The sequence below is a fragment of the Taurulus bubalis genome (assembly GCF_910589615.1).
Source record: "Taurulus bubalis genome assembly, chromosome: 9".
NCBI lineage: Eukaryota > Metazoa > Chordata > Actinopteri > Perciformes > Cottidae > Taurulus > Taurulus bubalis.
Window position 1 is genome coordinate 10,101,819 of NC_136597.1, and position 60,948 is coordinate 10,162,766.

Sequence of the window (60,948 nt, forward strand, 5' to 3'; positions counted from 1 at the left end):
TCATTCATACTTGTTGCGTACTGTAGCACTACAGTAAAACGTTTTAACCCTGTCACTGCATTTGGTGGTCATTAATGTCTTGTAATATTAAAAGAAAATACATATCATCTGGTGTTCAAGGCTTCAAAATAGCTTCTGCTTTCGCCACGATTCTCCACCAGAGGGGGATGTTGATGTGTAAACTGAAGCTGAAACTTCTTCCAGGTGTTAGTTACAAACATTGGTGGAAAATAACTAAACACATTTATTCAAGAAATGTACTATTCTTTACAGTACATGAGTAACTAAGACGTACATTCTTGAGGTACTTGAGTGTTTCCATTTCAGTGAAATATTGCAGGTTTCACTTAAAACCATTTCAGAGTTGTGGTAATTAAGATGTTCAGACAAAATGTATGATCAGTTTTTTTTTAATATGATCCACTGTTGCAAATAAAAGTATAGGAAGCAGTTAGAAATAGCTCCACTTTTACCTTTTATTAATGACAACATTAAAGTAACCCTTAAATATTGATACAGCTATAATTATGATCTAATAATATAAGATAACACTGACAGTATTTTGGAGACGTACATTTTGTTGCTGATATATCTTTTTACGTTTAATTTTACCCCAGTGACAATATTTCCCACTGGAATTGCTTCTTTACCGACTGCAGCTATGCATCTTTCTCCTATACAGTATGTGTCATATATTTAATCTGTAAAATATTCAATGTAAGTAAGGCCCCTGAGAATACATTAGCAGAAAACGGAAATAGTACATTTTAATGAATATACTTTGGTAACTCATAATCTGTCTCTGAAGCAGTGGTGGAGGTACATTTTTGAAGTACTTGTGCTTCACTTGAGTATTTCCATTTACTGCACCTTCTTGATCCTACTCCACGACATCAAAACAAAACGATAAACTATTGTACTTTTCATCTTTACATTTACCTTACAGATTAAGATTTTACCTACAAAGCACATGATCAATTTATAAAATGTGCCTTAAATTACACTATTCAATGTCACACAAAGTGGTCCAAATGAGCTCCACCACCTGCTGTGGTGTACTGTTTATGTACTTCAGAGTTGAATTATTACTGATGCTTTAAAGCATCAGGAATAATTCAACTCTGAAGTACTTTTAACACTACCTTCAAGTAAAGAAATAAATAAAAATACTGCTGTACTTTTTTTATATTGTAGTTATCTACATTTATTTTGAATGCATGCCTTCTAAAGGAGTGTTTCCCATTACTACTTCTACTACAGTAAAGGATCCGAGTACTTGTACAATTAGAACAACGTGGCCAGAGGACATGGTGCTCCCTGTTTTATGAGCGGCAGCAGAACTCAATGCGCTTTCCTACCGTTGTCTGTGTGCGCCAGGAAAAGCAGATGCTGGACAATATGGATCATGCGGGATTTTCAGCCTCACCTGGAGCTTCTTCAGGCTCTCCTCCTGCTCCTCTTCTGAGGTCAGATCACATCCATATGTCTTCACTTGCTAGCGGCTGACGGGCTGGTCCTGGTGCTCATCTTCATTTTGGAATTATCTGACACTCAATCTCGTCCTCTTCTTCAAAGTTACTGTCAGAGTCTGAATTTCCAAAATCAATTGCAAGGCCTGCTGAGCTTTTATTGTGTCCCACACCCAATTTGCACTTGGAATGGCTTATGAGCAAATAAAGATTGGTTCCCACAAGACAGAGGCCAAAATGTGCGGGAACGTGAGAGCAGACAGGTGTCGGTGCTTGAATTTATCAACAACTTTGTGCAGGAACAGCAGGGGCATAAAAACTAAAACAAAAAACACACACACTCTATAAGCAGGCCCAGACAGGAGGACAGAGTCAAGATACACAGGACCTAACCCGGGTCCAATGGACCCACACATCCTGTATGCAATATAAATGTGTAGGGTGGTGTACAGGGAGGGATCATTCAAAATATGTTCTGATTTATTTTTCTTAACATAACATGAGTCAGAGTTTGAAAAAATAATTAATCCTATATGTTTCTTTTGATAAAAAGTGAGCACAGGTCCCACAGAGCCAAACACCACACAAGGGTAAAGTAGCTCAGACTTTCGTGAAAGTTATGTTTGTTGTCAGTTATTTCTTCAGCCAGAAAGAAAAGCCTTTTGAAACGAGTAGACAATAATTAAATAACATGAATAGTCCATGAAGTAAATTTGACTTGACTTATTGTTATTTGTCTCCATAAACATTTTGAATTGATCACAACATGGAAATCTGCACATACTCTTCAATAATTAAAAAGCTGGAATAGGTAAATAGGTTTGTAAGATCCACAAGTCTATTATATTAGTTAATTGGAATTTTGTGAATATTCTTAATATAATTTCTGAATTATGCTCATTGTGCAGGAACTCAGATACGTAAAATGTCACAGTTCAGCTTCCCTTCTCTCCTGCCACACACACACCAGAGCTACCAACTCTCACGGTTTCGCCGTGTGACACACGCTTTCGCGTGTTTTCACACGTACTCACGCCACACAACCAATTTCTCACGGCAAAAAAATTCAGATTTTGGGCCGAGGCGCGTTCGTTCCTTTTCAAACTCCCTGACAATAGATGGCGGTAAGGAGCGCATCTGTAAACCTATTCGCTGCATAGACATCTTATTTACCCCAAAGTGGTCCACCTCCGTCACCACGACTATATTCTATGGCTCAGAGAAAAGGTTAAATTTACTCTAATACATGATGTTGATGATCACTGACTGACATTTATAGTAGTCCTCGCATCTCTACTCACACTCATGGTTTCCACATCCAGCATGCAACACTACTGATCGCGATCTGTATTCACATTCATGGTTTGGATGTTGCTTGCAGGTTTTCAGGATATTCTGCCATTAATTTAATCCAGAACACCGGCACTCCAGCAGAGTTGAAACGTACATTAAGTTTCATTTTCGGGGTAACGTTATCACGTAGCCGCTTGACGTGTCAAGGCTCAGATGCATGTATCCGGTCATTCTTCAAAATAAATATATTATTATGAACTTATATAATTGTCATTCGATACAAGCGCCGACACTTCACCTGAACCGTTCCACTGGCTTGGCTGACCTCCACGGCCACGGTAGTCATAACACAGACCATGGCGGCGCCACCTGCTCCGGTCCCCACCGGGATCGAACCGGCGCGTTAAACTCCAGTTCCTGAGTCGGTGGGCCGAATTTACGTCACGTCTGTTCCCGCTGACCACCGATTCCCCGGTTGGCGAAACGACTACCCTTCTAAATCTTTAAACAACCGCCAGGAACCACCTCGTCTCGAGAGAAAGTCGGACGATCTGGAGTTGAAAAGCAAGCTGGCCGCGAATTGCATGGAACTGGAGAAGTGTGTCTTTGTGTTAAAAGAAAAAGAGGAGGAGATTCAGCAGCTGAAGAAGGATATGTTGAGGCTGGCGCCCCCTGAGCAAATAGAGTTAATCCCCAAGTACAAGCGGATAATCAGGGAGCGTGGCGACACCATCAAGGCGCTAACGGCCGAGGTAGAGATGTACCAATCGAAAGAAGAAGAGTACAAGAGCGAGACACTGGTTGACCGTGTAGTGGCCCTTAAAAAGTCATACCTGGAGGAGAAAATGCAACACATGGAGTTGTGTGCAACCTTGAGGGCCAAAGCGGACGGCATCCCGCTCCCCCAAAGCTCCCATGTGTTGGAGGAGCAGTCCAGAGGATACCAACTCGACACCAGGAGAACAACCCTCAAACCAATTGGTGTCCGCTTACCGCCCATCTCCAATCAGTCCCAATCCGGAGATAATCTTCTTAACTGAACAAGACCAAAACTTTGTGTGAATGTTTAGCACAGACAATTAGCTAGCTTGTTAGCAATGACTGTTGGTTGCTTCCCTTCAGTAGTTAGTTAGTTTAATACAGGGGTGGGCAATTAATTTCCCCAAGGGGCCACATGAGAAATTTGGACCGTTGTGGAGGGCCGAACCAATTCTGAATTTAACTCAATATTAATGTTATTACTTCATTAAAAAACTGTAAATTATATGGTTTTGAGCTGCTACTGGTAAGAATGCATGTAACAATAAGGCTATGAAAAAAAGTAGAAAAAATGTTTTACATTTTTTAAGATTTGTTTAAACCTTACCTTAAATATGTATGTTAAAGACCAGCAATTTATTAACTTTAAACAAAAGCAAGAAGTGCTTTTGATGTTTTCCAGTTCAGTTGTTCTTACTCGGGAAGAAAAGTCCAGTCTGTGTTGGCTTGAACAAGTGCATGAAGTCTGGTTGAATGAGGTGGAGATGAAGGACAGCTGAGAGAGAGGATCTGATCTGTTGAACTTCATCACTAGAATGTTTGTTCTCATGTAGGTAGATCCAAAGAGAACCAACATCTTCTGAGCAGGCCTCCTCATGTGAGGAACGTTCTCCTCTTTGAAAGAAGAATAAAAATCCAGAAGTGATACTCACTTAAAGTGCTCTGCTATAGTGTATCAGACTGCAGGTCAGATCCACGGCGGCTTTGCGTGATTCATTTTCAATCTGGAGGCGGAGACTGCAGCGCGAGGCTCCTTGGGAGGCGGGGGTCTCGCCGCAGCACCCGCTGCTCGCTGTGGACAGAAACTGCATAACAATAAGCTTTCACTTCAGTCTCCAACACTGCTCGTCGCATACATAAATAAATCGCCTTCAAAGTGAAAGCAGTGCCGTTTGTATTGCACTCATGGCGTGCACCTTATTTATTTATTTTTCATTTTTGATTGACCTCACGCGGGGCAGACTGGCAGAGCCCGTGGGCCGTAAGATGTCCAGGTCTGGCTGCTAGAGGAGCAGCCAACAGTGACTGTTGGTTGCTTTCCTTTCACAGTTAGTATATTTGCTAGAGGAGCAGCCAACATATGTTGTTCTCACTTGAACATGAATGCAAAGCAACTGTATGAAATAAATACAAATTGGAAAAAAAAAATACCCTCTGTCCCTGCATTAATTGTCCTGTAAAATATAACAGCCATATCATGCTATAAACAGAACACATTCTTGAATATGTATGTCTCTAGAATCCCTGTTTTCATGACCTCCTCTATTTTTGATGACTCTTAACTCTTTTGCTGAGGATCAAGAGTCTGTGACTGTGATCTCCTGTGATTCCCTGTCGTATTAAGTGTTTTCATCCTGTCTGTCAGTTTTTCTCCTGTCATTCCAGATCCTGCCACTCACGCCTGATAACCCCTCATCACCGTCACCTGGCCCTCACGCCCATCTCACCTGCAGCCCGTTCCCTCATTAGCTCACTATTTAGGTCCCCTCACTTGCACGTGTCCTCTGCCAGATTGTCTTGGCCATTGTGCCAAACTCTCCAGCATATCTTTGTACTTTTTGCCTACCTGTTCTGACCCCATTTATGCCTGTCTTGCCGACCTTGGGTTTTGCCTGCCCCTTATCGGATTTGTTCGCCTGTCTGTTTGATGTCCTGGTTTTGACCCCTACTTGAATACACGACTAAAGAACTTTGCCTGCCACCTGCCTCTGAGTCGTGCTTGTGAACTCGATTGTCCACTGTGCCTCACAGCTTTTGACACAGACAGCAGTTTGATCAAGAAACTTGAGTCTTGGTTCTGATGGACCGCAGCCTCCTGTCAGAGGGAAGGGACTCGAACAGTTGGGCCCAATCCCAATGAGCCCCTTGAGCCCTCAGGGACTTACTGACGTCACCTGCTAAGTGGTTGAGTGTGAGAGGCTATGAGGGCTTGAACTGGTGTAAATATGAATGGAACGGCACTCTGCTGCAACATATCACGTGACTACATAAAAAATATTATTTACAATTGTGTATTATTTTATACTTTTTATTCAATGATTTGAACGTCTTCCTCACGAGATGAGAAGTCATTTTGAATGATATATTTCCTCGTTTTTGTCAAAACGAAATGTTTGATGAATGTAAATAAATATTATATATATAAGTTCTGCTCGCACTCCTCTGATTTCATGTGTTTTTATGTTCCATCTTTAATCCCTAATGTTATAGTTTAAAGGTATTGTATTAGGTTAAACGCCCACGTGCCTCTTTGTTTACCTTTTTTTTTTTTTACGTCTCCATACTGGGAACTGTGTGTTTAACGTCACATTGCTATGAACTGTGGGTAATTCTCTTAGGCAAAGTCGGCATCTAATGCTGATTTACGGAAAAGGTTCATAAAGGGGTCAAAATGTCTGCCAGAGAGCCCTCAAACACTCGACGATTTGACAATGGGACACCCCTAAACCCTCAAGGACTTTGCGGGAGCGCGCTTTTAAGTCCGTGAGTCCATAAGGATGGAGTTTGTAATTGAGCCATTGTGTCCTGGGTGAGAGGGAAAGGAGATTCATACATTTAACCCAATCATACAGCCCTGTCACTGAGGTTATGGAGCAACATTATTATTAATTTATTTTAATGAAACGTGCCAAAAAGCCAGTAAATCATACTAAATGAAGAGCACGACATCTTTTCTCCTCTCTGACACTCACAGAATGTGATATTTCACAGTCATAGTACAATATATATAATATATTATAGTATTATTAAAGTATATTAGAGTATTGCCAACTTAGCAACTCCCTTAGTTTACGACCAATTTAGTTGAAAATGGCCAATCGGTAAGGCTAACTATTAGATAACTATTCCAATGTTGTGTGGTGGCTGGAGGGGATCTTGGAAGAAAACTGCGAACTAAAGATGACAACGTTTTAAAACTCTGGAAGAAAGACAAGGAGTGTTTCTTGAAACGGGAGGAGCAACGGAAGAAGATAACAAAAGAAAGAGACTTCCAGTCTGTTGAGGAAAACTAATGGAGACCTGGAACAAGCAGGAGAATGAGCTGAGGGTGAATGATTTCTCTGGTGTCACAGGAGATGGCAGTGAGCCTTCTTGGTTTCTAAGAAGGAGTTTTCAAGGGTCCTAAGAGACTCTTACCGGAGAGTGAAGGATCGGAGAGTGGTGGTGGCTGGATTAGGGAGGGTGAAAACCCACGTCTTAGATCTGGAGGTGGAAAACACTCAGAAGAAGGCAGGCAAACTTCAGGAGAAGAATGGCAGGCTTCAGGAGGAGAAAAACTAACTGCTCAGTTAAATGAACTGCAGTTTGATAAGAACTCAAGACCACATCCTGTCCTGGCCTGCCTCAACACGGCTGGGAAGGATGTCCCCCTTTCATTATCTACAAGCGGGATATTAAGGGGGCCCATTGACCTTTTTAGGAAGTGGTTTGTCGGGCATTTCCAAATGGACATTGAGATGACATCAGATGCTTCCTCAATGAATGAAAGTAGGGCTGAACGATTTGGGAAAATAATCTAATTGCAATTTTTTTCCCTCCAATATTGCAATTGCGATTTAATATACGATTTTTAATTTTATCCTCTCTTTTCCCCAACAAAACATAATGAATGATTTAAATATGACCAACACAATATTAGATACATTTAGTGTAAAATGTTCTTTCCCATAGGGTGGGAGGAAATATGAATTTATTTAATCCCATCCACTTTCCACAACTCAACATAATTTATATATTTGTATATATTTAGCTTCCTGATTACTAATCAACACATCTCTCTCTCTATTTTGCACACACACACACACACACACACACACACACACACACACACACACACACACACACACACACAGCAACATGATGGCAAGATGTAATCCGTGCCCAAAACACTGGCGCCTCGTCCCTTCATTGCGCCGTGCAGCCAGCACCATATTTGACGCGTTGTCTGTCGTGATGCAGACGTGTTTCTCCTCGTTGAGATCCCGAGCTCCGAGGTTGAAATCTCCGTCAATAAAATGGACTGTAAGACTCTGGTAAGGCTCAGCTGTGCGGCTTTACCACAGTAGTGGTAGCAAAAAAGTCCACTGTTTTAAGCTCCGTGGCGACTTTCTCTTTGCACTTGTTGTACAGCTCCGGTATGGCAGTCTGACTGAAATATGTACGGGGGGTATCCTGTACCGTTTATCAAGCATTTTTATCAATGCCATGGACCCAGGCTTGGTCACCGGGCTGAGAGGCATCATATCTTTGGCTATGAACTCGGTTATTGCCCGAGTGATTTCCCCGTAAATTACGTTCATATGGATTGACGCTTTCAAACATTTCGGTCAGTGATCCCTGTCTTGAGGTATTTGGCTTGTCTGGCGCACTGGTGCTCGGCATTTTGGCCATACAACTGTCATACGTTGATTTGTGGTATTTTGTTAAGTGCTGGAACAAGTTTGTAGTGTTACCCCGTGAAGTAGCAACAGGAGCGCGGCATGCTCTGCACGTCACCTGACGCTGCGCAGCATCTTCTTTTTTGAAACCAGAACAGCACGTCGGTGGTTCCACACCACCGACGTGCTGTTCCTCTTCCAGACTAAAGTCTCAGCTGCGTCAGTTTCTGACTGTTCCGTCGAGCCAAAGGGCCATTGCGCAACAGGTTACAGTTCTCCGCTCTTTCGCTCGCGTCACGTGATGACGTTGTAATCGCGCACGTTGCGGTTAGAAAATCTTGTTTTATCATATCACGATATTATCGCAAATGCAATTAATCATTCAGCCCTAAATGAAAGCCAGCTGAGAAAGGCAGTCCAATGTCTCACAGAAGACCTGGAGAATGACATTCGTGATGCAGGTGCATCATAGCTCTTATGATTTAATGATGATTTAATTTATTGTATTTGTAGTGCCCACGTTGCCTATTCAACCCTATGGGGCCGTTCACACCAGACGCGACTCTTAAAAACGCGTCGCTAGCAAAACCATTGTTTTCCTATGGTAAAGCGCGCCTTTCATGAACGCGTTTTTCTAGCGTTTTTTCGGCGCGCTTAAAAGTTGAAATATTGCAATACTTGTGCGGAGTCGCACAGCTCATCAAAGTCACACTCGGCCAGGGCAGCCAATCAGATGAAGCAAGAGGCGGGCTTTATTACTTCACCACTTCCTTCCTGTTTTCGTGTGGTATGAACTCCGACGAGGCATTAATATTAGCGATCTTTAACTACCGCCTGGCAGTTAAACATCGCCCGGTTACCGCCCGGCAGAAAGATCCGGGCGATAGCCGGGCGATTATCGCACGCAGACCTGCTCCACAGGCGCACCAGGCTGTTTTTGCCAAGGCGTTTTTGAAGTGGCTGCGCTTTTAAAAGTCGCGTCTGGTGTGAACGGTCCCTAAGGCACTATTTGGCTGCTCGCTTGGTTAATATTCCTGACGCGCTTTACTAATGACAAAGTCCAGTTGTAACGTCCAACATGTTTATTCTTTGCAGAACATAAATAATAATCTCATCGGCAGAACTTAGTTGCGTATATTCAAATCATAAAATAAACCATAAACATTTGCCTTACTCTGGTACAGTACTGTCACATAGAACGGTCAAAAAACAGTTTGCTTCCCAAAACGAGCAACACCTGGCCTGACCGCAGAGGCGCGGCCGGGATTACATTTCACCCAGATACAACAGATACGTTTTTCTGATTGGCTATTCGTATGGCCCATTTCTTTTTATTGATTGGCAGGGGATTCGGGGGAGACGTCCTTGATTCCTCCATGGTGAGGGCAGCGCGACCAGGTCATGTTTGCGCGCTGCGGCACATTAAATAGCCTAGAGTTTTTTTTCAGCGTGAGAAATACGATGTGTGGCGGGAGGGCGTGACTTAAGACCGAAATGCGTGACAGTCACGCTCAATGCGTGACACTTGAGAGCCCTGCATTTTATAGTCTATTAGTGGCATGTCTGTTTTTAATTTGGAGATGTCCGTTAAGATGTGAATGTTTTTATACGTCTTCAGGTTCATGGTGAAAACCTTGATGTTGTAATGAAGGGAATGCAGATTGGACTCTTGATAGGGCACGAAGGGATTCAGCAAGATTCATTTCCTTTGGACATCTACAATGTGGCTGTGGTAGCAGAGGAGAAGATCATTTTACATAACCTCAGAGACATGCCCACAGGCTTTGCAATGTTGATGGCAATCTACAGCCTCAACCTGGAGTACCCCCGTAAAATGAAAAGCACCTTTGAGTTCCTTCAGAAGGTCATCATGAACATTAAACCAGACCAATGCTCATCAAAAATACATGGGGTTCGAAACAAACTGCTTAGATATAGTCTTTAAAAAAGGTAATGTGCATCTCAAGCATTGTTCTTCACATTGTTCTTGCATTGTTCTTCACAAAAACAGTTTATGTTTTAATAGGATTTTACAATGTTTTATTTTTATTAAATACTGTTCGAAAATGGTTGTTTTAACATGTCAAACCTTTTGTGAGGGATTAACTTTTAACATTTATATGCAAGTTGAAACAAATTTGGAATGTAAATCCACTTTAATACAGATCCGTTTTTCACAATGTTTCTATTTTGTAAATATTCATATCTTCGCGATAATACATCCCAGAAATATGGTTTGAGTACTACCGGAAACAGTAGACTTTCCGCTTCCGCTGGCTTCCTCTCGCGACATCTAACGCGATTCACACAGAGAGATAGGGGCATTGGCGTGTCATGTGAAGTGGTGAGAAAAAGTACTCGTCACACGAAATCCTCCACTCTGATTTGGCAATTTGTATGTCTGTCGACATTTTGTGAAAGAAACAACCAATGAAAACTCAAGAAATCACAAAGCACCAAACTACACACCTGAGGTTTATAAGTATGCTGCAGTTTTCAGTCAGAAACTAGAGATCATGGTGAGGACGATTTTGGCGAGTAGCGACGAGGACACAGTAGCGTCAGGCCCTTGATAATCATAATTAATAATCAGCGTGCTTAAATAATTTAATTAATTAATAATAATTTCAATAAAAGTATTGTGAGGTCTGTGTGTGAAGCGAGCACAGCTGTGGTTGTCAAGGCCAGAGGAAGGTAGTGGGAGTCAGCAGGAAATAGTGTAGACTCGGCCCTGACTGTGAGATCTAGGTTGACTCATTGCAGTAGTCCACGGCACACCGTTTGCACTCTTCAACATTCACAAATGTCTTGATATTAAACACGTAGATAAGAAAGACACAGAAAGCATTGTATGCAATGTGTCGGACATCATGAGAGTGGAGACCGCCTTCCCCTTGTGATAGTTAGAGCCAATGAGATTTGTAAATAATAAATGAATGACGCCCAGACGTCTGAACAATGAGATAAAAAGGTGATGTCTTCTGCATAAAAGTAGTGCTTCCCCCAGCCTCAGGGCGCAGCACTTATACTTGCTTGTGACTTGACAAACAAAACAAAGGAACGAGAGAGGGTTGTTGGCTGAATTTCTTCCTCCACCTGGGCCTTCGAATTGAATTGACGCTTTCACCCATATGCAGAGAGAAGGGATCCATTTGAAGATGGGTAAGTGTATTTACTAACTCAACTTTGTTTTGCAATAGCATATTTAGGCTAGCAGAGTAAGCACATTTAGCTCACGATTACGCTGTCCGTTACGTTACTGGACGGTGCTGACTAGTAATGTTTACAGAAAGCAGCGTGCACGCTGCTAAATCGCTACGACTACTGTCATCTTTCTTTTAGTGAACTTAGTACTGACCAGTAGTCAGTCACTTATTTTACAGAGGATTCACATCTGTAGCAGTGGACAACATGCAGCTTCGCTGCAACTACCTGCACCTACGCTGTCGTGGAAGACTGACGAAGACCCGGTACTCACCAGGTACACAGCTCAGCTCCACATGTACACCCGTTGAACTGTTCAAACTTAGTACTGACTAGTAGCAATTTATTTTACAGAAAGGATTCACCACAGCCATCCCCACCAGCCCAGGTCTGTTTTCTATTTCTGAACATGTATATTGTGTATTTATTTTTTAAATGTATAATACATATTTTATTTGAAAACAAAAAATGTTGTAATGGTAATTTTTCATTTGCACACACCCCATGAAGCTTTATCTGCACTATGAAGTAATTTATCAGTCCCATTTTTATCATTTTGGTGAAAGGTGTGAAATATTAATAATGCATTTTATGTATACGCACTTTTCAGTCAAAAGAATATATATAGTAACAAAAATGAAAAAAATAGTTAAAACAAACTATGATTAAAAAAAAATAGCTGACAGTGATTTAACAAAGTCAAAAACGTCTTCCTCAATAAAAAGGCCAGTCTTAAAAGAGTCCAGTGTCTGTGGTTGTCAGGGACTGTTCCACAAGCTGCCGAGCAAAAGGCCCGGTCGCCCATGCTGTAGAGCTTGGTGATGGGGAACCGGAGGAGCGAGCGGTTTGCGGCAGGCCAGGACAGTGATGTGGTCTCAAGTTGTTATCAAACTGCAGTTTATTTGATTTGAGCTGAGCTTCTGCAGTTAGTATTTCACATCAAAGGTGGTTTTCTCCACCTGAAGACTGTCATTATTTTCCAGAAGTTTGCCAGCCTTCTTCTGAGGGTTTTCTACCTCCTGAACCCAGCCACCACCACTCCTTCGCCCTCTGGTAGGAGTCTTTCAGGACCCTTGAAAACTCCCTCTTAGAAACCAAGAAGGCTCACTGCCGAGAGATCTCCTGTGACACCAGAGAAATCATTCACTCTCAGCTCGTTCTCCTGCTTGCTCAGGGTGCTTCCAGGTCTCCGTTAGTTTTCCTCAACAGACAAAGTCTCTTTCTTTTGTTATCTTCCTCCCGTTCCAATAAATATTTGTTGTCTTTCTTCCAGAGTTTTAAAACGTCGTCGTCTTTAGTTTGAAGTTCTCTTCCGGGGCACGAGGACTTTTCTTCTTCTTCTTGTTTTTTTGCTTTTGGTCTCTATAGCAAATTCATTGGTTAGATATGAAAAAAATTGACACTCGCGTGACCATATTACGACACTTCTTGGCAAAGAAGATCAAATTAAAGACGACGACCCTTGAAACCCCTACTTAGAAAACAAGAAGGCTCACTGCCGAAAGATCTCCTGTGACATCAAAGAAATCATTCACTCTCAGGACATAGTTGAAAATAAACTTTTCTTCTTGTTGAGTCCAGCTGAATCCTGTCTCATTGCAGTTGGATGACAGGTTGACTAATACACTAATGTTGTGTTCACACCAAACAAATTAAATAAGTTTATTGTGAACGCCTCATGCTGCTGCCGCCTGCTGCTGCCGCCTGCTCTCGTCTGGATTCCAGGCGAGGCGCAGCTCTTACGAACGAGCCTAATAACGGACGCGTTCGGATGAAAGTCGCCAGTTAACACGGTCGCTTTTTTGAAAAAAAGGTTAAATGAATGCGGTCTTTATTCTAATTTGGACAATTTTCTACCAATACTCAACACAAACAGGTGACCAGCACAGTGAAATTTCCTGGTTCGGTTCATCCGACATCCTGTGGAGAAACAGATAAATCGTAAATAACGGTTGACAGATAGTTTCACGGGGCTTGGCAATGACCTTGAGCCACCAAAAAAATATATCAGTGTGAGAGGCTGAAAACCTTAAAGTATCGTTTGCTTCCAGAGGAACCGGCAAGTGACCAACTGCCTCAGTGATGTAAATTCTACTGTTCACAACGTCTTCTTCTTCTTCTTCTTCTTCTTCTTCTTCTCTTTAAGGTTTATTGGTGGTTGGCAAACAACTGTTTGGTGCATTACCGCCACAAACTGGTATGGAGTGTGGATTAGGATGTCTAGCACTTGCCTTATAAAAAAATAACACTACTAAATAAAATAACAAAAACAAAAAACAAAATATATACATATGTATATATTTTGTTTACTCGCTCCAGACGCCTTTCATTCTTCTCCTGAAGTCTGCCAGCCTTCTTCAAATAATAATACACTTGATTTATATGTAGGAGAGCTATAGTCAGGGATCTTTATTTCTCGACTACTCTTAAAAGAATAGAGCGGTATTAAATAAATTCCACTGAACACAAAAATCTCACTTTAACACGTTCTCTCAAATCAAGTGCATAAATAGAGTACACAAATAACTGTAGTGGTAGCTCTTTACATTCTCTCTTTGCGTCAGCTCAAATGCACATGTGGCGGTTACGGACACTCATCCCATACAGCACCGGAAAACAACGCTCCACCGGTTTGTCCCTTGAAATGGAGGAATCCACTTCCTGTTTTCCCCTTCCTAATCTAGACGTCTCGCTGGCTTCCCTGAGACACAGTGCCCTCTAGTGGCTTTAGTGGTGACAACACCTTTCCCACTGGGTTATATATATAAAAGACAATTTGCAAATGTTTAAAATACTCATAAATATGTAAGCTATTATATTGTGTACAGACTTTTATTGTGAAGGGGAAAAACGGAAGAAGAGGAGTTGTTGGGGTGAAGAGGGAGACGAAAATAAAAGTGGTTGCCGTCTTATGCCAACTAATGGACCGTCATGTTGTTATTTTATTATTATTATACAGTATAGGCGCAAGATAAACCCATTTGGAAGTGCCCAACAAACCACTTCCTAAAACAGACATGAAAATCCCTCACCTTTCGGCGAAATTCGCCATTTGGAAACCAAAATAGGTAACCTACGTGAATGGTGCAGATCCGAAGAGTTTTTGTTTTAGGGAGAGTGGAGGGCAGGAGGGGGGGGGGGGCATCAACTGTCCGCCGTTTCTGAGATTGGAGTGGGACACAGAAAAAAACTGAGGTTGTGATCATTTTAGCAATAGAAGATCTTTGACGTGTCGAGTCTTGGCCAATCAGCGTTAAGATGTCTACAGCGGCTTCATTTCCCTCCCACCAGTTTTTTAATGGCAAACTTGTCAGCTTGCTAACACGTTAGCTAACGTTGTTGGAGAGACAGCGAGTGAGATTACTGGCAGCGGAGAGTCCGTGGCAGCATGTGACGTCAGACAGGAGAGCGGCGAGTCAGCGGCACTGGCGGTTCTACCTACCGACACCTGACTACATATAAGGAGAGGACAATGAAGATTTTATCTAACTTTTATTTTAATAAAAAAAACGAAATGAGTTTCCTCCATAGGGTGGCCGGGCTACTGTTTATATTTAAGGGTTTAAGATCTACGTGTAGGAAAAAGTGTATCCTATAGTTAATTATAATATATATAGTTATGCGGTTATAATCACTGTCACACAGAGAGAGGTGTGCATGTTCAGGTTTACTGGTGGAAACATTATTCAGTGTTCTAGACTAACAGTGACAACTCCTCAAAGTAAAATGGTATAACAGTATGACATAATATGGTCAAATAAAAAGGCTGGTACATTATACATATTATGGCATATAAGTAATATTATGAAGTGAAATGTAGTAGTAGCAAAACAATATTCAGTATAGTACAGCAGTATTGCATATTGTAAGTATTAAGTCTACAAAATATATATACACACACACACTACCGTTCAAAGGTTTGGGGTCACTTAGAAATTTCCTTATTTTTCAGAGAAAAGCACTGTTTTTTTCAATGAAGATAACATTAAATTAATCAGAAATACACTATACATTGTTAATGTGGTAAATTACTATTCTAGGTGGAAACGTCTGGTTTTTAATATATATATGTCAGTGTGTATATATATATGTACACTTGGGTATTGACAAAAGAAGAATTAAAACCCATAATGGTCATAGTTTGTCAGCTTCTCGACGAGTGACGCTGTTCGGCACTGACTCGCCCGTCACTGCCCACCCCTCATGAGTTTGTAGGTCTGACTGTAAATGTTAGACCCAGTGACAGGCTGGCATGAAATGGCTTGCATAATACTTAGTAAGGAGGCCATAATTCTTGACTCATGGCTGAAGTTAAGTTTCTCCAGCTCTCCCCAGGTTGGCAAAAAAAGCATCTCAAAATGCATCAGATTGATGCTTTAAAATATGGATTATTTAAATTTTTCTTACGGGGGAGCATGCCCCCGAACCCCCCTAGAGGGGTAATATCCTTCTCACCTTTTTCACCCCTGACCTGTTTTCATGCCTGTAAACAAAGAGGCACGTGGGCGTTTAACCTAATACAATACCTTTAAACTATAACATTAGGGATTAAAGATGGAACATAAAAACACATGAAATCAGAGGAATGCAAGCAGAACTTATATATATAATATTTATTTACATTCATCAAACATTTCGTTTTGACAAAAACGAGGAAATATATCATTCAAAACGACTTCTCATCTCGTGAGGAAGACGTTCAAATCATTGAATAAAAAGTATAAAATAAATACACAATTGTAAACAATATTTTTTTTATGTAGTCACGTGATATGTTGCAGCAGAGTGCAGTTCCATTCATATTTACACCAGTTCAAGCCCTCACAGCCTCTCACACTCAACCACTTAGCAGGTGACGTCAGTAAGTCCCTGAGGGTTCAAGGGGCTCATTGGGATTGGGCCCAACTGTTCGAGTCCCTTCCCTCTGACAGGAGGCTGCGGTCCATCAGAACCAAGACTCAAGTTTCTTGATCAAACTGCTGTCTGTGTCAAAAGCCTTCTTTGGAGATCACAGTCACATACTCTTGATCCTCAGCAAAATAATTAAGAGTCATCAAAAATACGTCAGAGGTCATGAAAACAGGGATTCTAGAGACATAAATATTCAAGAATGTGTTCTGTTTATAGCATGATATGGCTGTTATATTTTACAGGACAATTAATGCAGGGACAGAGGGTATTTTTTCCAATTTGTATTTATTTCATACAGTTGCTTTGCATTCATGTTCAAGTGAGAACAACATTCACTGTTGGCTGCTCCTCTAGCAAATATACTAACTATTAAAGGAAGGCAACCAACAGTCACTGTTGGTCGCTCCTCTAGCAGATATTAAGCTAACTAACTATTAAAGGAAGGCAACCTGCAGTCACTGTTGGTCGCTCCTCTAGCAGATATTAAGCTAACTAACTATTGAAGGGAAGCAACCCACAGTCACTGTTGGCTGCTCCTCTAGCATATATTAACTAGCTTGCTAGCAAGCTAGTTAATTGTCTGCGCTAAACATTCACACAAAGTTTTGGTCTTGTTCAGTTAAGAAGATTGTGTCCGGAGAGATGGTTGGGAGATGGTTGGGAGAACGATGCGGCTCGATTCACCTCCAGACGTAGGCCTATGGATCTTTTGGGACTGATTGGAGATGGGCGGGAAGCGGACACCAATTGGTTTGAGGGTTGTTCTCCTGGTGTCGAGTTGGTATCCTCTGGACTGCTCCTCCAACACATGGGAGCTTTGGGGGAGCGGGATGCCTTCCGCTTTGGCCCTCAAGGTCGGAAGGAAGTGGCGTTGCGAAAATTCGCAACTGTTTTGGTGTGAACACGGCATAAGGTGCGCGCATTTTGCTTTAGGTAAAGTTCCTGCACGCAAGTTTCGCTCAACTTTTTGTCAAGGAAGTTGTTTTCTAACTGTAGTTTATTTAACTCGCGCTTTAGTTGGTTCATCTGCCTCTGCATTTTTTTGTTATCATCCTGAAAGGTGATTTTTGCCTTCTGAAGTTCGTCATTCTTCTCTCGAAGTTTACCACCCTTCTGACTTTTTTCTATGTCCAGTTCTAAGCTGTGGGTTTTCACCCCGTGCTCTTTCTCCTGCTTGCTCAGGGCCGCTTCCAGGTTTCTGATGGTCTTTTTCAACGGACTGTATTCCTGTTTCAACTGCTTGTTGAGTGTGTCTTTTTCTTTTATAATTTTTTTCAGTTCCTCCTCCTGTTCTAAGAAATCCTCCTTTTTTTCCTTAACGATTTTTAAAACGTCCTGTCTGGTCCGTAGCTCCTTTTTTAGTTCCGAGTTCTCTTCCAAGAGCATCTTGGAATTTGTCTCGTTCAACTTGAGGAGTTGAAGTTCACGCTGAAGTTGACAGTTTTGCTCCCACATGGACATGCTCTCCATATCTTCTGTGAGATCTTTAACTGACTTTTGTAGCTGGCTTCTATTCATCTCATTGGACACCTGCATTTTTCCTATCTAAGAAATGATTCTTCAGTCTAGTAGAAAAGTCTAGTTGTCCAAGTCTTCTAACCTAACTCTTAACTTCTTGAACCAAGGGTACTTGAAAACTCTCCTTTTTCAAATCGAAAGCCATTCCCTCGTTTAGCCCCGCCCACAAAAGGGGGGGGGGGAGGGGGTGCTCATTTTATGGTCTTTTTGTATCTAGAGCAAATTAACCGTTGAGACATGACAAAATGTCACCACGTGACCATTTTACTGTGCTTCTTGTTGCTCCCTGTGAGTTTTCATGTCCATGGCCAGCTGGGACAGGTAACAAAAAAGCATTCTCTCCAGTCCCAAAATGAACAACTGAACATTATTTTCATCTATGTTTAAATTACAATGACAACCCCAAAATATAATCGCAGCACTTTACAGAATACCTTTTAACATTATTAGTAGATGTATACTTACTAATATAATCTGTAATTTCAGTTGAATTTGTAATACAGTGGGCATTACATGACAGTATTACATTTTAATGGCAGGTTCACTTTACATTATCATATTTCAAGAATTGCACACAAAAATAACCTGCAGTTAAAACAAATATAAAGAAGTTACCAACCTAATGTAAATGGATTTACTTTAATAAAAGTGTAATAGTACTGGTTTCAAAACTACTTAAAAGTATAAAAGTAATGTAAGGGGATTTGATATGGCCTCTCTCAATTCATGCTCAATATTGAGCTTAGATCTGTTTTTTTATTTTGAGGAACGCAACAGCAGGAAAAGACAAGTTCACGGAGACTTCTGGCAAAACGGCAAAAAAAAATTGCGTACTAGCGTAGAGTTACGCAAGTGTAACCTGTTAACGGCGTACTGTAACCATTTACCCAAAAGTACAGGCATTTCTCCATGTATTTATTAATGACATAGTTTTATGCCCGTGTACTTTGTACTTTTGTAATATGTGTGTGAAGCCAGCAGCTCATTGTTGGTAGAAGACACGAGCACTTTGGCTCGTTTGACCTGGAGCAGGAGAGCTTCGCCGGTGCGAGGAGCAACTCCAGTGCTCCTCACATGAGAGCTGCTGTTGCATCTTCACCCTGGGAGCGTTTAAAACGCAGATATAGCGGTCTTCTTTTCACGAGACATATTTTTCGAACGCTCTCTGTCCGCTGCTGTGTGTGCTCAGCGCTCACCTGTGTGCGCGCGCACTTATCTGTGGGCAACGGGGCGGAGAGGTTTTTTGTGTGTGTGTTTTTGAACGATGACAAGCCGGAATGAAAACAAACCAAAATGAAATAGTAACGAGGCTATTTTTAAAATGTAGGGAGTAGAAAGAACAGATAGTTGCGTGAAAATGTAAGGAGTAGAAGTAAAAAGTCGTCTGACAAATAAATACTCCAGTAAAGTATAGATACCCAAAATGTCTACTTAAGTAAAGTAACAAAGTATTTGTACTTCGTTACTTAACACCTCTGCATTTAATGTAGTTCTATATAACGGGAGTCCAGGTTAGCCGTTTCGCCAACCGGGGAATTGGTGGTCACTGTGGCTCGGAGGCGGCAGCGGGAACAGACGTGACGTAGATTCGGCCCACCGACTCAGGAACTGGAGTTTAACGCGCCGGTTCGATCCCGGAGCGGACCGGAGCAGGTGGCGCCGCGATGGTCTGGGTTATGACTTCTGTGGCCGTGGAGGTCAGCCAGGCCAGTGGAATCAAATTTACTTTATGGACATTTCATGTTATTTAATTATTGTTTACTTGTTTTAAAAGGCTTTTCTTTCTGGCTGAAGAAGTAACTGACAACAAACATAACTTACACGAAAGTCTGAGCTACTTTACCCTTGTGTGGTGTTTGGGTCTGTGGGACCTGTGTTGACTTTTTATCAAAAGAAAATGAAACGATTAATTATTTTTTCAAACTCCAACTCATTGTCCTTGGCTAATTTTTTGTAAAAATAAATCAGAACATATTTTTTATGATGACACCCTGTACACCCACCTACACACAGGATGTGTGGGTCCATTGGACCTGGGTTAGGTCCTGTGTATCTTCACTCTGTCCTCCTGTTTGGGCCTGCTTATAGAGTGTGTGTGTGTGTGTGTGTGCGTGTTTTTTTTGTTTTTATGCCCCTGCCGTTCCTGCACAAGGTTGCAACATTGCAGCACCGACACCTGTCTGCTCTCACGTTCCCGCACATTTTGGCCTCTGTCTTGTGGGAACCAATCTTTATTTGCTCATAAGCCATTCCAAGTGCAAATTGGGTGTGGGACACAATAAAAGCTCAGCAGGCCTTGCAATTGATTTTGGAAATTCAGACTCTGACAGTAACTTTGAAGAAGAGGACGAGATTGAGTATCAGATAATTCCAAAATGAAGATGAGCACCAGGACCAGCCCGTCAGCCGCTAGCAAGTGAAGGAATATGGATGTGATCTGACCTCAGAAGAGGAGCAGGAGGAGAGCCTGAAGAAGCTCCAGGTGAGGCTGAAAATCCCGCAGGATCCATATTGTCCAGCATCTGCTTTTCCTGGCGCACACAGACAACGGTAGGAAAGCGCATTGAGTTCTGCTGCCGCTCATAAAACAGGGAGCACCATGTCCTCTGGCCACGTTGTTCTAATTGTACAAGTACTCGGATCCTTTACTGTAGTAGAAGTAGTAATGGGAAACACTCCTTTAGAAGGCATGCATTCAAAATAAATGTGGATAATTACAATATAAAAAAAGTACAGCAGCATTTTTTATTTTATTTTTACTTGAAAGTATTGTGTTAAAAGTACTTCAGAGTTGAATTATTACTGATGCTTTAACACGTGAGCAGCATTTTTATGTCACAGCAGGTGGTGGAGCTCATTTGGACCACTTCGTGTGTCTTTGAATAGTGTAATTTAATAAACATTTTATAAATTGATCATGTGCTTTGTAGGTAACATCTTAATCTGTAAGGTAAATGTGAAGATGAAAAATACAATAGTTTATCTTTTTTTTAAATGTAGTGGAGTAGGATCAAGAAGGTGCAGTAAATGGAAATACTCAAATGAAGCAGAATTACCTCAAAAATGTACCTCCACCACTGCTTCAGAGTGACTCTTGGTTTTACTTTTTACTTACAGATTATGAGTTACCAAAGTATATTCATTAAAATGTACTATTTCCTTGTTCTGCTAATGTATTCTAAGGGGCCTTACTTACAGTGAATAGCTTACAGATTAAATATATGACACATACTGTATAGAAGACAGATAAAAGTCCCACTTCTTACATCATGCTGCTGAATGTCTGTACGGCTAGCCAAACAAAATCTGCAAAACGTGTCAACATTAAAAGACTCTTGGTATCTATCCAGCAAGTGAATGTGTACCTAAGTTGTCTGCAGACATACAAAACAGTACCTTTGACAAGAGACCCAAGTCTTTGTACAAATATAACTGCTGAAGATCTCTATTAGCGACTCCAAAACCTTGCTGTAACCATATTGCTTTATGTGTACAGTTTTGCACAATGCAGCTAGATAAATTATTGTGGATCTTTGTCTGAGATGTAAGTTGACTATCACCCAATATATACCACAGACTTTATGTTTCTTTCTTGAAGTCCCCAATGGATTACAAACTTCAAAATCGTCAATGTAAAAGCCAAGAGCTATCCCTAATTCTTCAGTGAGAAGTTTGTTTTCTTTAAAGTATTCACCATCTTGAAATGAACTGTATTGACCTTCCCATTCATTGGGTCTCTGTAATGTTTGAAGAATCTCACTTCTTTCCAACAACTTACCTAACAAATCCAAAATAGGAACATAAACAATTGAATGTTTTTTTCCTTGTGCATTTAGCACATACTCGACCGGCTCAATAACAGTGAAGTTATTTCTATAAAATGAAGGTCTTTTACGATCTGTACCTAAAGGCCCCTCCCGTTTTCTATCGTCTTCTATTGCATTTGTAAGCGTATGATGTACAAGTAGCTCTGGTCTTAAACTATTTAGGGTGGAAAACTTATGATAGCAACTTCTATGAGCAGTACATTTTGACAGTACACTGGACTTAAAAAAGCAACCTGCAAATGGACATTTAACTGTTTCCCTGTTCCTCAAATGAATCTGCAAAATATGTGTTAATTTTACTGGGCTCTGAGAATGTACACAAATCACAGCATAATTTAGTCACAATTGTATGATCTTCTTTCACGTCTTCTTTCAAATGTTTTTTAAGTTCAGCTTGGGTTTGGAATGTGTTCAAACAGTCTTCATAAATACAGAGGAGGCCTAAACACCACCTATGATGTCCATGATGCCGTTTATAATGCTAGATTATTCTTCCTTGTCCATTAGAGGAAAACGTACAAAACTTACATTTCCACGTCATGTACTGGAAATTGTTGATGATATCTGTAAAAAATTAAATGAATTGCATGTTTAGTGCAAATTATTTATCGTATAATTGTTAGTAATAACTTGTTTGTAGAATATTTAGGACCAGACCCTAATCTGCATAATCCATAAATATTTTAAATCTAAACATTAAAATAAACAACATTAAATGAATGTTTTTAATCATCTACAACAGGAGAAAACTGTCATCATATCTGTCGTGCGCTCAAATATGCGCGCACACAGCTGCTGGAGGGGGTGGAGGGGAATGTCCGCAATAGTCTATGATCATTACGCAGCTGCGTCACCACAGCAGGCTCTGCATTAATATAGGTATTTACTGGCATACAAACTAAACATCAACACATTAATAAATACATTTGGCCTCTTTTGGGTCGCTGAGGTGAAGGAACCACAAGATGGCCTCAAAGCGCTGCCGTCTCATGTGGTCACTGGGGAACTGTAAACTGTATGGCCACTTCTTTCTCCAGTAGTCTGACCTGTGGTGCACCGTCACAAGGCCAGTGAAGATAATGATGCTCAGGAATATGTTGAAGTCCTTCACTGTGAGCACGTCCCACTTGGATTTTCATCCTACTACAAAGTGCTATAAGTAAGTGCCATTTAAGTGCTATCTTTATTCAAGGTATAGTCGGAAAAGATGTGTTTTTAGTTTGCGGTGTAAGATGTAGTGACTTTCTGCTGTCCTGATGTCAATGGGGAGCTCATTCCACCATTGAGGAGCCAGGACAGCAAACAGTCGTGACTTTGTTGAGTGTTTAGCTCGCAGTGACGGAGCTACAAGCCGATTGGCAGAAGCCGAGTGGAGCGAACGAGCTGGGGTGTTTTACCATGTCCTGGATGTATAATTGGCAGCGCAGCAGTCAGTTGCAGGGTTTTAACGATATTTAATCAAAATCACTCCAACAAACAAAAAACTGTAAATCAAGCTCATGCTGAGAGGTCTTTCACTAAACTAAAATGTTTATAATCTAGCCGGGCCGCTAGCCGATTTACCGGCACCACTTTCTTCACGCTGGCGATCTGAGGGAGCACACACGCTGCTTCTCTCGCCACATGCCCCCTCTCATGTTCTTCTTCTTTTAAGTTTTACGGCGGATGGCATCCAACAAAAGGTGCATTACCGCCACCTACTGCATTTGAGCGTGGACCAGAGATACCTATCCCTTTACAAAAAATAAAATATCAATAAGAATGAGTTGTGTCAATTCGGTGCCCCTAAATCCTTCCTTTTTCTTACAGATATTGTAGTACATTTCCTGCCCCCAAGGTTAATGCATCTTTTAGTTTTATTTTCTCTACCAGCTTCCGGTCTCACTTGATTGTGAATTTCTGGCAATGACAAATGATATGCTTCACAATTTCCGCTATTTTGCAGTGCTCATATAGTCCTGTCGGGTGTTTATGTATTAGTTGCCCACTAATGTTTCATCTTCTACCTCCCACTCGCATATCCCTGCTAAATTCCTAGATACAATAGTTAAAAACAAAAACCTGCTTAATATCATGTCATTTTCACCTATTGCTTGGATTTAGTTTAAATACTGCCCTATACCTCAAAACAACTAGCACGCCTAGAGGCTTTTTAATACATACTTCTTATCGGAGTACATTTCACACAGAGCTTTATAAAAGAAAGTTACTTTTACTTAATGTATTACATGATTTTATGTTGGCACAGTTCAGGCCACCGCATTGATTTAGAAAATATGTTCAAAAACAATAACGGTGGTGCTGTAAAGCAAAACGTAAAAACTGAGGAGTTAAGTGCATTTTTCCAAGTATGTAAACAAACTGTTTATACCACTTTTATACTTTTGGAGGGATATCAAAGATACTATTTTAACTTTATTAAACCCTGGAGCTCAATATTCTTAAATGCATCTTCTCTTAGAATGTTTAAACGTAGCCCTCCGAGCGCCACATTAATACGGACTCATGACACTAGCATATCGGAGGTATGCTAGTTGTGGATAACTGGAATAATTATGGGCCATAATAAATACAACAACATGTCATGTTGGTAGAAATAAATAATAAGTGAAGGTACCCACGCTGTGCTAGATGAGTGCACATAATGCATTTATGTCCGAGTGTGTTCCAACGCTCAAGACAAAAAACGACAACTATCAAATAAGTCACATCCAGTCTCCTATAAGATCTTCTACAACTGGTGGGACATCATATTTCCTGACTGATTATTTATTGATCATTGGCTCCACGCAATGTTCCTGACGGATACCACTGTACCCAGAGTTGCTCAAGAGTTTCTATTCTGTGACACGCATCTATCATATGTAGGGATTTGTCGTGTCTCATTCTCTGTTCAGCTCTTCATGTGACGAACAGAAACAGGAGCTCTCCCCACTGCTCTTCTCCCTCTACACCAACGCCTGCACCTCACGGGACCCATCTGTTAAACTCCTGAAGGTCGCAGACAACCCAACAGTCATCGGCCTCATCAGGTACGATGAGTATGCCTACAGACGGGAGGTTGAACAGCTGGTCCTCTGGTGTGGTCAGAACAACCTGGAGCTGAACAAATTCAAAACTGTAGAGATGACAGTGGACTTCAGAAGGAGCCCCCCCCTCCCGCCCTCCATCCTGGACTTGTACACCTCCAGAGTCAGGAAACGGGCTGGAAAGATCACTGCAGACTCCTCACACCCTGGACACAAGCTGTTCCAACTCCTCCCCTCTGGGAGGCGCCACAGGGCGCTGTATACCAAAACCACCAGACACAGGAACAGCTTCTTTCCACTGGCCGTCAGTCACTCTGATGAACAATTAATCAGACTCCTCCATCTGCACTACTCTGTTGTCTTTAACTCTGTTGTCTTTAATTGTCTTTTTGTCTCTGTTGTCTTAATGTCTTTTTTATATTTATCTTGTTTATTGTATATAGTATGTATATATGTACGATGAGAGCTACGTGAAACCGGAGTCAAATTCCATTTATGTGTAAACACACATGGCCAATAAAGCTGATTCTGATTCTGATAAAACTTGTCCTCATAAAACGTATCCTCACACAACGGTTCTTATGATATTTTACAAAGGTTTTTTTGTGCGTTTTTTCTCAGAAAATCCAGCAACACGTGTCAATTTCCGCTCGTTACATGAATACGTTTTTTTCAAAATACATTTTCGACTCAACAGGAAACAAACAAGTTAGGTTGAGGCAACACAATTACTAAATTGAAAGTTCGCCGTTTGTTGGAGCCATCCCTCGCTCCTCTGTGTCCTTTTGCGGTCTTTATACTTCCTGGTTCACAATTACCTGGATAACATACGTAGTAATTTCATGGAATATCTACGAATTACCGCATATTATTTTCATGGAAAAAATATGATGGTGACTGGCATGAAAACGGACTGATGGAAAAGCCGGTGGCTCATTAACCAGTGCAAATCTTTTTTTACCCCCGTATGAGTATTGGACCAAGGGCCCAAATACATTAATACAGCCTGCAGTATTATGTTGTAAATGTTAAATTGACACCATTAAAGCAAATTAATGAGTTCATAAATGGCTTCATTCTTTGTCCTGAGTTGGCAATGCCTGCAGGCATTTGCTTAAACAAGGGGCTTGAACCCAAAGCTTTCCTCACTGTGTCACCCTGGATATACTCTTTATGGCCGAACCAAAGCAGCTCCGATCATGAAATCCACCTTTCTGCCATCTCTTACCTAAATCTAAACATAATAGTCACATGTTTTGTTTTTTATTGAGGCAGCAGAGTGGGCATATTGGTAGCAGGGTAAAGATCAAGGGGCAATCGCCCCCACGTGGTTTGTTTCTATTCTGCAGTTCTCTGGATGCTTGAGTGGGTGCACACTGGGCCATTGTGATGTCTGAATGTATGTGGAAGGCTGAAGGAAGGATAGCAGTCCAAATTAGGCCAGAGGAGAGTGTGTGTGTTTATTTTCCAGGCAGGGAGCCCTCCATCAAAAGAGGTTCCTTTCAATTTGTGTGAGTGAGTTTGTAACAGTTTCCTGGCCCTGGATCCTTTTTTGTCTGTTTCCAAGCGTGTTGGTGTCTGTTTACTTCTCCTGGCACTGGACGAGCAAGGGGTGTAAACTGCTCAAACACAGTCTCCCACACACTGCCAGTATCAATGAACACAAGGAGGGAAACATGAAAACAACACTGAGTCACATAGAAGTGGAGGAATATGACATCAGCTAGACTGCATTCATTTTATCCAAAACTTCTCCTCCAATGTCTAAAAGTTTCTCATATGCCCTGGGGAAAATCATTTCTCCTTGCTGGGAATTAAAGTTTGACCTTTTTGGAAATATCTTTGCTTGTTTGTTTTTAACACTTGGGTAGCTTTGCAATAATTAGCTTAGCTATGCACAAAGGTAAGAAACAAAATTGGCTTACCAGCTCCTCGAAAGCTCATACAAAAACCAAAGTGTAACAAAGACACATTATGAGAATGCTATTTCTTTTCCAAATAGACTGCCAAAAACTGATCCATCCGTGGGAGTGTGCGCAGCCTGTTAAAGCTGTATCGCCCAGTTCATATATGTCTACAGCTGCTTTTATCTGAAGGAAACATTAACGCGCTACGACTCACACAATGTATGTCCGTGGTGGTTATCGCAACGGTACATATGTCTTTGTAAAACATTAATGATAATAATAATCATCATCGTGGCGAAATAAGTGTTTACAGTTTATAGCAGAATAAGTCATGGCATTTATGTGATTATAGACAATACTATAGTATTGTTTCCGATGTTTATGTGTTTGATATGTCTAGCGTCCTGGTGTGCACTTCCACACCGCCATCATTGAGTCCATCCTCTGCTCCTCCATCAGCGTCTGGTACGCTGCAGCCACAGCCGAGGACAAGGGCAGACTGCAGCGTCTCATTTGCTCTGCTGAGGGTGATTGGCTGCAATCTGCCTTCCCTCCACGAGTTGTTCGCCTCCAGGACTCTGGACACAAGCTCTTTGAGTCCCTTCCCTCTGGCAGGACCAAGACCTCACACCACAAATACCTTCCTTCCCATCTTGCAGTTGGGCTCATCAATAAAGCCCGGGACCCCCACTGACTCGGACATTTACATCTTGAAGACAATTTCTTACAGTTACACACCCTTGCACAACTTTTCTTTTTACTGACACTTAAATAACACACTTGTTTTAACATACTCCTATTTGTTTCTTTGTTTTCCATATTTTATTGTAAATTATCATATTTTCTATTTATAAATGATGACTTATACTATTGCACTGTGTTAATTGTCATGCACCAATCACCTAGCCAAATTTGAATGCTCAAATGTAGCATGCAGGCATGGGAGCGGAATCAATATACCTCTCTAACTCTATACTCTCTCGCTCTCTTTTCAATTTGAAACTGATCATACTATGCAATATAATACTCAAGACGTCTGAAAAGAAATTAAATAGTTTTCTATAATGGGCGGTGTCTTTCATCATTTTGAGTAGCTGTCAGGGGTTGGAGCTTTGGCACCAATCCATACTTTAAAATAATCTGTTTATTCTCCCTCTATGAGCCACGGCCTCCCGCCCATCTCCTCCTTTGTTTTTTCTCCCCAGGTAAGTGAGTGAGAGGCAGCTGCAACAAGGCGCGTCCTGCTTGTTTTGGCTGAAGGGCAGCAGGAGTCAGGTCGGATGTTTGCTCTGTTCTTCTGCTCCGTTGCAGCGGCGGCCCTTCCCGAATATGCAAGAAGAAGGCAGAGACGAAGGATTTGTTTGGACTTGTCTTTCAGAGAACAGAGGAGAGGGAGGAAAACAGAGGGAGGAACTCTGGCACTCTGGTGCACCCTGAGGCAACATGTGTCATGTGTCTATTTGTTTATCTGTGCACAAGACCAAATGCTGTCACGGCTGTACCTCAGGGGTTAGAGCGGGTCATGTTTTAACCACGAGGTTGGCAGTTTGATCTCCAGTCCACATGTCAAAATATCCTTGAGCGAGATACTGAACCCCAAATTACTCCTCAGGCTCTTCACATCAGCCCACTGCATCCTAAAAGCCTTCGATTGGTTAAATCCTGAGGTCAAATGTAATGTATGTGACAATGGAAATACACTTTAAGTTAACTTCACTGTGTGTGTAAACCATTACATCACTGCTGACATCTTTTAATTTAAGAGTCCTGAAATGTAGTTGAACTCCTTGGCAGACTTCCAACAACTCTTCCTCTGACTTTGACATCGTAAAGTAACTAGATAGCCTTCAGAAACTGGAGTACTATAGCCTACTTAATTAGCACTTACTGGTGCCTTACTTGGGTATATCTGTTTTATGCTCCTCTACTGGATTTAGAAGTTAGTATGAAAACAAGATCATGTTACTCAAGTAAAAAAACATACTCAATGAGTATTTGTTATGTTTTTAAGTCCTTACAGTTGCTTTGATTTGATTTTAATCTTAAATCCCTCAGTTTACATTCTAAACTCATTCAGTTTTATGTAATTTAATCCAATAATTTATGTCGCGTGAAATTGGGATTCGTAAATCCAATATTCCCAGCATGTGATAAACAGTCTAACATTGTATATTTTGTTAGTGTTAGTGAGCCTGACCATCTCCTCTGACTGAACCAAACTCAAACTTTTTGGTTTCATCTATCAACTAAAAAGGAAAACTTTTAAAGGCGAGTACCGATTTGTTGGGGAGGCTGCAGCAATTCCCTGCTCGTCTGTTGCTGTGCCAACCACCCACAGCATGAAATGTAATTGCGAGGAACAGGATGTGGGGTGGTCTTCTTGTGCAGACAGGTAGACATGACCTGTTAAAACACAGAGGAGGACGATCAGAAACAATCTTCTTCCTTTGCTTTACCGTTTCAACAATTTAATCCACAGTTGAGGTGAAAAATCTCAAAAGCAGCGAAGTGTGATAATGAAGCGTCTCTTTCTAAGTTCTAATGTCAGAAATTCACCATCAACCAGCAATTACATAACCCTCAAATACAGTTATTACCGGTTGTGCAGTGTCACACTTTGGTTTGTTGCCATGGCGGCGGTGGGGTTTCATGTCAAGCGGCTGCTCCTGTCTGGTCTTGTCCCGGAGCACTCTGCCCATCCCACAGTCGAACAAGACAAACACACACTCGCTCTGAAGGGATTTATCGCTGCACGCCCCATCAACACTTCACCTTGTCCTTGGAAAAAATAGGCCATCATGTCCTGTCTGGTCAAACACAAAAAGTGCATATTGTACTGAGAGGAGAGAGGAATCAATCAGTTTTCTGACATCGCTTCAACATTTATGAACTGCGGAGTCACAAAAGAAGTGATGTTTGACCAATATGTGCGTGCAATTCTGCAGTCACAAGAGGACGTATGGTATCTAAATATAGTTTGGTGTTTGATCCCGTCCCTCTGTATATCTTGCTTACATACGTTAAAAGCTACTGTTCACTGATCTCTGCTTCCTGTCTGTGTCTCATTGTTTTATCCTTTCAGCATTTGGTCAGTTTGGTCCGGGAAGTGGGAATGTTCTGCTAATCCTCTGATTTACAGTCATTCTTTCATGCCACTTCTCTTCTCATTCACCACCAAGTCAAACAGTTGCTCGTGATCTAATAAACACGAGAGTGAAAGCTGTGACATGAGGTCACAGCTGGTGTGTACACGTATGTGTGTGTCTGTTTGAAATCCTATACGGACATCATACTAGCTACCGGGATCATTGTCGGCATTAAGACAGAGATGTGACACAAGGAAGTATGTTGCCAGCAGTTTGTTGTTGCTGTTTTGTTTGAACAGACGTTGACACTGACAAAACCACCAAATATCTTACTTGACAAACCAGAATTTCCTCCTGAGTTTACAAAATAAATTGGATCAAGCCACACACACACACACAAACCACACAGACATATAAACCATAGTTTCACTCTGCAAAGACATTACATTGCATTGAACTTACAGACACAAGTACACACTGTACATTCAGATTTTCTACCCTAGAAGCCTTTGTTTTGCGGGGTCCACATTGTCTGCGGCGAGATCTTGACCCTAGTTAGAGAGACAAGAAGTGTGTTTATGTGTGCGATTATCATGTGTGCACACTGTTTGTGGCCTGCTCACTCAGCTCTTCCATCCATAGGCCCAGATTCCAGCGGACCTCCCTGCTTGAGTGCTGGAGGGGGCGTTGGGGGTTGGAGAGCAGGCTTTGAAGGAGGCTCCAGTGACTCATTACCCAACAATCCACCCGCTCTTCATGTCCTCTGCAACCCCCCAAACATCTCCATCCTCGCCCCAGCTCCTGCCCCTTGTCCTCTGGCACAGACAGCCGACACACAGCGCACACACTTATCGGCCGTTGACTGAAGAAAAGGGATTCTGTTTCAGTGCAACAGGGACTGTGTGGACCGAACCACTGTGAAAGACTTCTCTCTGTGTGTGTGTGGGTGTGTATGTGTGTAGATGTTGTACTGTTATCAGCATGCATACATGCACATTCACTGCACTAGCTTATCTAACATTTCTCAGTTTCAACAGCATGTGGAAAAGGTTTGATCTGAAAGGATCTCAGTTGTAATGTTCCAACCTGACATCCTAATCTCTGGCTCCCTCTCTCCTGCTGGAGTCATTTCTTTGTGTTTCCTTCGGGATTGTGTAAACCTACACCGCAAACTCCTGTTCCCACAGCTCACACTGGTCAAACCCCCACCTTGAACTGGTGTGAACACACATCTGTGTACCTCGTGGGGACAAAGCCAGACATCTGCGCCCATGTTTTAGCAATTGGTCCAGGATATGTGTATGATTTTAACATACTGCTGGGTGTCTGTGTGCTGAGCGATCATTAAAGATGACATCCAGAGGAGATGACATCATTTGGACTTCCTGTCTTGAGCTCAAAGAGCAGAATGACATTTACAAATACACACTGATCCACAAAACATTAGAATAATTGCAATAATAGGTGCATTGCGTGGGAGAAGAAGTCACATTTTGTGAATTGCAGCGCTTTCAGACCTGTTTTTCACACATTTTCCTCCTTTAGATGTTGTAAAAAAATATTTTCTTAGCTTTTTGCTAAATTGAGATCTTCAATAGCTCTACTCAAGACGTAAATTCACCTTCTTCTGACATTAAACTTAAACATCTGTGTGATGCCAGTAAGGATGTTAAAGATTAAGGATGTTTTTTATGGATGAGGTCCCAGATTTCTATCGAGACAACAGGTGGTGGTGGAGGAGGGGGAGTACCCTCTGGAGTACTTTCTGTGTACTGATCCCCACCGCATGCAGCAAGTGCCCGTTTTATACACTACAAAAAAGGAATTTCAAGAAAGTAAAAAAAGGCTTGTATCAAGAACATAAGTCATATTTGCCCTAAAAAATAATATTAATTTTGTCAAGCATGTTTTGATTAGAACAAATATCTAATTTTAGGAAAGTATGCCTTACTTTTTCTTGATTTTTGGCTTTTTTTAAGAAATCTTGTCAAGCAAAAAAATCTGCCAATGGGGTAAGTTTTTTTTGCTTTGATATAGGATGATTTGATTGAATATCAGAATGTTTTGCTTCTTTCTAGAAGGGCTGTTTTTGCGGTGTATGTTTTGCCCCTGCCCCTCGGATGGCCTGAGTCAGCCACTGAACAGGTCCGTGCAGATGTAGTCTGTGTAAAATGCCTGTGTTTACATTGCTGAAGAGTGCTTGCGCTGCATTTTAAGTGTGCTGTCTAAATTGATTAATGCTGACCTGCAATACAACCGTAGCCTATTTGGCAAAAGGGTTGCCACTGTGCTCAGTCTCGGAGCAGCGTGAGGACAGAGAGGACCATTGTGAGTTCCCCTGCTCCTTGGGAAAGACCCTTGAGCCATGACAAACAGGATTTCCTCTGATTACAGGCTTCAGTCTTCCCACTTCCGTCTTCTATAGGGGGTTGATAAAGCATCGGCTTTGGGCAGGAGCAGGTTTGATGAGTGAGTCTTGTAAGTTTTTGCTTCAGGTTTCATCTTCATCCCAGGTGTTTGATATGTAACAGGCCTGTCTCACAGCAAAGCTTTTTGACTTGTCATTAGATGGAGCGCACAGGTGTAATTAATGAGATAAAACATGTCTCTGCTCAAAAGCCATCATTAGGGTAATTGGTGGAACTGATTGCCTTTCCTGCTATTCCACACCCCAATGTCTGCTGAGAGAAAGATCTCTTTCAACTCAACCGCAAAGCAAAAGCCACATTTCTTTCCGAAGCGTGTCAGCTGATTGTTATTTAATTAAAATTCAAACGTGTTTTAGATTTTCATCTCACCACGTTGCTGTAGTGGTTCACTCTCACAGCTCTCATCAGTGCTCTTTATTTAACTGCAGCTGTCTTCAGCAACAACAACAAAAGAAGAAAGAAATGATTAATCTTTTGTGCACTACTTGCTGCAGAAGACACACAAAACAGCAAACAGCTGGTGAACATAGTGGAGCATTTAACAGCTATAGATCCAGATCACAGAGAATACAGAGCTAAAAGGAGAGTGGATATAAGTGTAAGATGGCCAGTAGCATGACTCTACATGAATGTTACTCTGAGTCTGCTGGATGTACATAGGCAATTGCATTTACTTTGATGTGTGCAATATGATCATACCTGGTGAACCTGATGACAAGGAGCAGATAATAAATCCCAAGTCATAATAAAAGTGTTTCTCCAGTAAGGAGAAAAGGATTGAGAGGAACACAAATTAAACTCTGCATTGTTGTGTATTTCTCTGTTTCCTTTGTTTTGAGCTCCCTGCCGTCATCCAGCCATCCAGCCATTCATAGATCAACCCACACAGGCGCTCAGCTCCTGGGTGGCTGCAGAGAGATCACATCACCTCAGCGAAGGTATGCAGAATCGGAAACACAAGCCCACACCCAGATCAGCAGTGATTAAGCACCCTCTGCTGTGCCTTTGAACAATACAGCCCCGTTGTGTCCTGCTATGATTGATGGAGACATTTGCTGCTGGGTCAATACCACACTGCTGAAGTGATCAGGGAGCCGGAGCCACGCAGCTCCAGCAATACATAGGATCTGGAGGAATGCATTGTCTGAGAACCTGTGCTCGTATAAAAGGGACTTTCCAGCATCCTCAGCCTGCACCTTGTGGCCATTTCACTCTGACAAAGACAGTTTCAGAGAGACAGCCTTAAGGTCCCTGTTGTACCCTTAAAATCAAGTAAAATATAAAGTTTTTCAAATGTTTCCCACAAAACTCTCAAACAGTGACAGACAGCTCTCACTCTATTATACATCTATAAATACCATATCATTATGTAATATTGACATAATAATATTTTAATATTCTGGCTAGTGAGAAATTAAACCATAGATGACAATTAAGTAATTGACATTTGAGGTTTCTTCCAAAGTAAATAGTGATGTAGTGCACCTTTAAACCGTAGACAAGTCAAGTCAAGTTTATTTGTATAACACATTTCAACAACAAGGCGATTCAAAGTGCTTCACATAAAACCATTAAAAGCATCAAAACACAATGCAGAAGAAAACAAGATTTAAAAACAATTAAGAAAATTCATTAAAACATTAAAAACAGCCAGAAAAAAAATAGAATAAAAGTTGCAGTATTTTAAGAAATAAAATGCAGTAGTGAGACCCATTACTGTTTTGTACTCAAAAAACAAAAGCTTCCCAAACGACTTTATTTGGCATATTTATTACTCAATATTTTCATATAATTATGTATTCAACAAATAACAGACAATGTGGTGTTATCTTTCGTCATATCTCATATGTTCATGTCAAACCGTTTCCTATAAGTAAAGACAGAGTGAAAGATAGATTTGAAATCTTTTCGCAGACTGTTAGTTCAGGGTGCAGTATCCCTGCTGTGTAACACTCTGATTAGATCGCATCTTAAATGTTGGCTTTGGTGTGTCTCTGGGAATTCCTGCATCCATTTCTCTTCTTGAGCAAACTCTTCTTCTGTTACTTGTAATATTCTTTGCTCTGGAATTTTCCCTCCCTCCCTTTATAGGCTCATTTATCTTCCTTTCTCTTTCACTCGCTTTTCTCTTGTGTAATATCTCCGGTGAACTAATTTCCTCTCGCCCCGATAAAGGCTCTGGACCTGGGGTCATCATTACAGGTTATTACAGCCATTTGTTTCACCTTCGGTTTCACGTCAGGCGAAGTTAAACATGTTGCTGCCTTGTTGGCTGCTTCAACAATCTGATGTAACTTACTGTAATTCATGTGAGTGATTCATGTGGAGCTATTTAGTGGCACCTTGAAGAAATCCCATGGCTGTCACACGGTGTAACCACATATTTCCTGTTTCCTCTTTATTTCTTGTTTGTTCCGTTTATTCCCTCTAACTGCTGCAGCCAGAAATGTAAAGCACATCACTTCAGGTGTCATCAGCATGTAGAAAATATAAATATATGTATTTGATATGGGTTAAATCTTTCTCCAGACGTTGTACTGCACTTAGATGGAACACACACGCACATGCACGCGCGCACACACACGCACTCGCACACACACACACACACAAACACGCGCATACACACATGTCCTCACACACGCACACACAGTCTGCAGAGATAACTAAAACAGAAGAAAAAAATTGAGGAATATTTAAGTTCTCAAAAATGTCTTTCATTAGACTTCCAGGCTGGGAAATGTAATGTTATTGTAATCTGCTCCCGGTCATCTCTTCACACACCCACTCAGGCAGGTGCTGGTAACTAAATCCCCGCTCAGGAGCCCAGTTGCAATATACTGTGATCAGACTCCAGCACCCCAGCAGATTCTGCTCCACTGCTCCCAGTCCCATCATCCACTGGGATCTACATATTTCGCTCAAAGGATGTATCCAGTGAATCCACTTCATGGATAGTTTTGATCTAATTTTTCCAGGTTTTGAGAATATTATCAATAGACTACATTCACCATTAATACCTGAGTGGGCCCAATCTGCTGGCTTCAGGCTGGCTGTAGTGTGGCTGTAATTTCTCAAACTACCTTTGGGCTTGAATCAGATCGGGTTTACACCAATTTACCGGTGTTTTTTCTTAGTCGGTGCTGAACATTTGGTAGGAGAAGGCATATATCGGAGAGTGTGTCACAAATGTCTGTTACCGCACTAAAAATAATTTTGGTTGACTTTGGATTTATTTATTTTCTCACTACATAACTACTTGCTTATGTACATCCATCCCAACATTATGGATTATGAGGCTATATGTTACTAAGGGTAGGTGAGACATATGATAAACTAACAAAACTACTACTCTTACTACATCACTCAGACTCAGAGTCTCATGTGACTTGAGTCAAGACACAAGTAGGAAATTGCAAGTAAAGCAACACTTGATTCAGATCTCTGAATGCTGTCCATTATAATGACACTGCATCGGATCATTTTCATGTCATCAATATAAAAGGTCAGAACTTGAATGTCTTCACTTTAATCTCCAAGTCAAAGCTGTCCTTTCCTCACTATCCTGAGTCTAAAGTTTGCCTCCTGCTCCATCTGATGCTGATCTTTGACTTCTTTCTCAGGCCACAGAGTGCACATGGAGCCGCCCGCCCCCTCGCTGCCTTGTAGACATTCCTAACAGCGTCTCCTCTCTCTGTCTGAGGCTTCTCTCCGGACAGCTGGGTCTTAAGCAACATGATCCCCGCTCAGCGGTGCGGTCCCTGCCAACACTTTGTGTGTATATATACAGCATGTGTGTGTGAGGTTGTGCAAATTCAATACAGACGCATGTCTTAGATATAAGAGGTGCCACATTGGTAAGATTCTCATCAGAAAACAGGCCTTCAAAGAGTGATTTGGGGAAATATCGCCTTACTATGACAAACGTTGACGTTGCTTAATATTACAGACTTTTGTTCTGTATTTCTATCTTCGTAGTGGATGTGGTCTGGACATACAAAGCTATCAGGTTACATCAAGGGAATGTCTCACGAACAGGAAACGACGAGTCACAACAAGGGGTTTTGAAAATTCTTTAGTCCTAATGTATGTGACACTAAATATATGTTCAGAGCTGTGGCCTATAGCTCCTGAGGTGAGTTCCATGTTTGTGACTGTCACAGCCCGAGAGCGGGAAGATATGAGAGCTGAAGATACGAATATGGGGAGTTATTTCCCTGTGACTCAGCACACAGAAATGGATGTCCAATTAACAACACACACTGTTGTCATGGCTACAGATGATTAGAACAATGACCACCTTGTGGATAAGATGAGGGGGAAATTTGTCCAAATGTATCCGTGAATGATGAATGGGAAACCGCAGAGAACCACGGAGAGCTGGAATTTGGTCCAGCATAAGGTTTTTTGTCACAATTTTGACTGAAGAAATGTACGGTGTGCACCTGGTGACTTTGTATTGTTTCAGCCATGGCCTACGGGTGTATGTCTGTCTCTGTCTATACTGAGGAATGTGCTCGGGTACGAACTCACCTGAGCCATGCGTCACAAGGTGACATACCTGAAGAGGTTCTTTCCTGTAAAACGAGCCATGAATAGCACTTCTCTGAGATAATCCCATTCCTAAAATAGATTAAAAACCATGTACGCCAATGCCATCTCTTTTTAGACAGCTGCACTGTTTCACCTCATCAGAGAAAAATAACAGTATGTTCCACAATTAACAGATCATGTCTGACACAGATCTGTTAGTAATCAAACTATCTCCCGAGGCCTTGCCTAATATCCTGGTTGCCTCGGCTGTTTGGATTATTAGAGGTTTTTATTTACACAAAGCGCTGGTGTTGTGTCTTGCTGGCGTCAGATTAGACTCTGACTGGGAAAGTCAGCGAGAAAATGATACAACAGATTGAAATGAAACAAAGACAGAAGTTCCTACATGATAGTCATTTCCAGGAAGCTGAGTGAAACTCCCATGAAGCATAAGGTGTACTGAGCCATGACGCATACCTGAACCCGTAAATTACGCAGTAAAGTGAAGTGGCGCTAACATGTCATCAGGCTGTGCTACCACCCTGAAGGCTGTTTGAAATGCCCAGACATGCTCTTAATAAACTGCAACGTCACACAATGTTAGGTTTTAGCTCATGATTAGATGATTACAGTGTGATTCACAACTTGTCTACAATTAGAGTCCAAGATTAAAGATGCTAAATTTGATATTCAGAGCATTAAAATAGCAGCAAACAATGATTTGCTATATCTATAAAGATAGTCACTTTCCCTCTGTATGTGTTGTTATCTGATGTTCTCCTTGCTTTGTTGTCATAGTCAGGCCGGCCATACATGCTTTCAGTGCATGTGATCGTGCCATCGTCAGCGTGAGTTGCTAATTTGTGTGTAACTGTTGAATGTAAACTACACCCAAACTCTCGTGATTCTCCAACACATTCTGAGGACATAACAAGTGTCCTCAGTTGTTCGTCCTGCATGAGAAGAAAAACAATACAGAACAAGATAAAACAAGACTTTTCTAAATGTCACTATTTGCTCCCCAAAAAGCATTAAAGCATTTTCCTTCCTGGCAACGCTCTGGTTTCCATACAACACAGTGCTCTAATGGACTGAGTCATTTTTTTCATGTCGAGGCAAACTACTCTGAAGACTTTAAAAAAGATGAATCTCTGCATATCAATAGATTAAACCCTTGACATATTGTAGAGCTATTACTGCTTGTGTGGGAGTGAGACAAGTTGCTTCTGGCCACCGACCTTCACCTCACAACACCCTGCTCAGCTGTTCCTCCATACGCACTGCCTCAGCTTGTCCTCACTGCAGCTCATGTTTACGATAAACGCCTCAGAATCAGACATTCTGTCCCGCTCGGTTTAAAAACTGAAGATTAACTGAAGATGTGTCATGGCCGTGCGCACACTTTTCTCACATCCCCTACTTGTGTCTTTTCCTCAAGAATTTAACAATGCATTCACTGTTGCGCAGGCATGACCCGTATAACGATGGCATGTATGGAGTGATGACGCCAAGGCTACAAGTGCGGCTTGAATGTGACTCGTGCTGCGTCAGAGGATGTTTACACAGCCTGTGACCAGAGAGGAAGACACGGTGTGTGTGTGTGTCCTCATGGTTGGTGTTGTGTGTGTCCAGATGAGCGAGGAAGTAAAGAGCACAACCAGATGGACAGTTGCTTGTGACGTCTTTTATCAGCTTGTGAAAACACTGCTTAGAGTCACGTTAAATGCTTTAACAAGATGCTTTTCCCTGCATCAAATTGTTTCGAAAATAATAGCTTGCACTGGTGACAAAATAAAAAGTGTATGGCCCCTTGGCTCAGGGGCCAAATGTGTGTATCTGTGTGTGACATTAAAGTGGTGCCAATTTGTGACACAGTATTTTTAGAAAGGAGGCCCGTCCACTCCGGTAATACTCCTCAGATCAGTCGAACCCTTTGATGCGTTCATTGCAGTGTGATCCTACTTCAAAGCGGCACACACGGATGGGACGGGACGGGAGGAGTGTGACTCCACTATACACTTCATTACTGCAGGCCAGAGATTCAGCTTTCTGTCACCTTTGACCTCTGGGCATTTGTGCTCATAGCACACTTCCACTCCACAAGATCCACGACCGGAGGTATTTATTTTCAGAGGGGCTCATGGCAGAGGAGACACGTCTTTTTTTAATGTCCACACAGTGTTCAGGAAAAACAGTGCTGTGGTTTTAGCTCCAACACTGTGGTTTAAAATCAGTATCAGATCACTTCTTTATTTCCATTCACATAATATATTTTAATATTGTATTGTCTGTGCACCTGTGAGGCATCTTGTAACTCTTGTTACAGCCAACGCCAGAGTTTAAAGTTTATTGTTAGTATCTAATCTAACACCTACTTTTTAAATAAACTTAACCAAAATCTGGCTAATATACAGACAATAATATATTATATAGTATATCATAATTTAGAATAACTTATTCTTTCTCTTAAATGTTATAACGTACATTTTATAAGCTCTCATTTGTAGGCCTTACAAAGTTTTCTGAATATGACTAAAGCCGCGCTCACTCGGGTGAGCAATTATAATTAAATAGGTGTGTACCTGGTGTCGCATTAAACCCATTGAAAAAGCCTTTATCGTGATGACAGGGCAGAAAAGTGGACTTCCTTAGTCTTCAGAGGCACCTGATAAAGAGGTTGAAGAGGAGCCATCTGAACATGGATTAAAACCAAGTTCAGCTTTTGTGAAGCTCATAGTTCAAAGCAGAACATATGAAGTTACCAATTTTTAAATGTAACGTGGTGAACTTTAAAACTACCACACCTCGGAAGCAGTTGAGGTGTGTTCAAAGGCACCACTTTATCTTTAAAGCGTCCGGTGCAGCTGACTCAATGTGCTTATCAGTTATGACTCAAGCCCGAAAACCTTCAAGTGACAATAAAGAGTCACATTCCACCTGATAGCAGAAAGGAAAGGGACTTTCCTATCCTCCACTCCCTTTTTACTGCTGCATGTCTGGCATTTGCTAAGATGCTGCTGGTGAAAAGCGTTCCCAAGTGTCAAATATGAAACTGTAACTGACTCCATAAGGCTGTAATGAGATATTAACAGACAGTGACATCATAGCCAAGGTTCTAGTTGACACATGAAACAAACTAAAAGTATAAGAGAAGACAAAGTTATGTTAAAAAGGCAGGAATATTTATTCAAATAAATACACACTCAACACACGTTGAAATAGTAAATAATTTAAACACAAGCTGTTTTCCAGTAACAACATATAGGAAACAAATAAATTAACATCATGGTTTTTAGGAGTCATTCCTCTCAGGAGAGCAAACTTGAAATAGTTTTGATAATTCAAGAGTTCATTCCTGTGTGTGGAGCTTCTGAAAATCTCCCCGCCGTCTGTCGGTTGAGATCACTCGTCCCCGCTCTCCGAGAGCCCAGTCCCGCACAATCCTTCATCTCTGGACCGGATGACCTCGTCTTCCTTTTGGTCCGCGTATTATTTATGTATGGTCCACTTTTGACACTATAAGGACAATGAAGCACACCATTAGTTTCTGCGTTCAGACACTGCTAACGTATATTCTAATTCATACATAATGTCAGCGCCATGTGATGGCGTTTCCCTCACCATATTAGGAGTGGCTAACTGCCGGAGTCCCGCAGCGGCTCAGGGCGCCCTCGCCATGCGCCTCTCCTGCTGCCCGGGTGACGCGCTCTCGTTGTCCTGCCGCGTTTTAAAGTCCTGGATGGCCTTTCTGTTCTGGTAATCGATCAGAGCCATGGTGATCACTGCGTTCCAGCAGTTCTCCTCCCCAGAGCACCGGAAATCAATCTCTTTGTTGTCTGTGGTAACGATGGTGAAATAGACGAACTTGCCGGTGCGCTCCACGCAGTCCACCTTCTTGATGGACTGCAGCTTCAGCTCCTTGCCCCTGGCGCGCTTCTGCGTGTCGGCGTAAATGTTGAGGCTGTCCGTGGTCAGGACGCACGTCTTCCTCTTCCAGAACTGGAGCAGGTTGTCGCTCCTCTTCTCCAGCTCTCCCTCCTTGAGGATCTGGCTGATCTCCGCCGCTGACATTTTCATTGTTTATGTCTTTTTTGGGGTTAGTGAACTCCTTTGCTTCCCCTGCTGTGTCAATCCGAGGAGGAGCCCGATGAAGGAGCTTCTCTACAAAGGCTTTGGTAATCCAGTGTCGTTGTGAATGAACTAAGGTAGCCGAGAACTTTTATAGTCGACTCTGGCCTGAGCCCTTCCCACTTGACGTCAGATGACATGGGAATGCAACAGTTGCCAGTGGAGTAATTCAAGGCTGTGTGTGGGCGGAAGCTGCGGCGCGAGGGGGATGAAGGGGGGCAGAGGAAGCCCTGACGTGGACCTAATTACACAGACAACATGTTAATTACTAATCCACATCCTACTTCGGAGTTAAGTACACATATTTGCCCACTGCGCAGTGAATGATTCAGTCTAATACGTTAATTACCAGATGTGCACAGAGGGAGCTGAGCACATGCGTAAACCTGGCCCTGTGAACCTTTAATATCAACATCCATCCCAGAGTCCTTCTGAATTCCCTGTTAACGTTTATGATCCAGACTTTTTCCATGACAGCCTGGTAGTTCATTCCTTTTATGTCTTCACTGTGGCAGGTCGTTGCTATGCCACCCTGCTCTCTATTATTTTTCAAAAGGTAATATTTCAGACGAAACTTGTTTCACCGCAGTAGTATTTTACATGAGCTCTGCTCTTCCTGTCTGTGGATCTCACGCTGCTAAATATACCCAAACCGTCCAGGAGCTGCACGGTTTCACAGTGAGCAGAGGACCTATCATACAGTGTGTAAGCAGCTACAGAAAGAGAATGGGTGAAAAGTATAGAAAGCACAGATTACCTTGACAAAAACTGGCATAATGCAAGAAGAAAGTGAGTTTTTAACGCACTGCTAAACATTCTACGCTGGTTCAACTTTTTCCTGCTGCCTTAAAATCATGTTAATTTAAATAATTATTTTGAAACAAAGACATGCAGCTACTGTTTCTAGAGTTAAATCTACACAGGAGCTCTATATAGAGCTGCTCCCATGTGTTAAACTATACTGGACGCACAGGGACTGAATTGGATACTAAACTTCAGTTTGATTCACCTAATTTTACAATTATTGTTATGAAAACAAGGCTTCTAAGAGAAGAAACAACACATACAAACAGAATCCATCATCCTTTTGGTTAGTTTGAACTCTCGGACATTGGATGATAGAAAGTTTTCTAATGCTGATTGTGTTTTATTAAAAACTGTATTTAATACGTTGACTGAACTCTCACTTAACTCATCATTTCAAGTCTAAAGACATCGAGTCAGGTGAACTCAATGTCTTATGTAAAACCCAAAGTTTTAATACAATGTATATATTTGTGTTAATGACAAAAACAAATGTTGATTCCATTACATTTCTGTATGTTTTACAATGTATTTAAAGAAGGAAATAAAGAAGAAAAGGGGTCAGCACATGATTTTGAGGCAACCTGAGGTGACATGTCATCAACCAGTCCCATGCTGAGCCCCTTCATTAACAACTGACCACTCTGTCAGCTGACTGGCTCAATCCCGGTTCATATTCACGTCAGACTGAGAGTAGCAGACTGGGTATCGCTGTGCCACTGCTGGCTGGAGCCGAGAGGGATTGAGCTCCGCAATATCAACACTACTGAAGTCTTATTTAGAGTATAAATGCTTGTGTCAATAGGATTAATACCCCCCACCCCAAAAAAAAAACAAAAAAACAAAACACACATAACATCCTTGACCCATGTGTCCGGTGCAGATCATACAGTGTAGAGTGGGGAACGTGCACTAAGCACCCACTTCAGGGTCTCCTGTCTGCCTCGCTATCAGTCTCCTCCCTCAGACATTTTGGAAATATCTCCCCTCCGGTTTCCCGGAAGTGAAATGTCACAATGACACACACACACGCACACACATATACTTCTCCCGAGTTCTCCAGTAATTCGGTAAATATCCGTGTGACCCTACTGGAATAAAACCACTTTGTGAGTGAGAGAGAACCCCCAATAAGACACATCAACATATGGCCACACAGACGTTTGACTGCACCAAAGGCGTAGCCATGGTGAATCACTCATACCAGCATGGCGAGCTGTCTGCTAAGCAACCCCTCCATGATTATTGACATGGAGCGGGATGTGGCAGTCAGTTTAATCCTCTAATATCAAAGAAAAGGAAACCACATGTGTGTACAGAGTGAAATAACATGACTGCTTCTGTTTAGTGGCGAGGTGCACCACTGCCTCTTTACCACTTTCTTTGTTTCAGGTTTTTTCTTCTCTTTGTTGCCTGGCAGTATGTGTGTGTCTGTGTGTGTGAGTGATCTGGAGATGTGAGCTGAAATAGGTTTGTGGTGGAGACTTGCAGACATGCCCAGGCAGTGACTCAGTGTGTGGTGGAGCGCCTTACTTTGGAGGAGTTTGCTTGCCAAAGGAGGGCCAGGTGTGTGCGAGACAGAGTGTGTGTGCACATGTTGATGTGCTTTATTGTGTCTATATCATTAGATCATAATTTATTTTTCCTGTGGGTTGGTGATATACACAGTGGTGTTTGTACGTGTTTCTGAAAAGATAGAGAAAAAAGAATAAAGCAGTAATGGGTGACATGCTGAAAGTAGCCTCTAACAGTTATATTAGTAAACATAAGATCCCTACTCATTCAGTACACCCTCAGCTGTCTTTAGACAAAGCGTTTTGGCCAACTTCATATTCTTTTAATAAGCTCTCCAATAAAACTCCAATGTGTCACTGTTTTCCTCGTATTTCCAGCTTGTGAGAAAGTACAACTCCTTCTGGAGGGCGTCAGATTGAGTCATGGATCTCAGGAAGTGTGTTGTGACAACTTTGTATTCAAATCAGTGCCCTTCAGTTCTCACTGTCTCCGTATAGACAAAACAAAACCCCCAGAGACGCACACAGAGACAGGAAGTAAGATAATGTGTCTTCTGCAACAAGTCAGAAGGGTTTTGATTATAAAATGAACAGATACAACGTGAGTTACATAGTGCAGGGGTAAAACAATCTTGTTTACTTCAGTATGATGGAGTTTTGCAGACATGAGCACATGGGTATGAACAAAACAGCAGGTGGAAAGACCAGAATGGCCCAAGGTTTGGTAGTCATGTCGAGGCATGAAGCTGCTGAGTGTTTACTGTCACACAAAAGACATAAAGTACAAAGGAAGTCAACTCCTTAATACATGTTCACTGGTTTTGGCTGAAAATAAGTCGGCAGCCTGTGTTTGAGATTAATCGATTTCTATTAATACAACATTTTATTGAAATTACACAAGGGTTACACAAAACATGACTGAAGAGCTCTGATGAATGAATATACGTTGTTACAGCCAATGAGAACAAGTCACTATACATTTGAACAGGGTGTATATTTTTAAGGATTTTATTTATTATTAGTTATTGGCCAATTTAAATAAATTATTTTTTTTAACTGCTTGAAGAACACAGTACAAAGTCCCCCCTTGTGGCAAAGTTCCTTCTTATCTCTTAAAGGAGACCAGAAATATACATATAGGCCTTATGGTTGAGGATATATTCTTGATTCATTTTGGATATGTTATTCAAGGTGCTCTGTCGGGCTAGGGGACTAAAAAAGTTAATCTAATCCTGCAATTGAACCAAAACCACCAGACAACCAAGACAATTAGTTTAATTAAAGAAACTAAAACTCTCTGTAGCGCTCAGAAAAACTGCAAAGACAGGTTATAGTGATCTGTGCATTTAACACATTCCCCCTCCCAACTCAAATGAAGTGATCATGTGATCTTTGATGAAAGACAGCAGCAATAAACTGCAATTAAAGGTGATGACTATTAACTGTCACACCCAGCAGTACATTAAGAAAACACTGTAAGTGAATATTTTCATAATGAGGTTATACTCAATCGTAATTACTTAAAGGATAGTAAAAGTACAAAATTAATTAAAAAATCTAGAACATTTTCCTTTCCCCGATATCTATTAAGTCACTATTGCTGGTTGATCCGATGGCCCACTGATAAAACCGCCTACATTTGCACTATTACGAACTGAGAGTCCGTGACGACATTCCAGGGAATTCCATAATTGTATCTGTAGGAAGTGAGATTCCAAAACACACCATGCAATTACTCCTTATTGGCACCGCTGCCCCCGAAGACTCACAAAACAGAGATCTTCGAGATCGTAATGTTACAGGTGCAAGATCCGAGATTGGGAGCATTTTGATTGCCTCTCAATGGCTCTCAACACGGGGCGTTATCAGCTGTATGAGAGCAGTGCAGTGGCGGCCATGAGCTGACCAGTGCTGACATTCACATGCACAAACATGCACTACAGGGTACCCTCAGCCGGCTCGGCTATGTGAACGCAGCAAGAAGACGCTCTGATAACAACACACACAGAGGGAGAACGACTTAATTCCCTGCTCAGGTCGACATTACTCCCCTGTATCTTTACAGAGTGAATAGTTATTTGTTGCTATATTAATGTTCCGAATGTTAATTACAACTTTTCTAAGAGAACATTCTCGAGAGTTTGGTAGTGATTGATTATACTGCTGATAGTTTTATACATGATAAATAACACCTCAGAAAGTATTTTGGAAATGGACATTTTCCTAAACTGGCTTTTGCATAATAGTTATTTCTACACAATTAAATGCAAGTTGCATTTTGTGTATGCATGCACTTTACGTTTATGTGCATCACGAAGCCCTCCTCAGACAGTGGACTATACATAGTCAGCTTAACAATGGGGAGCAGTATGGATGAGCTGGCTGTGATGAGCCGCTGACAAGTACAGCAGAGCTCGCAGGTAACAGCTGCAAACCGTGACACGTTTATGACTTCGGCCTCTCTCCCTCACACACACACTCACACACACACACACACACACACACACACACACACACACACACACACACACACACACACACACACACACACACACACACACACATCCTCTTCTGCTCTTTGGTGACATGCCCTTGTGATGAGACTCCGGAGCTATTTGAGGCATTGTTCTGATAAGCCCTGTGTGTGTGTGTCTGTGGCCACGCTGGCATTCAGCAGCGTGGGAAAAAGAACAAATGGCTGATGAAGGCAGCACTCGGTCAAAAACAATTCTTAAAGAGGAACTGTTGGAGATCAATGAAAACAATTCATCTGATGATGAACCGGACAGTTACTATGATGGTATCAAAAAAAAAATCGACGCTTTCAACTAACTTAATAAAATCATGGAAAGGATTTCCACACGATTAAACTGCTTTCTTTAAGCAATAAGCAATTATGTTGGTCCAATATAATTGACTTGAGTCGGATCAACTTAATTTATTAGGGTTAGTCAAACCTAATTTACTTGTAATTTACTTTGCATTAAGCTGAGAGGGAACCAGAGGTTGGGTGCTACGTTTGCGCAGCGACGTTATCGGATATAACTGCCATATGAGAGCAGTGAGTGAAGGCCATGTGCCGGCCAGTGGGGCACTCGCACATGCACATACATGACCAGGGTATGCAAAGTCTATGTCTATGTCAACAAAGCGCAGAGACGCTCTGATAACAACACACACAGAGGCAGAGCGACTTCCTTCTCTGCTCAGCTTGACATTACTCTGCATCTTTACAGAGCAAACAGTTATTTACTGCTATATCAGTGTTTGAATGTTAAAAAAGAGAACCTTTAAGATGTAGTGAAATAGAAGCACATTGTGTCCCTAAGTGCATGTAATTGTACTGATCTACAGTACACACAGGAAATGTATTCAGTTACATTCCTTCACTGGCCTTAATAGTTTGGTATGTGTTTCCAGAATGCTGAACAGAAGAGACAATCTCATAAATGTCATTGCATATTAAACACGCTAATTGTTGTTTCCCACGATTATTTACACATACTTAATCACAAAGATGTGTAAACTATGCAGTCGGTCCACTTTCTTAACAGACATGACACTCATGTATGACACACGTGAGCTACAGGAAGACACTGCGGTGAGTTATGAGATGTGATCCAGGAGTCCAGCACCTCATACTTGGCAATTTGACTCTGAGAAGAATGGCAGGTATGCAGGTATGCGATCCCTCTCCCTGCCAGGAATGTAGCGTTCACTCTGCTGTCTGCATAGCTTCACTGCGGCTTATATGATCAACCTAGAGTCCTTCCATTGAACCAAACTAAGCTGTGGTCGGAGCGGGGCCGCGGTCTGTACTTTTAGGCTTGATGGTTTAACCTTGTTTAGGTCAGTGCTCCACAGGTTTGTGCCGAAACCAAGTGGACTTGAAGAAGAACACTAGGACAATTGTTCATTGTCAGATAATCCACATAAAGCCAAGCGGGGCAGTGAAGAAATTATGAATTAGTAATTCTCCCTTAATCTTTGCTTATTTATGAAGCCGTGATTCAACAAGTCTGACTTTGACTGGGGGCCATCGATCAAAATCAAGTCTCTCGATTCAATCAATGATTACCTTGAATTTACGCCCAGGGATTTTAAGACCTAACAAGAAATATGTGATGCAATTTTATGCCACGGTGCAGAGAATTTAAATCTCTATAATTAGAGAAAAATATGCATGCAGAGCGTTACACAACATGCACAGTTTATATATATTCAAACAAGCCTTGCCTCTGATTCTCTTGCCTTTGTAAAATAGTTCAGCTCTGACTTTATGTGTGCTCAGAAATGGAGGCGTGTGATTCAGGTTAAACATACCACACCTAGTTCCCTGTTCGTTCACCGTTCCATTCATAAATCCAGACAGGTGTGCTGCCCTGTCGCTATGCTGTGATTGGGTGTGTAGCTTGCTTTCCCACACATACCAGGCAGAAAGGTAACTGGTGATAATGCAGTAGAGCAAATACGATTAGCAGGATTATATTGCTCATTGTTTATAGCTCTTCATGTTAAGCACACAGATATGAATAGAACAGAACAAAGTAGTCCCGGTTAAAGTCACTTTAATGAAACAGATTGTGGAGAGCTTCCTGATAACTCTCATACGCTGGCTTACTTTTCAATGACATGATTTTGTTTCTCCCACAGTTCCTTCGGGTGTTTCTTCCAAATGTAGTTTGAGAGAAACAGTGACATGGAAGTCAAGTCAGGTTTAAATCTAGTCCCACTTCTCTTCTAAAAAGAGTTTACACATTCTCTCCATATTTCCACACACTCGTCCAAAGACATCCCACTCAAACATGCTCCAGTCCAAAATGAGTCAAAAAATAAATAATTGAAAAGGATTTGATTTTGCTTCGGCGAACATAAGTGTAAATCCCTCCATATTTTCATTACCTGACGCCCACAGTCAACATTTAAACAGTGCAGAGGAGGACGATTGGAGGGATTTGAAAGAGTTTCATCTTGAGACGATGGAGAACATATAGTGAAACCCACGCTGAAGTGCTAGTCACATCCTTGTTTGGTCTCACTTCTGGAGGAGATTGTGCACTGCTTAGCCCAAGGACAGTGGCTTTACTGAGGTTTCCCATGAGTCCTCTGCAGGGTGTGGATCACTTCATCTTCTGGGCACCATGAATGTCTGTACAAACGTATCCATTACCTATTAACATACTTCAACCTGGACAGAGTGGCGGACCGACTGACCGACATTGTTGTCCATTGAGCCACACCGTAGAGTGGCTAAAAATAAAAAAAGATTTGGAGAAAATATCTTCAGTTTTGTATTCATGCACCTGCATCTGATAAACTGACAGAATGATCGAAATGTGTGCAAAGCTGAGTTCTTGTGTCAATGCCATCAGCCACGTTATCAGATCTAAGATGCAATGGGCTCTTTAGTTCAACTCATTCAGTTCCGAACACCGACCCGCGTCAGCAGTATAAAGCGCCTCTCTATACCCTTCTTCCTCTGGAACTCAATCTGGCTCACACCACTTCCGACCGGGAGCAGGGCGATACAAAAGACCCCACACAGACGAGCTCGTTCACGCACACTCTTGTGTGCTCACGTACACGTACAGGCTCAGCCAAAAGCACCTTGGAGCCAAGAGTTGGACAGTGGGTGCAGCTGCAGCTGGGAGGCAGGTCGGCCAGAAGACTGCAACCAAACACTTCTGCTGGATGAGGATGAGATGAGGCCAGAAAGCATCATTTGGGGATAATCATAGCGGTCTGAATACTTCCCTTTGTTCCACTGCGCCGGTCATGTGCAAAGCTCAGAGATCATCTCCCTTTGAGTCCACCGAACGCCATTCTTCTATATGCCTTGTTGATACATCGTCTCTGTGCATCCATTCATGCACGTGCACACTTGACAGAACATCAAACATCTGAGGAGTGTTCAGAGGATGTCAAAGAGAGCATCGAAGACACAGCCTCGCTGTAGTTTCTCTTTTTTCCAAACCTGTCTTCTACAAAATCACGATCCAACACTGTACATCTAAACTGCACTCTCGATTAGGTTTCACATTTCTCCTGGACTGTGGTCGCTGTTTGACAGTTTATTTTTTAAGCAACCAAATTGCTTGGTTAGGTTTAGTAGAAAACATCATGGTTTGGCTTGAAATGACTACGGAATTGAAACAAAAATGCAACAAAGGTACTTGGTTCCCACAAACAGCAGTTTCCCCGGTGACTTCATTTTCTTTTCTTACGACGGGGCCTGACGAGTTGACTTGACATTCGTCTTTTGAACAGCCTGCTGCTGACCACCGCCCTTACTTTCAGGATCTCAAGATGTCACCTTTAAATGTACAGTTTATCATTTCATAAGTATATTACTGCTTGCTTGCTGTACTTATGTCCATTACGTTGGTATTCTAAAAGGTACACATTGCAATTTTGTTTGGCACCGTAAGTCTCAATTTTCATTGTAAACTGGAAGCAGAGAGTTTACTATACAGTTCCATTTCCCTGGCTGCCTTTCAGAAAGAACAGAAAAGAGTTTTTCAGACACAATTGGACTCCTTGTTACAGTGAGGCAATCCTCTACCCCCACACAGCAGCCTCAGTATGAATAGTGTCTTGTTCCAAAGTCAGTAAAGCAAAACCCCCAAAATTACAGAGACAGGAGAGATTTCAGTTTGTGGTTCGTCTGTTGGATTAGGAGTCTCCGTGCCTACTCATTCCCTCCACAACATCAAAACCACTCTTACATTTTAACACGTTACGGACTTCGTGTTGACAGTGACCTCGTCATGAACTTCTGTTTTCTCACACTGTCGCATGTTGTCACCTCTGTTCCCATGAAGACTGAAACAAACACACAGTTGGAGGTGTTGCTGGACGAGGTGACAGGATAAGAGCGCACCAGTCTTTCAGCACTTGGCAGAAAACTTGGGTTGCTAAGACAGTCTCCCACCCTCCTCCAGAACCTTCAGAGCACTCAGCCATTATCTCCCACAATGCATTACAAGGGTCCCTCAGAGGAGCGTACATGCTTCCGCTATCTGCAAGACAGAATTCCGGACATTCTGGTTGCCTTGCCTGATGTTGGGCAGAGCATGAGCAAATTCCTCCGGCCTGGATACCACAATGCTGCTACGTCACCATGGGGATAGAGGAAAAGACGGGTCGGTGCCGGCGCTCCAAGCCCGGCATGTTGAGGCTGTGACTGCACGCTTTGTTCTAAGCTCCTGCTAATAATTTGCAAATCATCACCTGATGCCTAATAGTGAAGTCAATGAGTGAGGTCACATTATGCTGTCAACAGCATGTGCATTCACCCAGGGAAACTTACCTGAGCACACACTCCATCAGCAAGAGAGCAGTTGTGAGCTGGCCAGTAAGACCAGTATGACTGGGGACTATTGGGCAGCGCCACTGGTGATCAAGTGTCTCGTTTTGCTGATAACATGCAGACATGTTACAGTAGGAAAAGTGAAAATAATACAATTATTAGAGGTCATTTTGTTGCTGCTTCAGTTTCAGGATCCCGGTTTTGTGCATGATGCACTGTCACAGATTTAATGGGAGACGAAGTTATTAGACCAATGGTTTCCTGTCACAAGTCAAAATGTGTTGTAAAATAGACTTTCCGTTAACCAATGACGAGAGTTGCAAGGGGTCACAAGATGTTTGGGAAGCACTGCTGCTAAAGCAATAAATGATACACACACGTACACACACACACGTACACACACGTACACACACACACGGGAAACAAATCCATTTCCATGTCGCACAACTTTAATAGAATATTTTTTAACTAACTCTGTACAAATTGAAAAGAAATATTGCGCAAGTAACAAATTGTGAATAAGAACCAGTTAAGGCCATTGCTAGTACACAGTCCAATGTGGTAGATTTGAAGATGGCAACCGTGGCTCTGAAAGATCTGTCCAAGATGATCTACAATCGTTCTTTTTAAAAAAGAGAGACGGGGTGGGTATTATTTTCTCTGAAATTGCTATCGCTGACCAGGCAAAGGTGTCCCAATCAAACTGCCAAAATCCAAGTGCAGTATATAAAATACATTGGCAAACCTCTTCCATTTGTTTTCCACAGACATTCTACTGACTCATTAGACAATAACAGAAATATTTATATATTCTTAAACAATTGTAAATACTGAATTAGATTACATTTTGTTAATGACAATTGGCAAACAATTTAATTAAAAGAGGACGGCGTGTTTTGTCTTTCATTTTGGCAACGGAATTTACATTTGATTCAAACATCCTGCACCCTGTCCCATCAGACTGTAAATTACATGTGTTAAGTACTAGATACATAGCAGAAATGATAACCAAAAAAGGTTGCAGGTCAACTACTGCATCTGCTTAAATGAGTCATGTTTTAGGGAGACATTCCCCAGAATGAATGACATGCTTGGGCTCGGCTACTTTTCAAATGCCTTGTTTTCTTAAAATGTTGCTATGATCCTTGACACAAACTCAAGAGCATTTCAGGGGTGATGGCAGAACCAGGGTAGACGTCAGCTCTACGTGACAGTTTTGCGGTATAACCACATGCGTGTCACTATTAATCAGTTATTAATCAGTGTGCTCAGATTAAATGCTTGTTAGGCCAAATAAGCCTGCGTGTAAATAAGCAGTATTAATGCATAACATAATTCTTAAAAAATTGATGTGGCAGTATTCAAGTTTTGTTGACCTGCAATGCCCAAATAGGATTTGACCCAATGAAAATGAGCCTATAACTGCTGGCCCCGAAGAGCTCCCGAAATGCACCACAGACACCAGAATAAATAGTCCAATGACATATGACCATTTAAAAAAGTAAATTAAATTCAAAACGATACATTGAATGTCTCTTAAAAAAAAAAAAAACACCATAACAAAAGAAAAACACTCCCCCAGTGAAAGATCAAGTCAGACTTGTTCAACAGTTTCCTGGTAAACTCAAACTTCTCTTGTTGGCATTAAAAAACCCTGAGTAACCAATTTATTTCAATGAATACTTAAGCTGGGATCCATTTCTTTCATGATATTCTGAGGTTCTTGGCAGTAGTAACCTACTCCACCTCACCAAAGACTGTCCCTATGTGATGCTCAGGTAGTTTAATCAAATAGGGGGTGAGATGGGCGCAAGACAAAAGAAAAAGAAGTCATGCACATAGTAAACACACAGTTTGGTTTGCGTTCTATTGCGTTCAGATGAGTTCATAAAAGGGTGAGGCCTGCAAGAGTAGGAGGACTTGCTGATTGGCTAAGAACTGGTTAAGAACTGATTTGACGGACAGCAGGTCACCACCGCCTCCGAACACCACGGTTACTGCTGTTTGCATTCGGCAGGCTGGGGCTGTTCTTTCTGTTGGGAGCAGACAGAGAGACCAGATTAGAAAACAAGACGCAGGAGAGCTAATGAGGCCACTGGGCATTAAGTAGCAACTAGAAGAGGCTAACAAGAAAGCAGACGCTAGAGAATGAATGAAAGCACCTTTTTTGCTACAGTAAAGGGTACAATGTTAGAAACCTGGGATGGGACAACAGGAGGAAAAACTAAAAGATGTACAGAGCAAAGACAGAAGAGGGAGAATAAAACCCGAATCTACCCAAGATGTGAGTTGAGGTTCCTAAAATGTTCAGACTACTGGAAGAATCCAGGATGTAGTGAAAGAGAGAGGCAGCCAGAATCATAGATCAGAGCAAATGGACTAGACCGTGCATAATGTGGGACGCCATCCGCATTTCTCCCTTACCTAGAAATTGCATTGGGTGAGAATGATTGATTATGCCTGTAATGGAGGGGAATCCAGGGATGGGAGAGACAACAATATGCACAAGTTTAATCGTCACAGTCAGAAATGACAGTGAAACATTGCTGAATTGGGTGAATGAGCACACTGAATTCCTGAAGCACATTAACTGATGAGCGGACAGTAGGTAGCACGAGAGAAAAACTCATTCAGACAAAGCAGCATTGTTGGTCACTGCCGATAAAACTGCTTACAGGCCACGTTATGCACCTACTTACTATCAGGCTGCAATAGCTCATAATGGAGCAGTCATCTTGGTCCAAATAAACCACTAAATAAATGGCTCTGGTCATTACATTCAAATGTCTAGTCAATGGCCTGTGAGAGTAAAAGGAGGCAAGAGAAGCGCCTCTTAAAAAGTCTGCCATATACACATCAACGCATCTGTCAATTAGGTTGAATCACAGAGTAAGAGTTTTATCCAAAAACAAAACTATTCCCTCATCTTTTTTCTTTTTCTCTTTACCGTGGTGATGTCACAACGGTGAACGTATCTGACGAGGCATTAAATATTTCAAAAAACTCCTTAATGTTACAATGTTACTCGTGTGTACAGTTGAACTTCAATATTCTACACATTGGTAGCTGTGCTGTAATCTTGATTTGACATGAAGGTCTCTGTCCCATTCACTCACTTTTAAACTGCTGTGTCGATAACATTTGTCTCTGACCTGATTTCCGCTAGTTAACAACAGCTAAATCTGGCACCTCTGTCTCGTGTCCATTCGTACAAACAAACGCGTAATCACAGGTTCATTTAAATACGCAACGGCCAGTAATACCTTGTGTTTTATCTCCAGCTCCTCAGAGTCAGCTTTAAAATTGATTTTTCAGGGGTCTGGCTATATTGATCCCTGCTACTACTGACATACTGCCCCCACGGAGGCACTGCTACAAGTCTTCTCTGACCACAACACAACTGCTGCACAGCATTGCGGTGTTCCAGGGGGTTTACGATAAGCCCAAAGAGCTACATGATTAGCACCACTGTCACTGATGCAAAAGTAATAACAGTAAAGAAAAAAAAAAAAAAAAAAAGAGTAAAGAAAACACTTAGTTAAAAACATAAAAAAGTAGAGAATTCCAACTGACCTTGGGGTCCAAGTCTCCCTCATCATCGTCGTCATCATCCTCCTCATCTTGCTCCTGAGACACAAAGACAAGATTATCATAAAACGTATAATTATTATTATGTGGTTTAGCAGTGATGTGTATGCTGGCACAGTTGCAGAGTACTGTGTAAACAGTGTTGCCCAGCTGTGTGGTATAGCCGATCAAACTCAGTGTCATTACTAACCTCTTCATCTCCCTCCTCCAGCTCCTCTTCTTCAAACTGCATGAAAAAAACAACAACAGTGAAAACACACACGTGGTCAAACAGTGATGACAAGTTTAGCTAAACGTCCTCAAAAGATTTTTCCCCCAGTTTGCAAACATCCCATGCTTGAGCTTTTTCTGTGTTCAAGAGTAACCGCGTGCTGGAGGAAAAACACTCACACTCTCGTCATCTTCCAGGGCCTCTCCAGTGAAGTACAGCACCGCTCTGGGAACTATTCTCTCACGGAAGAAATGCCCAATCTCAAAGTCTGTGGCTAGGGTGAACTCAGAGTCTTCGTCCTATAAAACATGAACACACAGACTTGTTTAACACTACTACAAATCTGATGGAATTATGTTAATAGAAGACGACATAAAATGGGGTGTGGATTTTATGAAAAACAAGCTACATTTACTCACCATTTCTCCTTCTGGTGAAGCTGTAAGAAAAAGGACATAAACGGTATAATGACAATTACAAATGGATTTGAAAAGGCACATTCATTTAAAATGACCAGTCACAGAGGCTGTTACAAAATGACCAGTCACAGAGGATGTTACACCTGTTTTATGGCAGCTTTGGAATTAGCTATGAATTTAGCTGTGATTCAACCAACATCTGAAGGACCATTTAAGGCAACAACCATGCTTATTATCCAAGACATCACAACGCAAGTTCACATCATCAAAGTGAACGATAGCAAACAGTTGTCACCACCCTGGCAATAAACTGACTAAAGGTGACATCATCTTTCCTCTTCTTGCAACAATACTGTAATAGAGGAAATGGCTTTGTTACTCCTTCAATATGTTGTACACCTTCTACAGTATAGTATACGCATCGGTGTTTCAATATTTACTCCAACATTGGGGTCCACTACTTCATTTGTTTTAACATTAACTTAAAACGCACAAAAAGACTACATTTGAATCCAAACAAATGAAACAAGTAACTCTTGTTCACACATCGTGAACGGCTCAGCAGTCGAGACACATGGCCTCTTCGTGTGTGTGTGTGTGTGATGGCTACTTCATTAATAGACATCTCGACCACAGTACGGCACACCTGAACACACTTGAAGAAGAGCCATTTATATCCACCAGTCATAAACCGAGGCCTTGACACAGAACCAGTAAGACAAACATTTTCTAAGCCAATGAGTGATCAGGTTAACTTCACAAAATCAGAAAAAGTGCAAGCATGTCTGACAGGTTGGTTGACAACACAGGACACCGTAATTAAAGGTGTATTCTGCCTAAATTACTGATCCTTTGAGAGAGAATGACTCATTTCAAGATATTTTCAAAGTCAAACTGAAAAGACTTCTAGACTGATTTCCCCTCACCTTGGATGAGGTTAACCACACCGGTAATGCTACCAAATTAATTTAAAGTTTGATTTTATAATTTAAATAAACTAAAATTTAGGCAGAATTATTCTAAAATGTATGTATCTATTTTTAAGCAAAACCGCGGCATTTCATCTGCTGTTGTAAATGCTTTTACAGTACTGTCTGTGAAATGTTCTTTTATTTATTCTCTTGAAGCTCTTTGAGATGTTAACACTTACTGATTTTCTTACTCACATCGTTCATTCGTAAATGTTTTTAGTTAGATGTTTTTTTTCTTCTATTAGTGCTCTTGCAATTTTGCCTCAAAGTTTCAGTCATTTATAGCACTCATTAACTGTTTACCACCACACAAGCTCCTTAACTCTCCAAGCAAAAAAATTATTGTAAAACCAAAGTTGATGTAAAAGTTCAACGTTCCAGTGAGTGCAACTTCATGTACACAATCTAACATCCACGAGCATGCTGACTGTTCCGCCTACACACAGCAGAGTGACACAATCTGACGCAGGTCTGGAGTCTGTCGCCACCTGCTGTTGAATTCAGCTCAACTCAGTGACCGTTGGTTTAACCATGACGTGCATGCCAACATGTTGCGACACCGTCTGCAGATGAACACAGCCATGTTGACTGTCAAGCAACACTGTATTTGTGTGAGTTTCAGTAATTCAGGGTTTGCTCGAGAAGTTTGTGTACAACCTGTGTACACAGCTAACAGAGCTCAAGTTAAAGAGTTACTACTATGAGAGTATGACTAACTGCTTTGAAGAAATTCACTACATTGTGTGTGCATTTATTTCTGTGTGTTCTCACCTTTGACCGGGTTAAAGAAGTTGAAGAACGAGTCATTGGGGACCTGTTTGGTAACTGTGCGGACAGTGCCACGGCCTTTATGCTTCTGCTTCTTCTTAATAGTTTTCACTGTCACATCCTTCCCCTTGTGCCAGTCTATCTGACAGCTGAGGAGAGATGTACAAAATAGTGAGAGCCGGCAGAGAGCAAAGACCCAAAAAAGGTAACAGGTGGTAGAAGAGCCAAGAGGAGGCTGATATATGGGATGTCAAGTCAAGAGATGAATATAGTAAGAGTGAACAGAAATGTTTTACAAAGCACACAATCTCTACTTTTTCCTAACCCTAAACATCATTTGTGTAAAAGCCACAGTTTAACCATCATGTTTGTCTGCTCTTTCTCTCACCCTTCACAGTCGATGATCTCTGGCCCCTCGAATGAGAAAGGGTCCGAATCATCAGGTTCTGATTTCATCCTGTAGACTTTAGTGAGGACTGCATTGTTGAAGTAACCATTGGACTCAAAGTGGAACTCTAATGTGAAACTCTGAGGGGGAAGACCAAGATAAATAGACAATTTGAATTCTAGTTTATCAACTTGGAATAATATAAATTCATTATTATAACATGATGAAACTGACCATTGGTTGTCCTGGCTCAGAAAACTTGACTTGAATGTCTTTCAGGTGCTTTAGGATGGGCTCATCGTGTTCCTGGTGGTAGATAAACAATCAGATCAGAGACATGAAACGGTTCAGAAATGGGTTGACATGTCTATCAATCATATAAATGTACCTGCAGCATGTCACTGAGCATGTCCACACTCTTGAATATGGTGAGCCAGAACTCAGGGATGCCTTTTGGATCTTCCCTTGGCGTGGCTTCCTCTTTCTTTGAATCCTCAATTGCAGCTTTTTCCTTTACCTCCTGCTACAGGAAGTGGGCAGAGCACTTATCAAAATTCAATGTTCACTAAAATCTAAACAACAAGTTAGTTAAGCTTTCAAGACAGAGTTGCTACAGCTTCAGGAAAGTTAGATTTAGGACTTTTTAAACCCACTCAGAATAAAATGTAAGACAAACTCTAAAGCCCAAATTGAAAGAAAAACAAACAAACACAGCAATTACTTTGTATGTGGTTTCACTCGGCAGTTTTGTGTTTGTTAGAATAAGCGTCCAGCTTTTTACACTGGGACAGCAACACTCAGAAAACTGAAACTGTACTATGTACGCTCAGCCTCACTCGTATGTGGGATTCGGCATTCATTCTCATCTTGCCAAGTTTGAAACACGTAATGCAGAAAATACAATGTGCCTCTTATACATTGATTGGTACCAGTTGCATCCATACTGTGTAACCTTAGTTGAAGAGCTAATTGTCGTCACTAGCTTGTATCTGCTCCGAGCACCCCGGTCGCTAACAAAATACGAGTGTTGTAGTTTCCACTGTTCTGATCTGTGCAATTAAGACATTTTTTATATACAAAAATTTGAACCTTTTAAGACTTTATGGACTAGCAGGAACCTTGATAGAAGTCGCATTGAGATAAAGATATTTTACAATTCAGTCATCACAGTTTGTTTGCCTAGTAATGCTCATTAAAAACATATTTCCCACAATCCTGTTGTTTCCTGTGAGACCATTTCAGCAGACTTTTGGTATCATTGATGAGATTCAAGCAACCTGTGTGATTGTAAGAAGAAAACAAAATTCTCTTTTCCTTTAGTAGGATTTGGCAAACTTGTACTTACAGCTAGCTCCTCCTCTTCCTCTCCGTCACTGTGCCACTCACACTCTTCATCTGTGGGTTCCACTGTTCCCGTGACAAAATCACTTCTCTGTGACAACAAAGTCAGGGAGGCATTTCGGAATATTAGCATCAAATGTATGTATATTTCCACAAACTATAATAATAATTACAGCAAGCAGCTGCACGGCTGTATATTTACACACACACACACACACACACACACACACAAGTCTTCAGTGTGACTAAGAATGGCAGAGTTCTTGTCACTAGCTCTGGAAATAGCCTTGACTGACAAAAGTACAGAAGACTACTCGTTGTAGCAGTTTTCAATTTAGCACCAAGGATGCATCCTCACTGACCTCAGAGCAGAGAGACACACTTAACCACCCATTAGTGCAGGGAACAATTAAAAAACAAAAAAAGCTTAAAAGTTCTCTTATAAAAACTCTAGTGTACCTTGTCAAACAGTGGCTGATAGAGGGCAGCATACTTTCTCTCTAGCTCATGGACCTCCTCGTAGAATTTAGCCTCTATGTTGGCACACTGCACCTGTAGCCTTTTCAAGGCATGCACTCGCCTCTTCACTACTTTGGGAAGCATGCTATAAGAGAAGAGAATTGCTTTGGATGAAAATCATTTAGAGAAAAAGAAAAATATGATCTATGATTTCATAGTAAAATGTGAACCAATTCTTACACAATTCAATTCAAAGTGTGAAACATTTTGTTTAATGATGTATATATGTATATGGCAGAAGAATGCCATTTGATTTAAGAGTATTTAATTAAGTATATATATATAGTTTCTTTTTCTGATCAACATCAAGGTCACAGTCCTAAATGATAACATTCCCATCAGATCACAAGTAAACCTTACCAATACCACCTAGGTTAATACAACACCATGTTTAAGTCATGAGGAAGTTATTGTAACTGCCATCTTTTGACTGGTGTGTGCCAATTATATCAATATGCAACTGTAAATTGTGATCAAAACTTTCTCAAATAGCTAATGTATCTGCACAGGGAGTAAATAATGTCAAATGAACATATAAACACAAATGTTTTATACTAATAACCACAGTTTAGATACATTTTAAATAACATACATTTTGGGTTCCTCAAAACAGTTACACTGTTTGCCATATTGGATCCGAAGCAAAACAGTCACCATTATGCCATCCTAGTTAGTAGGGCAACTGCTGCATGTCACGTTATGGAAACCTTTAAATGTTTACCTTTTATCTCAGAATTACACAAACCTAATATAAAACAGATGGACTGACCTTTCCAAGAAGTGGCTGCCGACCTTTTCAATCTGCCCACCTGGATTTGGCATCCCTTGTTCCCCTTTACCTGCCAAAACCAACAAAGAACATTGTTGCAGGTTAATCATTACATAAATTGTTTTTCTATTGACAATAATTCATTCATAATGTTTGATTGTGGCTCACCATACACTTAATATTACACAATCCAATACGTTGGCACTCAAACAAATACTTGGTGCAACTTGTTACGTTGTGTTTTTGTCTAGACTTTCAGATGTTGATTGAACTAAGGTATACTCCACTGAATATCTCATTTAGTATGGTAAGTTAACTTAAAATAAGTTTGTCTTTACCTTTATTGGCGTCCATTACCAAGTGGTAGCTCCTTCCTCTGATAAAGACGAATAAATTACATTAGATACATACTAATCATGAGTCAGAGACAGTGATAAAGTAACCAGTGATAAAGTAACCACATACGGAGTGAAGGGGGTCAATTGTTGTTCACTAGCATTATTCCACATGTGAGACGTATTTCATTACAACATAACCAGCTGAGCGAACTGATCAACAGCAGCACGGTGTCGAGTGTCGATCGAGCGCTGGCCGATGACGCATTGACACGCTAACGGCAGCTGGGCGAAGCGAGGACAACCAAAGTTAGCATCTCTCCTTTGACGAGGCGCAAAATGCCTCTTGCCGACTCTGACAGTTACATATAACCAACGATGACGCAATGTCTAATGAGTCTACATGGCAACATCGGAATACTAACCAACACGTACTAATACCTACCTAGTATGGGCGGTGACAACTAAGTTAAATCTGACAGCAGCAAACCGGGCGAGCTAACGCTAGTTAGCCGGAAGCTACTATCCAACGTGCTGTGAACAATGCTTCAGCTAACACAACAAGTGCGACGGTTTCCACTTCAAGCTTTCAATAACGTTACATCCGCTATCCGCACTCAACAATTAGGATACTGTATGCTAATGAATTGCTGAGGCAACGGTGCTATGGCTTCTCCTTAAGTAGAAAAAATTGCCCGTCAATCTGGTTACGGCTACTTGCCTCCTGCTAGCTGCTTTGATAAGCTAATATTAGCTACCGTTAGCTTACGGGTTTTTAAAAGTGTCTTTTAGGCAGTTCCCCGACGGCCTGTCACAACAGTGAGATAACACGACTCGTTACTGATGACGATCCTAACATGGTCGAAAATGCTTATATTAATGTAACGTCTGTGTTTACGAGCTGTTTTGTCAATCTTACCTCTAACTGAGCGGAATTCTAGCTTGTCGCCTCGCTCACGCGTCTTCGCTTCAACCCTCACGCACGAGGAACACACACGCGCTCCAGCATCCTGGCTTCTCATTGGACAGCTGCTGAAGGGGGCCCGGTGCTACATTCAAGTGCTTCGTTGTGAAAATCTCATTCCTGGACGTAAAAGTATTACTCAATCTTCTGTGAGACGTGAGGTCCCAGGACAGACGATGTCGTATGTGTACAGATTGTGAAGCCCTCTGAGGATTTGTGATTTTGGGCTGTAATGACAACTGAAGGATAAATAATCAGTGTTTACACAAATTTCAGTCTAATCGCAAAGTCTTTGCAGCA

General features: G+C 41.5%; 3 protein-coding genes across 4 annotated transcripts in view; 1 reads left to right on the plus strand and 2 right to left on the minus strand.

Annotated features, from left to right (window-relative positions):
• Positions 1 to 56, plus strand: part of osbpl5 (oxysterol binding protein-like 5) — a 20,808-nt gene extending 20,752 nt beyond the window's left edge. The window contains exon 21 of the mRNA XM_079223230.1: positions 1 to 56. This exon is cut by the window's left edge and continues 1,717 nt beyond it. The gene's annotated coding sequence lies outside the window, so the exon portion shown is untranslated.
• Positions 57 to 39,786: 39,730 nt separating this feature from the next.
• Positions 39,787 to 40,798, minus strand: phlda2 (pleckstrin homology-like domain, family A, member 2). Its single transcript, XM_079224274.1, has 2 exons — positions 40,242 to 40,798; positions 39,787 to 40,136 (listed from the first exon to the last, which is right to left on the minus strand). The coding sequence occupies exon 1, from the start codon at positions 40,695 to 40,697 to the stop codon at positions 40,281 to 40,283; it is 417 nt and encodes a 138-aa protein (XP_079080400.1). The 5' UTR covers positions 40,698 to 40,798; the 3' UTR covers positions 39,787 to 40,136; positions 40,242 to 40,280.
• A 10,006-nt stretch (positions 40,799 to 50,804) lies between these two features.
• nap1l4a (nucleosome assembly protein 1-like 4a) lies at positions 50,805 to 60,652 on the minus strand. 2 transcript variants are annotated; one of them, XM_079223470.1, is made up of 15 exons: positions 60,604 to 60,652; positions 59,688 to 59,725; positions 59,350 to 59,419; positions 58,521 to 58,665; positions 58,066 to 58,152; positions 57,109 to 57,243; positions 56,955 to 57,026; positions 56,721 to 56,860; positions 56,336 to 56,481; positions 54,594 to 54,613; positions 54,354 to 54,473; positions 54,154 to 54,189; positions 53,949 to 54,002; positions 52,800 to 52,835; positions 50,805 to 52,408 (listed from the first exon to the last, which is right to left on the minus strand). In XM_079223470.1, the coding sequence occupies exons 2-14, from the start codon at positions 59,701 to 59,703 to the stop codon at positions 52,830 to 52,832; spliced, it is 1,047 nt and encodes a 348-aa protein (XP_079079596.1). In that variant the 5' UTR covers positions 59,704 to 59,725; positions 60,604 to 60,652; the 3' UTR covers positions 50,805 to 52,408; positions 52,800 to 52,829. The 2 variants fall into 2 exon arrangements, with proteins under 2 accessions (XP_079079596.1, XP_079079595.1); XM_079223469.1 differs by lacking the exon at positions 52,800 to 52,835.
• Between the last annotated feature and the right edge of the window lie 296 nt (positions 60,653 to 60,948).

Excerpts from the sequence above, each read along its gene's own strand:
- nap1l4a (XM_079223469.1), bottom strand. Across the intron at positions 58,666-59,349 it reads GGCAGCCACTTCTTGGAAAG|CATGCTTCCCAAAGTAGTGA; the intron begins GTCAGTCCATCT and ends CTTCTCTTATAG. Across the intron at positions 52,409-53,948 it reads AGGGAGACTTGGACCCCAAG|AAAGAACAGCCCCAGCCTGC; the intron begins GTCAGTTGGAAT and ends TGCTCCCAACAG.
- phlda2 (XM_079224274.1), bottom strand. The coding sequence starts at position 40,697 with ATGAAAATGTCAGCGGCGGAGATCAGCCAGATCCTCAAGGAGGGAGAG.